Below are 72,089 nucleotides of genomic sequence, written 5' to 3'. Positions count from 1 at the left end.
TGTTCAAATAAACAAATGTGTGTGGGGTCTGAAGAACAAACACACATTCATTAGGTGTCTCTGTGCCTGTAGACCTGCCATGTTTGAGAGGTGATGTACACACATATTCACACAAACTCCCACCAACACACACATTCAAACAAAACTCTGAAAGCACGTCAGCTTTCCTCAGGCTTCCCTTCCAAGGAGAAAGGTTTTGTAATAATAATAAGTTGGTCTTCTTCAGTATTTCTGCTCATTTATACTTGCTTTTCAGTCTAGTATGTGGACTTGATGAAAACACCATCTTGCATAATGTGACTTAAGTGGACAAATATATGAGTATCAGCAGCAGATGAAAAGTAGCTGGGAAGATGTCTTCCAGGAGGGAGAAATCAAACTCAGGATGTGAGAGATTGATTGATTTATTCACCACTTTTTAACCAGTACCTTTTCAAAAATATTGTTTTGTGTTCAGGAAACTTACATTTTATATTTTTAAGGCTGACTAAAGCTAGAAAAATAAAAGATATATATTACAGACTGCCTCTAAAAAGATATATCCTAAAGACCTTTTAGGAAAGATTATTTTCATATTTCTCTGTCAAATTGGCACAGCACTGATTTATCTATAGAATTAAGTTGAACTTTTTTTTTAATCAATATTAAATAGTTTATAGATATGATTAACAAACAGATAGAGAAGAAACCAAATATTCCTCGGAGAAATGGTTTGGTAATGGATTAAAAAAGCCTTCAAACACCAATCAAAACCTTTAAAAGAACTTAACAATTTTTGAAGATCCTTTAATTAAACCGAGATAATCATCCCAAAGTTTAGGTGCTTTATTGAAACTGATGTTCGCACAGACCTGAACAACGAGATATACCTTTGGAGATTAATTATATATGATTAGATTTTGTTTTTAACATTAATTTAGTCACAATGTTGAGTCTGGCCTTCCCCCAATTAGACAATCAAACAGCTCCGTTGACCCTTAGCTTCTCCAGGACTTGGAGTTTATACCCGTACGAAGGCCGCCCACCCCTGTTTACCAGAAGAACTTGACTGATGGATTGTATTGTTTGGCCTTTCACAGCTATAATTGGCTCTGCTGTATAGGTTAAAGCTTGGGATATATTCTGCAGACCCTAAACATGCCACACATGGCCTCTGGGTCAGTAACACTTGCTTTAGTCCAAGGACCCCTAAATGGAAAAGGGGTCAGGAGCGATAATCTCTCAAAACATCGTTGATGATGATGATTTCAATGTCTTAGACTCACTCTCGTCTTTATTCCTGAACCAGAGACACAGGCAAGGCCAAGTATGCCTTCTCACCCCCCTCGCAGCACCCAGTAAATATTTAGCCAGGACTCCCAACTGTGACACACAGCCAGTCCAAACAACCTGCTGCACAATTATCACTGGCATCATCTGTATACTGCACGGCCTCCTTCATGTTTCCATGTGAGGATGGACTATTTGGATTTAAAATGCTCTGTGATATTCTGTTAGCTTCAGATGTCAAACTGTATTGACTTTGTTCTGACTTTCATTTTCATTCCTCAGAACAGGAAAACATACAGTTCAAGCAGTAAAGGTGGCACTGTAAATATTATCAGGTTGCTAGGAACAATCTGTGTCTTCTCTGCAAAAAATTCATGAAAGCATCCGAGTGAAATTCTACCATTTGTTTGTTTATTTAAGAAATAGGTCCATGATGCTTTTCTCTTATATCAAACTTGTATAATCAGGAGATGATGGCAAATGTACAATCCTAAATGTTAAAGGAAAGTTTTTCCTAATTGTCAACAGTTTGTATTGGAGGTTTAATGCACTATCAACCAAAATCTATGTTCAAAGTAAAAAAAACTGAGAGGTAAAGCAAAGAAAAAAGGAATAAACAAAAAGCAGCAAAAAAACAGACATTAATATCCTATTTAATTTTTGGGAGATTCATTTATCAGGACATAATAAGCATTTTCTTCTCTGCTTTAAGTTAAAGGACTAATTAAATCAGCTAGCACTCCACAAGCTGTAGAACCATCTTAACAAGTTCTTCTTTTTTAACCCTTATCTTCCTTTATATATATTTGTCCCAGGGTTTTTACCAGTTTGCTGTATTCCATACCTGACCATGTTTGGACCTATGGGAACAGAAACTGGTCCGGTTCTGTTGCACCCTTGACTTGCTGAGCGAAGTGGTCACAGCCCTACATCAGCTGACTGGAACAGGTGCAAGTGGGCCTCAAGGAGAGATGTAGGAGTAGATTCATCGTCCAGGCAGCCAGTTAGCTGTGGAATTTATTGACAAGACTGAGAAATCATTTGGAGTGAGAAATGTAGGAAGTTCAGATATGTCTCTTTAATACTTTTTTCTCAGGCACCAATGGGATCGTTACTGTGATTTGCCACTGACGTAGCTTCCTCATCACACCTCAGTGACATTTGAAAACTCACAAGCTGTGACGAATGCTTCAAAGTGCTTGTGATTTCCAAATGACCAGAGGGAGCCCAGGAGGAGGTTGTGTTGTGTTGTTCATTTGTTAGAATAAAAATAAAAAACATTTGAGTGAATGAACTCAATTGAATTACTTTTAATGACAGATCATTGTCTACTTATATCAGGAGTGGACAATTTTAGTTCCGGGGGGGCGATATCCTGACACTTTCAGATCCATTCTCGGCCCAACGCACCTGAATTAAATAGCTGAGTTACCTCCTCGGTAAGCAATCAGTTCCTCCAGAGTCCTCTCAATAATCTAATTATTTGATTCAGGTGTGTTGAACCAAAGGGACTTCTCAAAATTGCAGGATACCAGCCCTCAGGAACTGAAATCGCCCACTCCTGCTTTATATACTGATATCAATAAGACCAAAAATCATTTGGTTCTAATAAAATAAGGGTAAATACACCTTTGTCCTGGTAGAGTTTAGAAAGCCTAAAGCCTGGCATACACTGTGCGATTTTCCAGTCCTGCGAGTATTTTTCAATTGGGCCGATTTTCAGCCTGATGGTGCGTCGTGAGTCGTGTAGTGTACAGGGCGCTATGAGTGGAGATCAGCCTCTCACAAATTCATCATCAATTATCATGGGCAACTCGCTCAGTGCGCAAACAAGGATTCTTCTTTTTATTCTTCCTCTCAGATGTAAACACAGAAGCATGGCAGGAATGAAATGGAGTTATTTCTGTAAAATTGACAGACCGTAGCAGCCCCGTTTGCTCAGCCATGTCTTTTTTCGAAATATGTCGTCGCCTTTTCTTTTTAGGGCTTTCAGCACAAAATTGCACAAATTGCCAAGGCAGCGCGTTTCACTCTAGTAAGCTTCATATTCCACTTCTACTTGTTTGGCTTCCCGAAAGATGAGACAGAACAGCTCCATCTCACTGCGGAGCTGAGTCAGACGTGGTTTTCATTCTTACAGTGTGAGCAGGTAGATCGCATGAGAGCGTCAAGCCGAACATACATCATGAGCTCACACTGTACGACAAAACCCTGCGGTTTTGTCTTAGAGTGTTAGCAGTAGCTGAGTGCAACGACTGTAAAGATCGCACAGTGTATGCCTGGCTTAAATAGTTCCAGCCCTAGGTGCAATAAGCAGACATTAACAGATTTGGCATCATCTGCTGGCAGTACAGCAGAACTACCAAAATGCCAGACGGAGAAAAAGCACAACTAGCTACATTATAGACAGTCTATTTAAAGTATCATTTGGTCTCAGACTTTATAGACTAAGAACCAGTACTCAAGTTGAGGGTGGATGAGGGGGGGATGACATCCCCCTTCTTAAAAAAAATCTTAAAAATAACCCCCATCCTTAAATGACCCCCCCCCTACTATATATTCTACTATATATTAACATTAATGGCAATAATATCACCCTTTCAACATTTGGTGGGCTGTGGGCTTATGAGTAGCCTGAGCAAAATAAATCAAATCAATGAAGTGGCCTACCATGACTATGAAGCACAACCTGGTGGGAAATCTGTCCTCTGCATTTGTCCCTAACTATGTAGGGGGAGTGAAAGCCATGCCAGTCGAGGGAATGACTGCAGTTGTACTGTAAGGTGCCTTGGTCGAGGTCCATGACCTACCTGACATGTAACAACCATACTTTGCATAGTGCTTTAGGTTAATAGCCTATATCAATTAGGCTATGTATGTGTTAGGATTCCAGTTTGTGTTTTTCTTCTCTCCACTGCCAGATGATGCCCTGTTCTCGTAGGGCCTCCTTGCACACCTACAGCTCGTTGGGTCTTTACCAGAGGAGTATTTGAGCAGCGGGCTGTCACTACCTCAACGCCAGAGTGTTTGCCAGTATAGGGTACTCTTGCCAAACTGAGATTAGCAGAGTCTAACCTTATTCTTGTCTCTTAGAGTCTAAACTTGCTTTGCCTTTGCTCTTCAGTAGGAAGCCTTCCTGTATCACTGGATAAGCCTCGACCTTCTACCCCCCCTGGAAGGATTAACTGAGTCATACTGAGCAAGGGAAAACCTCCACCGTTCAAGTCCACTTCTGGAAAACCAAGTGACAGTCCGCTCCTTTACTCCTCTGGGTCCAACATTAGTCTGCCTGTCCGCTCTCCAACGAGTTCATTCTTCTCCGGATTTAACCCCACAAACTGGATCCAAGGAATAACCAAGAGCTCCCCCAAACGTGAGTGCCTCTCAAGCAATATACAAGCCTCTGTCTTTTTTCCCACGGTCCCTGAACTGATCATTGTGATCTCCCCTTCAGAGTTTCCGGTTCCGGTTCACCAGTCCGCTGAGGACCAACAGTGTTACCCAGCAGAATATCTCTCTCCATCTGTGTTTTGCTAACCCTTAATAAACCAGTTTACTTTTACCCTTGGTCTCTGAGTGGTTCTCTGCATATGTGTCAGATCTTTAAAGCCCATTATGACAGTATGCTTCCAAAAAAGATACAAAAATTCCACCATCCCCCTTCTTTCTCTTTTACACAGAGACAACTGCTAAGAACAGCTTTTCTATCACTAGTATCAGTATTAATAAGGATGTTAACTATCGCATCTCCCAGCTTTAGCTCCTCTTCGGTTAAAACCACATTTAGACTGTATTCCCAGCTTTGATCCAATCTCATCTCTCTTCAACTCAAAGGATTTTGTGCCTTTTTTTTCATTCTGGACCTTGGACTGTTCTTCATTATTTTCACAGCTTTGCTTGGGGGTACTAATTGGCTTAACCATTACCTCGTCGTTTTCCAGTGTTATAGCTTTGTTGTAAGTGTACACCAAAGGGCTTTATTTACTAACAAACTGAGCAGCAAAAAAGTGTTACACACTTAACAAATAAGCGGTAGCAGAATGTTGTAATATTTGAGAAACTTTGCACCATTCAGATTTAGCTACTGGTGTAGAAATAATAATAAAAAAAACTTTAAATGATTTGTTACAGTTGTAGCCATTCAAAATTTCCCCACTTTCTTTGATAGGCCCTTGGCTGCTCCTTGCTGATCCTCTACAATTCCTTTTTAAACATCAATCTTTGTACTAAAATATTCTTTCTGTCATGATTTGTGGACATTAAGATCCAAAGAGAAGCGCCTTCTCCTGGTCAGACCCTGTAATTCAGTAAAAGGGTGGATTCAGAGTAAAAAAATATGTACCCCTAGGAGAAAGAGGTGGCTGGAAGGTGGAGTTGCAGGGAATTGGGCTGGCGTTTGACTGGCAAGGGCCATTTTAAATGGCTGCTACTGTAATTTCTCGATTCAGATAAAGTCAGCATAAGCCAACTGGGAGCACATCAAAATTTGATTTGAAATTGATTGATCCAAAACCAAAGGCTCGGTCAGTTTCTGACCAATATATTTGTTAATCTTACCAAAATGCTTTTAATTACTACATCGGTTGTTTTCTAAATTGTGAGGGTTGTCCACAACTGCCCTTAACCATCATTAACAATCATACTCTACAACTTTACAGTTTTCATGGTTTCATGTAGCAGGATAACAATGGTTGGATCTTTACCAGGTTCCACAATAATTTAAATCTTACCTCAAATGTTGGAAAAAAAATACCAAATTAATTTATATTCTGTTTCTATGGAGTGATTTATTGTTAAACAAAATCCAAATTGGAGGAGATGAATTTAGCCCCTGGAGCGTTCTAACATGTGAGTGGGCAATATTTTAGTCTGAACTTAATTTTATTTAGAGTATTTACAAAGTTTCTTGTGCCCTAGCAAATTTGTTATGTTTCTTTTTTTGTTGTTTTTTTTTGTTTTTTTGCAACACTTAAATGTTTCAGCTCACTAATTGAAATATATTTAATAATTAAGCTGTTTTACAGGAAGGATTTTTTCATTAAGGACCTTTATTATCGAACATCTGATTGCAATACAGGAGTAACATTACTTATGTAATCTAAATGCACAGCACAAACCACAGGACTGTACAAATATTTGTGGAGTTTATAGTGATGTTTGGCAGACTTATTTTCTTTGAAAAAGCCAGTTAGTCACAGGTTGTGAAAGATTTGTAGAAAAAATCCAATCTCCCAAGAAAAAGTGTTGAAATCCATCGGACTGTTGTACACTAGAGCACAAATGATTTATGATCAAACCATCCTCTAATTTCCTTGCTGGTTTATCTCCCCGGCACTGTCAAGCTCATGGATATTAGAATTCACAGAGCTCTTTTGGTGGCCTGAACGCACCGCAAGAGCATAAAGGCTCGGTTCATTTAGCACCATAATGTAAAACATGCTGTATGGCTTCGACGTCTTGGCCTGTAAAATCATAACAGCCTTACTAATCAAAGGCATTGTGTCAAATTCCAGTTGTGGCTCGATGTTGGCAAGAAATCCAATTTACTCTTTCATATTTCTCTGCCAATGTGGGGAAAATAACAGACAGCAGTTTACAGCATTTTACCACAAATTCTAACTATGCGATCGCTGACGTTAAACACCTGCTCATGTTGGCCACATTTCGTGTAACAACTGCTGTTCATAATTATGTTGAACTTGTTCCAGAGTCCTAGATCAGATATTGGGGTCACCAAAAATGTTAATACCTTCCTGAGCACACACATGAAACACAACGTTAGCTGTGAAAAAATGATCTGACCTTTAATTGATGGATGGATGGATGGATGGATGGATGGATGGATGGATGGATGGATGGATGGATGGATGGATGGATGGATGGATGGATGGATGGATGGATGATGACTGAAGGATGGATGGATGGATGGATGGATGGATGATGACTGAAGGATGGATGGATGGATGGATGGATGAATCGATGGATGAATGGATGAATGGATGGTTGGATGGATGGATGGATGGATGGATGGATGGATGGATGGATGAATGGATGGTTGGATGGATGGATGGATGGATGAATGATGAATATATGGATGGATGGATGGATGGATGGATGGATGATGAATGAAGGATGGATGGATGGATGGATGGATGGATGATGAATGAAGGATGGATGGATGGATGGATGGATGGATGGATGAATTATGACTGAAGGATGGATGGATGGATGGATAGATGGATGATGAATGAAGGATGGATGGATGGATGGATGGATGGATGGATGGATGAATGATGAATATATGGATGGATGGATGGATGGATGAATGATGAATATATGGATGGATGGATGGATGGATGGATGGATGGATGGATGGATGATGACTGAAGGATGGATGGATGGATGGATGGATGGATGGATGATGAATATATGGATGGATGGATGGATGAATGATGAATATATGGATGGATGGATGGATGGATGAATGATGACTGAAGGATGGATGGATGGATGGATGGATGGATGGATGGATGGATGGATGGATGAATGATGAATATATGGATGGATGGATGGATGAATGATGAATATATGGATGGATGGATGGATGGATGGATGAATGATGACTGAAGGGTGGATGGATGGATGGATGGATGGATGGATGGATGATGAATATATGGATGGATGATGGATGATGATTGAAGGATGGATGGATGGATGGATGGATGATGAATGAAGGATGGATGGATGGAGGGATGGATGGATGGATGGATGGATGGACGGACGGATGGATGGATGGATGGATGGATGGATGATGACTGAAGGATGGATGATGATTGAAGGATGGATGGATGGATGGATGGATGATGACTGAAGGATGGATGATGATGGATGGATGGATGGATGGATGGATGGATGATGACTGAAGGATGGATGATGATTGAAGGATGGATGGATGATGAATGGATGGATAGATGGATGGATGATGAATATATGGATGGATGGATGGATGGATGGATGGATGGATGATGAATGGATGGATAGATGGATGGATGATGAATATATGGATGGATGGATGGATGGATGAGGGATGGAGTAGGGGAAGATTGTTAAATTGAAGGAAATGTTTTATCAGAGTAAAAAAGGTCGGCGTACTTTCAGCTCATGTAAGCATGCTTAAGATGCTTCTTGGTGGTCCATCAGTGCTATCAACATCTGGAATGTAACATCATGGAGTCTGAAAGTTCTGCTCCGTATCTTTGCAATTAGCTGAAGATAAACTTGAAGTTTAAACTGTTTATTCCTTATTAAAAGTTTATTCCTTCCCCCTAATTATTTACAAAATGCTTTTTCCCACAAGAAAGTGCAAACCTCTAGCCTGTCTTCATGGTCACTAACTTGTGTTAATTTGTTGCCTGCTTTAATTGGCTTTGAGGACATGAGGGGGCATGATAATGAACCCATGTTTATGTGATTGAGGGCTTGGCGGTAAAAGTGCTGCAACTGTTTGCGTATTTTGTTTTCTTCTGCAGACTGGTCTGTGTGCACGTATGGAACTCATCTGCGAGTTTGAAGTCATTTCAGACAGCCTGACTGTCTGTGTGTCAGTGTGATGGAGGGTTTGAGGGATGGGAAAGGGTATACAGTGGCAGACAGGGCAGTGACCCCATTAGTGGGAGATGAACCCTGTTGAGAGAAGTCTGAGGATGAGACGTAACTGCTCAACCTCACTCAGCGCCTCAAGGTGCAATTTTCCTCACTGGGTTATTGTTAATATCTGATTTTGGCAAAGATGTTCTCTTTCACACTTCAAGTACTTTCTGTAGTTTTTTTAGCATACAAAGCGTGCATAATAACACAAAAAAACTGGGACGCTGAGAAAGAATTGAAACGCTTCTGTTTCGTGTAGCTACAGTTCTTATAGTCTTACCACAATTGAAAAACATACACTGAATATTTGCACCTAAGTCTGACCCAAAATCGAGGGAATCAAAGGAACCCTAACAGGTTATTCTGTACTACATCAAAATGCCCAGAAGTCTGCCTGGAGCGTCAGACTGCCATCAAATACCGATAGTGCAGCTGCGTGGTGACCTGCCTTCTACGCTCAGCGCCACATTCCAGACTCGGCCTGCAGTGACCCCTGTAAGATAAAGTGTTGCTACTGCTGTTTGTGTTGCCCAAAGGATAAGGAGCTGAACATCCAGGACAGCCCTCCTTTGGGCATCACCACTCAGGTTGGCAGAGCTTAACAAGCAGACTTATGTGATATGTTCTGCAAACTGGATCTGGATCTTTGTTATAATCACAGATTACTCTGGTTTTGTATTGGGAGACCATTAAACAATAACTCACCAATAATCTAAGCTGTGGTTTTTACACACATGGCCTTTAAAAACACAACCTGCTAACTGAACACAAGCATTCTTGATCAAAATAATTCAAAACATCCCAGCCTTTCATGTGCTCTGTATTCATATATCGTCTATTATTGATAAGATTACATGAAACTTTAAAAATCAATATACTATGGCCCAGTCGGAATTAATAAAATAATCATTTCTGTAATTTATTTTTCAGAAAAATTAAAACTTTTATTTTGGAATTCTCTAGACATTCTGTAGGTGTAACCTAATGCTTCCTGAAAAATGAATAATTTGTGTGTTAAACTTGTATCTATGACCACTCTATCTATATTTTCTCTATCTACTTTATATCTACATCATGGGTTTTCCCATTTAACTCATTTGCTGTTTGAAACTAAAGAGCAAATGACTTTAGAACAAGTCAGTAAGAGAGGTTAACCAGTGGCAAGTCCTGCTACCGGTTGTCAACATTGCAGTCAACATGTCCCCACTAGTTTTAGGCTCCACATTTTTGCATTTATTATCTTTCCACCAGTCGTTGTGTTTTAATTTATGGTGTTTTTGTTTTTGCCGTGGCTCAGCACAGAGGCCAGCATGGAGACCACCTTCTGACATGAAACCTTAACTGTCATTAATGAAAACAAGCTGAAGGCCAGGAGGAGGCAGCACACATCAAACATGCTGTCAGGCATGACCAATTCGGAGACTTTGTAGCTGTTAAAGTGCTGAGTTATATATAAAGAACAATCGCAGGGGCACAGCAGAAACGCACCTGGACATAAAAAATTAAACATGGTAAAGACACACCGAGTTTAAAGCCAGAGAGGCTATTAAAGAGGTGGCAAATCTGGCATTTTACAGTTTCCCTCAGCGCTTCAAAGCTAACACTAAATATGTCCCATAGCTTGTATGAACCATAATCGCAAAGGAGAGACCAGTGGATTAAACAGCATTTATTATGTATAGGAATCTTTGACAAATTTAATTAGAACAAAAAAAAAAAAAAACCTGACAGGAAAGCCGGTTTTAGAACAGATTTATACCTGATAATCGAGACAAAGAGGACATTTTTACTGAATACAAAGAAAGAGATGATGAATTCCCACCCTGAAAGGAGGCCCCAAAAAACCAACTATTTTCATTTAAATCCAATTAAATATAGAATTAAGCAATGTATACTGTGTTGAATTTATCTTCATTGACTGTGTGGAAGGTGTTTGCAGTCCGGACCTTCATGATGCATGATGATGCCTGTATGGTTATCATCAGGAGGAATCCTAAAATCATCAGCAGGACTGATGTTGTGTTTCTGTTGTTTCTTTATTCTTTTTGCTCATTTATTACTTTTAAATATTTATTAACTATTAGATCCTAAGGTTGAAAAGTGTGGTGGGATCCAGTTAGTTATTGTAAAAAAAGCTGTGCAGTGTTACACTAATTACACATGGCGATAATGTCAGGGAAAGAAGTGTGTTACAGGAGCAGCATTGGGGATGAGAAAGCTGAACGATCTGAGAAATCAGGCTTTTTCTGCTGTGGGAAATATTCTGAAACATCTGGAGAGGGTTGGGCAAATAAAGATTCTTCATAGCATAAGGAATATTACTAACAACCATGAAAAACAAACTCTCCACCAGAATATCTTTCAACATTAGAGTCTTCAGTTAGAGGCTTCTTCAGATCTGCTGTAATACTGACCTCAACAGGGGGTCGCCCTGCCGTCAGAGTTGACTCTCCTTCATAATATCAGTTACAGCAACATTTCATTTCCCTTAGAGACTCATGAAGCAGAGAATCAGAGAACCCACGGTGTGTTAGGAGGCCATCAACAATCTGACACTGAGGTGCCATCTTAATGTTCTCAAACTGTAGAAACAAGTAAAAAATGTGGAGAGAATGACCGGATAGAGTGTAGTTATGGTATCTGTTTGATCTTTGAAGGTTTATATTGGATTAGATCTTCACGCCTCTTCAGGAAGGTAACAGCAACGTTCACTCTGCTGTTGAAAAAAGAAATAGAGTAGCTGATTTTGCAGAACCACAGGCTCATCTCAAACCTTTTCTTCATCAGTAAGATTATCTTAAAAGATAAGGTTTTTGAAGCTAAACTCCTTCCTCACAGCAACCAGCTGCGTCATCGTCTTCCAGTCAGGCTTACTTCCTCACCACAGTACAGAGATTGACCTCGTCAAAGTGTTCAATAACATCCGTATAAATCCAGATCACGGTTCTGGTATTAATGCACATCAGTACAGAGTTTGACACCATTGAAAAGTTCTTGAAAAATGAATTCCTGTTTTATGCAAGGCAAGGAAATTTTATGTATATAGCACAATTTAGTACATGGACAATTCAAAGTACTTTGCATGAATTAGAATATTAAATAGAATTAAATTAATAAAAGCAGAATAAAAGCAAAAATTTGTAAAACAAAAAAAAACAGAATAAAGCAATTAAACAAAACTTGATGAAAGTAGGTAGAAAAGAAAAGGAACCCTTAAAATTAAAAACACTTCAGTTAGCAGTTTAACTTCAACAGTTAAAGTCAGCTCTAAACAAATGGGTTTTTAACTTTGACTTAAAATTAACAGCATTTCTTCAACAAACTCCCAGAAGTTTGTCTCAGACTAGTGGAGCATAGGAACTAAATGCTGCTCCTCCATGTTTGGTTCTAGTTCTGGATGAACAGTAGGCTGGAATTTTAGTAGAATTCATCCCTGCAGCGGTGTCTTCACAGGTCTCCCCCAAAAACTGGATCAGACGGCTGTAGCTGATCCAAAATGCTGCTGCCTGTGTCCTCACTAGAACTAATAAAGTGGAGAACATGAGATCAGTTCTAAAGTCCTTCCATTGGCTCCTTGAATCTCAGGGAATACATTTTAAAACCCTTCTGTTAGTCAAGAAATCACTGAATGGTTTAGCTCTCAGCTCTACTGAATCAAAACCAGAATCAAACATGAAGAAGGAGCTTTTAGTTCTCATGCTTCCCTAATCTGGAATAGACTCACAGAAAACTGGAAAACAGCTGAAACTCTAAGTGGCTTTAATCCAGATTAAAAACCTGTTAGTTTAGAGGCGTTTGATTGAGAGATCTGAGCATCATTAGTTTAGTTTTCAGCCTTTCATGTTTTATGAATCATTTTATGTTTTGTTTTTTTAATAACTATTACATTTTATTATCTTTTTATGCTCTTTAAATATTTCACTACCCTTTATACCACTATAATAAACTCTTGCTTCAATTCGATCAGCCGTGCCACTGACATGTTCCATAGAAATGTTTGAATTTCCTCAGGAGGATTATTCAGCAACAGTCACAGACCAGGTTTTGTAAAACACCTTTCAGACTCATACATAGTCTCTTTGCTGGACAAATTCAGATGGTGGAAGTCAAAGTAGCATTCAGCTGCTGAGGCCTACCTGATGGAAAGCCTGGGAGGCCAAGCAGGAACAGATGGGTCGAGGACAACGGGATCCTGGAAACAAGGGAGCAAAGGGAGGGAAGGAGAGAGAGGACATCGGCATCAGCAGTCAGGGACCACCATCACTGCTGCCCACACCAAACATTTACCACCAGCCGCCCACCCCCATCCCATCAAAACCATTTTCAGAGCGGTGACTCTTATCTGTAATTAATCTGCTATTTGCACATACATGTGCTGGGCCTAAAACAGGACTTCTAGATCTTTTTCATCCCGATAAAATCTTTTACAGACAGCCGACCACAAAGAGTCAGCAGCACGCACATTAGCCTCTTATTGCCTTCGGGGGATTGTCCGATTCTTTACCATATGAGTCGGGCCGGACCAAAGACCCTGAAACAGAGAGGAATTGCCTTTTCTGTTCTATGAAAACAAAGTATTATTAAAGTGAAGTAAAAGAGGACAGATCCAAACAAGACGACCAGATGTCCCTACTTCTGTTAGACTGCAAGGTATTTCACCGTCTGTCCCTTGTTGTACAAACTAATGATGTCCAACATATTTCCCGGCTTTATGTTTCACCACTGCAGAACAGATGCTTGTCTCAGATTTGGCTCATATCTGCTGTTGGCGAAGGAATGCAGGGAAGAATCTCCTCATATGACGATCAGTCTGCTGACACTGGTCAAGTATAGTTTTGCTGGCTCCATATTATGCCCAAATGACAAAATTTAGGAATAATTTACTGGTGTGCTCTTCAAACTATTTTAGTTTTTCATTTCTTTGTGTTTTTTTATACACATACTGCAAAAATCTAAATTTGAATGATTACTTTTTTTTTTTAAATAAGTGAATTTTTTCCTGAATGAGACACTTTGCCAATGGAACAGGACAATTTACATTTAAAATAAGAAAAAAAAAACAATTGCATTGTCTTTTTTCAAGTGCATGTTATCTAATTATCTTATCTTAAGAGTAAAAATTTTAATTCAAATACCAAGGCATCTGATTTACCTGCTTAAGTTAGGGGTACACCCTAATTTCAGAAATGTTTACTTATTTCTAGATCATTGTATTTCAAAATATGATGAAAGATTTTTAGGATTTCTAAAACAGGCTTTCTGTTTTGCCCTTTGTTCACCACTTTCCCTTTAAGTTCAGATTTGGGAAGTACAGGAGTGATATTCTTTCTCCCCCCTCAGCTATGAATCTCTGCAGCTCCTCCAGAGTTTCCACGTCTCACTTGGCTTCATTTTCCTTCTCCTTGACAGTTAGCTTCGCTTTGTTTCGACACATCTCATAAATACAAAGATTTGCGATTGAGATATGAAAATTATGAAACAGTTAGAGGCGTTAGAATAATTTTAGGAGATGCTGCTAAATATTTTAGTACCTGATTGTCCAAAGTGGAAAACTGTTTTTATTTGTTTTTCAGCAAAAAAAAAGACAGAAATAGAAGATACCAAATGGACTGATCAGAGGCAGGCGGTACGGCTGTATTCACACGCAATGTATCAGTGCGCCCTCAGCTGTCAGAGGGACCACTGCCTCTTGCAACATGTGTCTCGTGCCACTGCATTAGGGAGCCCTGGGTGGCTTTTCTTACTTCTGCCATGTGTATACTTCAGCCAAACAAGGCCTAAGGACACTCCAGGGTGGTACAGCGCAAAGGAGGGGTGAGGAAGCTAAAAGCGAGGTTGTGTGGTCTGATGGCTGAAGCCGGTGATTTAGAGGCTGTTGATGCTGGGCAGACGGCCCAGGCTCAGTCCCTGACTCACGCTGGATGACGCTACATAAGTCACTACACTTAAAACGTCCTCGTGTGTTTGGATCTGTTCAAGTGGAAATCAGAGGCCCTCACACAACTGGAAATTGCTACTGCGTCTTATTTTCTTGTTCCTCTCTTTCTCTTTTTTCCTCCCCGAAGCCTGAACAAACAGATGGCCGAGGCTCATTAAGCTGTTGTCAGGACTATTAATGACATTGTGATCACTTGCAGAGGCCTGTATGCCTTATGGCTGCCAAACAAAGCCCAGCCATTAAAGAAGGTGTGAGGCTAACACAGTGCTGCTCGCTGTGTGCTGTCAGAACAAAGATGGCTGCCATGGAGGAAAGGAACACATGCTTAGCAGAGAAGTGACTTTTAGGATTGTTTCTCTGTAGTAACATTTATAATAAACAAAGGTTGTTCGATTTCAACGTACATCTTTTTCTAATACTTTCTACCCAATTTGGTTTTGGGTTTCAATTCTGCATTTTCTCAAACCTAATTTGACGCCATTTTTATTTCACCTTTGTAATATTTTTCACAAAATTATCAAAGTGATGATTGTTTATCTAGTTGAATTTCAATTTAAATCTTTAAATTGAAATTCAACATTTGAAATCTGAAAGCTTAGGAAAGGAAGTAAGAAAAACAGGAATTATGATAATTTATTACAAATTGTTATCATATATTATAGATAATCGTCGTTTATTATTATAGATTATCCTGTGAATTTATTTTTACGTGTATTACAGCAAAAGAGATGTGATGTTATAATAATATTAATAATAATATCTGCATAGATTTCATTGGAACAAACTTGGTTTAGTTTTGAATAACTTCAAGTCATTTCATTATATTTTTTGAATAAATTTCTGGCACATATTAATAAAAAAAACCTGTTATTTTCTGATCATGAAATGTTTTTTGCATGGTTACTTACTGTTTTGATAGGGGGGCTTTGTCCTGGATTTAAATGATTTGATATTATTTTAGATGCTAAGGTTTTAAACATATGAGTATCCTTACTATTTCTTAAGCAAGTTTTACATCTAATTTCTAAAACTGTTTGAGGCTTGAGATGGAAAAAAAAAAATTGCTATAGCATCAGCTGAAACTGTTCTGCTTTTAAAATGTTAGTAATATTATTTTTCTCTTTATGAAGTTATTACTAACAACAAAGATCAGTCTATGAGTTAGTTACAATAAGTCCAAGGAGCTTCCTTGGCATGTGAACATATTAGCATAAAGCTTAAAATAAGGTGCTTACTATGGATTTAATAAAGATACCATTTATTACTGTCACTACCTGATCCGTCCCGGAAGCACGAACATCCCTGCACAAGCGCGGACAGATATACATCCTGGTGTCCATAAATAATGTAATTATGACACTAAAACTGCTTATTTCTATCCTTAACTCACTAAATAATGCTAATGCACATCTTTAAAAAATTTACAATTTTTATGCTTTTTACATTTTTTTGGTTGAACTGCTTCTCTGACGTTATCATCAGACAAGCTCAGAGCAGTCCAGCAAAATATGATTAAACCATGTTTATCTGCATTTTAGTTGTTTCTTTCTTTAGATTACGCACTATATAGCATAAGGTTAAAACGAAACGAAAACATAAAACTCAAAAAGACTAGATTTATGCTTAAATCCAAAGCCGAAAAAGTTAGCCACCAGAAGTAGCGTAGGATCCCATTTCCGGTGCAGATGAGGCAGAGACGAGTGATAAAACAAAAAGGATTTTAAGGCATTTATTTTTTTCAGGAAACACATTATTAACCTTTAACACATTATATTTTAGTATGTTTACTGTTTTTGGGGAGGGAAAAAGTCATTTAGGTATTTTTTTTTAAATAAAATCGAGGACGACCCAGATGTATATCTGGATAGTGTATGCGCAGAACGGATCGGATAGAGACAATTACTACCTGGGCTGATCAGAAACTAACCCAGAATTCATCAGATTGTTGCCTCAGTGAGATAATAAGCTAAATTTTGAGATTTCTACCCAAATGCGAGCAGATATAAGTTATCATGTCAGATATTCAAACTGGACATTTTCTTTGGATTTCTGTTGGTGCTCAGAGGGCCGCTCTGGCTCCCTCAGCTCAGAAGTGTGTTCTGTCAAGCTGTGCTTCTCTTCGTCTATCTGTCCTTCATAAATTCACTCCGCTCGGGTCCACAGCTGCATCCCACATGTCTTCATGCTGCTCCACAATGCAGTTGTTCTCTGCTCTTGGAGATGGTGTTTGTGGTGACAGTGCTGTTGGTGGCAGATTTGTTCTCTCTGTTTGGTTCTGTTCCCTCGCTCCTTTACAGACGTAAAACAGGAGAAGCGTTTTAGTCCTGAAACCTTTCCATTCGGGTGATGGAAAGACTCTGTGGGTGTGTGTGTGAGAGGGAGAGGGCTTTTGCCACAGCTTCATAGCTCACAAAGTCATTTCCATAATAACCCACAATCAAACGAACCACTGGTGGATTCCAGCTGCTCCAGATTCCTGCAGATAAGCAGAGCCGGGAATCTGCTGAGAGCTACGGACCCCCAAGTAAGAACAGGTGCTGCTGAAGTTAATGATTTCAGGTTCTGTTCTAAAAAAGTGAGAGCTGTTGTTTCTCAGTAACTTCCCCCTAACCCCCCCTAAAGATCACTATCCGGTGACTTTTCTGGAGGGGGTAATGCAGGAGGAATTGCTCAACATTTGTTGTTATCAGGAAACCCGAAAAATTAAGAGTTACCTGTCAGTAGGTCAGCCATACTTTACCCACCACGGTGCCAGTCAGCACTTCACAATAAGGCCAGTAAATAATTAACAGATGGGGAATGAAATCCTCTGTCAACTCTTTACAGCTCATTTCCAAGTGTTCACTATGCATTAAACTTGTTATATGCTAAATTTTTTTACAAATGCTAATTTAAAAGAAGGTAACTTGGATTGAAATGATAAATAACAGCAACACTAGATGACATATATAGTTGAACAGATTATGTTGCAACCCGTAATAACAGCGGTAGACATTCCAAATATCCCCACTTTCCCCTACAAATCCTTTTTAAACATCAATCTTTGTACTAAAATATCTTTCTGTCATGATTTGTGGACATTAAGATCTGAAGAGAAGCACTGTCTCCCTATAATTTAGTGAAAGGGTGGAGTCAGAGAAAATATGCACGCCCAGGAGAAATAGCGCATCACTCCATTTGCTGGAAGTTGGAGGGGATTCTGCTGGGAGTTGCAGGGAAGTGGGCTGCCGTTCGGCTGGCGTTTGACTGGGAAGGACCATTTTGCAATGGCTGCCACTGTAATCAATAATAATAAACACTTATGAGGGAGTTTCAGTGTGTTTACATATGAATTAAGTGCAATTTATTAGCCATAACTAAGGGGAGCCTCATTGTAAAAGTCACTTCCTCTTTGACTTAGACTTAGACAAACTTTATTGTCATGTTGTATAAACAGAGTGTATACAAAATTAAATTTCGATGCATACAGCTTTTCAGAAGTCAATTAGCAGCTTAGCAGTGAAACAAACTTTTCAATGTTTAAAGTGAAGCAGTGATCAGAAGAATATGAGGCAAATGCACTGGAAACATTGAGTTGAGTTCTATTTAAAGGATTAAAAATGAGCCATGTAGAGCAAATTTGATGTTTAAAAGTGTGATGCAGAGTCTTGATTTGTGTCTTGATTAGAGTTTAAATAGTCTTATGACAGCGGGGGAAAAGCTGTTGCAGAGCCTGCAAGTCCTGCATCAAATGCTGCGAAGCCTCTTCCTAAGGGGCAGCAGTCCATGGAGGGGATGTGAGTAGTGATTGATGATGTTATGGGCTCATGACACGCAGCGCTGGGGTGAAATGTCTTTAATGGAGGGAAGTGCTTCATAATAATACCTGTGGAATGCAAGCGTCAGACAGTTTTTTTTCTATTTTCAGAGTCTATAGTTCAGTGATTTATTGTTTTAAAACCAAACTATAAGCATGATCTAATAGACTGACCTGCCCTCATCAGCTTCTGCAGTGCTGATTACATCAGAAGCAAGTTTTTGCAATCAAGTGTTCCTTATGTTCTTATAGTTCTTGCAGAGAGAGAACCTAACTTTTTTATTTTCAGCACTAAGTGGAGGTTTTTCTTGTTACTTCTGTCACCCAGCGTGCTGTTGGTGTTCATGGATCTCAGGTTGTGTTCATGGAGAGGATGTCTGGTTGGAGAGGCTCAGAGTAATTTCCTCCAAACGTGACGCCGTTCGCCAAGAAAAGCCTGAACGCCTCTCCCTCATGCATCACTCTTTGCCTCAAGCGGATAAGTGAAAAAAAATCGTTATTTTTTAGTCAGAGGCGATGTCAGGATGAAGGGTTGTAGAAAAGCGGCTCCTACTGTTTCGGGTTTGAACCTTTAAATATGTCATCAGATATGGTAGATGAAAAAAACCCTGGATATGAACCTGCTTTGTGTTTAGGATTTAGGTTTGTTTGGCATCTGGTGGAAATGGCTCCTAGATGCCCTGTTTGGGTCCCTGAGAACTTAGTTAAAATGATGACAGAGCAACATATAAAGTTAAGTTTGAATTCTGTTATTTCAAAAACTATAATAAAATAATGATAAAAAAAACTGTAATAGAAAAAAAACAGTTCTAGGCAGATGAAACACTTTTCAAATCAAATTTTATTTTTACATTAAACTTATTAAACCAGTGATAATATCTACTCCTTACTGTAAGGAATCCTGTGTACAAAAAAAGACTCAAATTCAAATTAACACAAAGTTTGTCTGGAGCACTTATTCAACAATCTTGTTTGTTTTTTAGTAAAGTTACTCATCAGGATGGAGCAGTCAAGCTTTTTATTTATAAGAAGCGATAAATAGCCAGTAAAACTACTAAAAGTACTTTTTAACCCACCTCTGGTTACATTACTGCTCGTTACTGTACTTAAGTACACTTTTTAGGTATCTATACTTTACTCTGGAGGTCTTCAACAGGGGGTCCGCGACCCCTAGGGGGTCCACGGAGGTTCTGCATGGGGGTCTCAAAAGTTTTGGTTGATTAGACTTTTTTTTTATTTCCCTCTGCAATTTTTTCCACTAATTGAAATGTCTTTAAATCCACATTAACATGAATTCAACACACTGTAGTAAACAGATAAATGGAGGCAGAAGATGGCTTTCAGTCATCAATGCACACATTCAGAGACACACACACTGCAAAAACTGTTAATCTAATTTAGTAATTATTTCTTAAAATAAGTGGATTTCTTCTTAAATTGAGCAGACACTTTGCCAATGGAATAAGACCATTAACATTTAAAATAAGAAAAAAACAACTGAAGTCTCTTATTTAAGGGCAAAATATCTAATTATCTTATTTCGAGGGTAAAAATGCTCATTCAATTCGCAGATCATCTTATTTTCTGGCTTACATTAAGGGTGAATACACTTATTTTAAAACATTTTTACTCATTTGTAGAATGTTTTTTGGAGTGCAGGAGCTCTTTCAAGCTGGGAACCGATTCATTCACAACACCTGTTCCATCAACCAGGAATCAGAATCAGAAATACTTTAATAATCCCACGGATAAATTACTTTCGTTACATATACTACTACTTAAGTAACAAATGTGTGTGCTTTTGACACCACTGCCTTTATCTCTGAGCAGAATCTCAGAAATCTGCCCATGATGATGGCAGCTGGTGGTTCTGCTCCTCAGATGGATTTTGGATCAGCTGAAAAATTAAAGATTATCACAGAAATGTGTGACGTCACAACGCGACCACGCGAGCTAAATGACCCAATAATAAAACCTCTTGCTTCCGATGGTTGTTCTGGCAGCGTGGAGCTGAGCACGCGCTGCCAGGTAAACCTTCCACCTCGACGTGGGCGCGACCGTGATTCCAAGGCGCGCCCCCGTGAAGTCATACGTCAGTGCGCTCGCCCCGCTTCTCGCGCGCTGGTTAAAAAGAAGGAGGAAACAGCAGCAGAAAACATGTGAGCGCTGTGAGCACTTAGAGACAACTTTTATTTTCCTCATGTTGTTTAGTTCCGAAGCTGCCGAGCCGGTTTGAAGGAGCCTCCTCTCTACTGGACATTTCTTTAGGATAAATTTTATTTTTCTTCTTTTTATTTTACCTTTGTAAATGTCAACCTAAAACATTTATTCTGAGGAAGGAGTTTGTTCATTTATTTCAGACATTTAAATCAAGAACAGTTTAATTTATTGATAACAGTATTTCTGCTGTTTGGAAAAAAATTCAACCTGATAAACTGTTTTGCTGGGGAGAAATTTTAGGAGAAGAAGAATTTTTTTTTTTCTTTATTTTTTTTTTTTTTTTGAAAGCATGAAGCATTTGCAGTTCGTGCTGGTCCTGGCCATCGCGGTGAACGTGTGGGAATGTGGGGACGCAAAGTTCGGAGAGAGAGGCGAGCTGAGCCCCAGGAGGAGGCGATGCTACGACGGCAGCCTGCCCAAGCGCCTCAAGAAGAGGGAGCGGAAGGTGCTGCTGGATGGCAGCAGCGGGGAGATCTGCCACAGGCTGTACCCACGCGTTTCCTGCTGTCCCACCAGGAGAGCCGCCTATCAGATCCTGCACCGCGGGGATGCCCGGGTAGGTTCAAGCAGGGATGCTGCCGGTTTGGGTAAAAAAAAAACTAGAATATCTGCAGGCTGCTCATTAAACCAAACTAGTTTTATTTAATTGAAAGAAGCCGCGGTGTTATTAGGTGGGTGTTTTGAACATGCTGGTGTAACGTTTATCTGTGTCCAATTCGCTTCTGCGTTACCATGGCAATCAGTCGCCTGATCCCATCCTGCTTCCAGCTGAAGGTAGGAGAGTTCCCCTGCTTTAACCCGGAGCTGTGCGCTCAGAGCGCGGCTTGCTTCCCTACAGTCCGGGGGGAGAGGAGACCCGGCGGAGCCTCCTCTGCCTTCCTCCTGATGCTGGCTGGTTCCTCACTTTGTGTGACTCAAAAAGCCATATTGCATCATTTAATTTGCTCAAGTCATGCAAGTAAGAGGTGGGGGGTGGAGGTCTCCTCCTCCCTATACTCTGCCCACACACGGAGCCTCCACTGATTATGGCTAAAGAATAACAACAACACCATTGTGCCTGTTGGTTTCACTAATGGGAGAAGCCCCCCCCCAACAGCTTTCAGAGGATGTTGTGTTGTTTTTTTCCTCCTGACCAGCAAACTTACACCTTTTCCCAGACCTCCCCCTCATCTTTTTAACGCCTTTAATATAAAACTCTGAGATGTTATTTCCTGTTTGACACCAGGGCTGCAGAGAATGGTGTTTTACAGTTTTTGAAGTGCAAACTGAGCAGAATGTTCCCCCCTTTCAGGTTTTTATACGATGATGCAAATATCATCATATAAAAATGTAATCAGAATGTCAATATCATCGTAGTCGCTCTTTTTGTTTCCACTTCATGCCTTTCCAGATGTTTCCAAACAGCTGGATTAGGATCAGTTTTATTTTCAGCCCGCTGACCCACAGTGCTCAGCAACATGTGGAGGAGGGGCTGCTGGCTTTTGATTGACACCTTATTGGCTGGTATAAGCTAGAATCTCAGTGGTTCTGAAAGCGTAACCTTGGTACCGATGACACGCCTAGAATTCTGGGTTTAATCGTTATTATTTTTTTTTTTACTTTCAGGATTACAGCTTCAGCTTTATTCCTACAAAGACCCGTAGATATCAACTGATCCAGATGCAGATTATTTTGATATGTACTGCTGATTTTTTTATCGGGTCAGTTTTTGGAGCTCAAATAATTTTTTTTTTCTTCCTTCTTTACATGATAAGATAACATATGTTACATCATTCTCGGTTTAAACAAAAAGAAAACCTTTAATAACGATTCGAGCCAAACGTTATCAAAGGAGAACAGATGGAGGAGCAGCGATGCCTGAGCTTCACCTGATCCGATGAACCACAGAACGAACGGTGCGTCTTTACATTTACAAACATTACTTTTAATCCTGATAGAATACCTCCTCCTCAGTCCCCTCTGCCTGTACAACAGAAACAACGTATTTTCCTGCTCTGAGAGCTTTAATCAAACCAGAGCGACTCGCCATCCTTACTGAGGCTCACACTAACTGTGCAGGACAGTGTTGGGTTGAAAGGAGCTGAACAGAACTTTGTAAATCAGAAGAGATGGTTCTGTGTTTTTCTGATCAAAAAAAGTGAAAAAAAGTGATTTTGGATGCTGCCCTGGGGTTTATTAAAGAATAAGAAGAGCAAGGAAATCCCAGTTGAAGGGATCTCTGACTCTTACCAGTGGAGAACATGGTGATGCAGTGACAGTCACCTTACGGCTGTTCTCTAAAGCTCTGTAAACTCCATTGTAATGATCTCTGACAACCTGTGTGGAAGGTTCTGTCCACTTTTAGCCAGCTTGTTATTTTCTTTCTCTTTTCGGGAATTATGCCTCCAGAGATTGAGCAAAGCCCAACAAACAAAGGGCCGCTTGTTCTGGTTTGGATGATGGCAACATTGGAGTGGGTCCCAGCAACATATGGACACGGGGCACGGCTGAGAGCACACAGATGCCTCTCTCTGTGGACCGTGTGCCAGGCCATGGCACGCAGAATCAATGGGCACCTCAGAGCAGCGGAGCAGGCATGCCCACAACGCTGGACGGCACCGTGACACAGGAACATACAGTGTCACACAGTGGGTTCAAGCCGCAGAGCTGCTTTCTCAGCACAGCGTGATAAATGATATCACTAAACGTGATCCGGGTCGGAGCTCGCCATCCAAAACAGAATAATAAATAAGATTTTTCTCCTGTTCCAAGGGCAGATTCCTTCCTTGTATGTTTGTATATTTTTGCACCGGAACATCGGGTTTTTGTCAGGGTCTCCAGCACCTCCTGCACCAACAGAACCCCGTGCCACTTTAAAGCGGCAGGTATTGTGCAGAGCTGCAGCCGGTTCTGCAGAGCGAGCGAGTTTAAGGCGTCCATATGTTAGCCCTGGGTCCCCTGCTTTAATTGACTTCGACAGACTGCTAATTTGTTGATACCAGAGTGGGAACGATGGGCCTGCCTATCTCCAAATTGGTGTTTACACATGGACCTCACACAGAGCCAAACACCACCGGCATGCTTGGCTGCCCAAACAGCGCAGCGTTTGACCTTAAACAGATTACATTGTGTTTTATTAAAGATAATTTGTTACGTAAATAATCCTGCTAATATCTTTTGGATTGCCTCCTGGTGTAGTTTTGCGTAATGACTCTGCTTTAGACTCTATTTGGGTTGGATTTTGGGCAGAGGATGGGGTCCTTTCTCGCCGTGCTCTTCCAGCAGGAAGAGTAAAGTTTGTGGTTTACTTTAAAGCAGTAGATGTTGTAAAGTCTGAATAAACTTAGCTGTGATTTATTTATTAAAAAAAGGCTTTTTTTCTACCCCTTATGTCATAGCATGGGTCAGGCTGGATCAGCAGCTTCATAAATGTTTTGAAGTTTTTTAAATGTTGAGGTCAGGGATGCCTGGATGTCCTGAGAGATAAAGCTCATGTTGCCTCCTTCCTGCTTGATAAAAACATCTTTAGGTTTGAGACACGCTGTTCGGCTTTAGCGGCGTCTGCAGCAGGTTTACATCACAAATATGACGGGATATTGACACCAGGCAGCTGTCATTCTCATAGTTTTGCTTTTTTACTTTTTTAGGGCTGCAGCTAACGATTATTTTGCAAATCTGTTCATCTGTCGATTATTTTTTCGAATAATCGATTAATAATCGGATAGCAAAAGTTTCCTTTAAGATGACTTTTTACCAAATTGAACCAGATGAAACTAAAACATTTCCCCTTGAGGAGTTCTTGATAGAGCATATTGATTTTATCATAAATGCAAATTTTTTCCATATTTTCTTTAAAAATTTGGTAGAATTGCAGCCCTAAGTGAGTCACTCTGTCAGCTAAAGGCATGTTTTAGATTCTCTACTGTAGTTAGCAACAAATCATTAATCAATGAGTAAAAGATTAATTCAATAATTGATTAATCACGAGTTATCCAATGGTTTCAGCCCTAGTTAAGTTTAGATTTGTGGTGTGTCAGATCATGTTATATTTGGGTTATTCATTTGGGATTTATTTGGACACTTAAGAAACGCTTCATCTTGAAATTAAAACAGCCAAATTCTTCACGTTTTTATTTTATTTTTTCCCCCTGGTATCTGAAAGGGTATCTAATATTTTTCATGGTGTCAACATCAAGTTTAAAATTATAGTATTGCAGCAACCCTGGCCTGTACTGATGGTTCTGTTGGAGCCGGTGCTAACTAGCAGGAGATTTTAACCTGTTTGTCCTGGTTTGGTGTTTATGTGACTGGGTAGCGGCTGATTCTTCGCTCCACATGATGCTGAGTAACATGAGTTGAAGTTTCCAAACGAACGCTCGGCCCTTTTAATAAGGTGCTGCTTCTCTTTGTGTGTGGTCTCCAGATTTTCTCCACCAACAACACAGACTGCGGACATCTCCTGGAGGAGATCAAGTGTGCGCGCTGCTCCCCTAATGCCCAGGTGCTGTTCCACTCCTTGGACATGGATCGGGTGCCACACAGAGAGCCGGACCTGCCGCGCTTCTGCCAGGACTTCTGCCGGGAGTTCTATTACACCTGCAGGGGGCACATACCAGGTAATTACAGCCCCAACAAGGGAGATGGATGCAGCTTTAACCATGGCCTGTGTGGTCAGCCATACAAACATCCACAGAAAGGAAGCACTCTATGTTTTGGTTTTTGCTTCTTACGTGTTCTGTTGTGTCAAACTTCACAGCAGATTTTATTTCTTTTTGAGAGCCAGTTTATTGACACAGCTGTCGCCTCACCTCAGTCCTAAAGCGTCGCTCCTCGCCGTACCTAAGCATTTGTACATTTAAGATAAGAATTTGTTTGGAATGATCCTTTAGAGTTTGACTCTGGATCAGAGTCTCACTGTAGACGTGATGCAGAGAGAGAATTGCTCTCTGTATGACGCCATCGGGTCTCTAACTGTTATCAAGGCGAAATTAATCTTATTGTTAGTAAAATAAACTTGAATTAGAAAGGTTTATTGGGAAAACTTTGGAGCTGCTTGTCACTCCTCCATCTTCACTCGTCCATCAGAGCTACTGGTCGCTGCTCCAGTTGCAGCAATGAATTGAACTGGTTCTTTTTATGCTGCATCCGGCTGCAGATCCCAGCAGGAGAGTAGAGTAGAACTTTTCCACACAGCAGAAACGGCAAAGTCCAGTAAGGACTCTGGACCAACGAGCTTTAACGTCATCAAAACGATGAAAACATCCACCTGTTGCTGCTTAGAGCAGAGGCTGTAAAAAGGAGTTAAATATGTTGGAAACCTTACCTTATTAATCAACTTTGTTAATAAAAAATCTAGATATTCCTCCACTAATGACCTCCTTGGGCTTCCTTAGCTCAGAGTGACGTCAGTTTGTCACTTTCTGTCCTTATTTTCCCTGGTAGCTGATAAACGAGCTCACTGTGTGACATCAGCAGCTGCTGACGTTCACTCTGTCAAACATTCATGTTTTACCAGCAGGTTTCACAGCGTGAATTTTGTTGCCCTTTAAATGAAGGTCGCCTCCCAGAGGGAAGAGTCAAATAAAAGATCATTTTATGTTACGAAACTAAAAGGAAGGAAAAAAATTATTCAATGTTTTCATGTTTTTTGGGGGGTCAAAAATGCATTTATGTTGATTGACTGGCAGTTGAGCCATTTCTTTAATTTTCTGAAAAGAAAATAACTTAACATATAAATGATTTGGAAAAAAAACCTAAATTTTCCAGTAGCAATATTCACAATGATTCTCCTCAATGTTAGGCTTCTTATGGTAAACCTGAAATAAAAACAGCTGGTAAAACCGCTTGAAACTGAACACAGTTTTTTCAATAAAAAGTCTAATAAATTAGCTTTCTTCTTCTCCTTAAACTCCAAGTAGGTCAGTAAATAAAAGTCAGACCTCCTCTATCTAATATCCATCTAAGCTCCTCACTAGCAGCTCAATGTTCTCCTGATCTGGGTTCCTCTGTCTGACCTGTCGCTCTGCTCTTTTCCCTCACTTTGATTCCCTGCCTCGGACCCTCATGTCCTTGCATGATATTATAACATCATAAAAATTGAAAGATTTACAGGTTTTCATGCTCATTTCTGTTGCTAAACATACAGAACAGCTTCAGGCTGCATGCCTAAGATTCAAACAAATTCAAACCTTAACTGTTATAGTTCTCCAGAAATAATGAGATACTGACTAAAGATTGTCTTCAAAATCTAAACCTGACATCAAACCTCACCTGTTCACCTGCTTTCTGGACCTTTTCCATCAGTATTGTGATTTTTAAACCTTCCCTCAGACCCTGATCTCACAGGAACTTCGTCTGTCTCTCCATCTTTCACTGCTTCAGTGTCTCAGTGCTGCAGTACTTTCATTCACCTGATTGGACATTGTTACCCATAATACCTAACTTTTAAACAGCTGAGTATTATGTGTAACTGTTACTAACACAGACTGTTATATATTTAGGAAAACAAAGTTCTGCTGTAGTTTAAATCTTTTCTCTTATGGTCAGATTCTGTTAAAATGAGATGAAAAAATATTAATTGGATCATATAGGATACTTGGAAAAGCTGGTGATGTTAGCAGCTAAATAAATGACAGGTAACCATAGCGACATGGGTGTATTTTTTTTTTAGAGACAGGTAGGGTGTGATCCCTTCCACTGACTGCATGGTGCATTAAGTGATGCGGTAGGAGAAACAGGCAGGTAGGGGTCAAAACTCACCTCCCTCAAAATCCAATGTGGCTGCCTAGTGTTTTAAGCACCTTAAACACTTTATTTCCATCGGTAGTAGTTTGCATCCTATCTATTTATCTATAATAGAAAGCCCTGAAGTGAATAATGTACTTTAGTGTTTAAATGCAGAGTTCAGTTACCTCACTGGTTTCCAGCCCTCCAGCAAAACATGTTTGGTACGCTTTTGGTTTTATCCATTTTCCGATCAAATAGGAGAATAACGATGTTTTTACATTGCAGTTCTCTGAAGATCCATTCCTGCATGTCTGCAGGACTTCGAAGAGGCTTTGAAAATGTTCTTTTTATTAAGCAAAATGCCACTGTAAGCCACAAGATAAGGGTTATTATTTCTTTATGTTTTTAAGTTTCCCCGTGAATCATAAACCAAATAGGCAGCTGACAAATTCAATACACCAGACAGCAAAATCCTGGTTTAAATATGTATCGCATATATATATATATAACAGCAGAGGAAGAGGATGTAAAATCCTTCCAATTCAGTAAAAAATCCATTAAAAGTGAAAATTTGATCACCTTAACCTTTGAGTTCAGAAAGTTTAAGTCCAGTAGGTCTCCAAAAGCAGCACAGAGAGAATTTTGCAGGAAGTCAGATAAAGTATAAAATAGAATCTCAGAACCTGGCCAGGATCAACACCTGCTGAAGCAATGTACCAGGTGAATCTCTGGATATTCCACAAGCTGGATCAGCATCTGGATATATTGGTGCCAGCTTTACCTTCCACAAGATCACCTGATGGACAATTAAAGATTGAATAAGTGCATGAAGAGCATGCATGAAGTATGCAGCTGGCCAAGGATAGCTCCTCACAGGTTATCTGTAATGTCACTTGGTGAACATGAAACCAGGAAGTGGCTTTTTTCCTCCTTTAAGCAGGAAACATCTCCTGGAAGCTCTGTTTCTTAAAAAGCTCTGCTTCTCTGTTTGACCCTGACAGGTTTAGTAGCTGCAGAGATTATGATGCATCAGCTTTGCTCTGCACCTGAAAGCACCTGCTCTTCAGACAGTTTTCCATAGTCGACTTTTCAAAGAACACATCCAAAATGATCAAATGCTTCAGGCGCCCTCTAAACACTTTCTGCTCAAACTGGAAGACAAGGACGGCTTCAGACACTTTGTTCATCCACAGACATCCACCCGCATCAAACGGTTTGTTTGCTTGAAACGTTCAACACCAGAGCATCAGCTGAGAGCGGTGACAGCGCCCTCGCAGAGAACAGGCCGCCGCGCAGGAAGAACACTTGTTAGAGAAGTTAGGTTTCTAGCTCCGACATTGACAGACAGACGCTCAGGCTCCAAGAGGAGAGAAATCCTCTCCTCCTCCTCCTGCTCCTCGCTCAGCCCCGCACAGGTCAGCATATGTGGTGACGAATGACACATTTATTTTTCTACAAAGCTTGTGTGTATGTAAAACTGCTGAAGTGCATCAAGATGTCAAGTGCTCTGGGTGGGCCACCCAGGTTGGCTTGGAAGATAACCAGATGGAGGAATGAGTTCAGCGCTGGGGAGCCAGGAGCATGGACACTGTTTCCCTTTGTCCGCCACCTTCTCCTGCCTCTCTGTCCCCTTTGTTTTAAACTTTTCTAAACACATTCAACAGAATCTTGAAAACAAAGTTTATTACATGTTTGATCGTATTTTTAGATTTTTTTTTTAATCATTCACAAACTCAGACAGCAAAGGTTAAAGAAGGAGCCTTTAAAGCATTTCTCAGCTATCGTCCTGCTTCCATAAAACTGACTGCCGTGTCTTGATTAGGCAGCGTACTTGGCTCCCGTTTCTCCTTAAAGATATTTACTGCCTGGAGTCTTACTTCTGCCCCCACCTCCTCCAGACCCCTCATATCTGCCTCCGCTTGTTCCCTCATCCTGCACCCAAGGTCCCCGAGCAGCACGGTTAAGATAACTGCCGAAACGGGTGTGTGGGTGGTATAGCCGGAGCGCTGCGTGTGTTTGATCTCCATGTTGTGTTTAGATGTTTGAGGGGATATCCTATCACCTCCAGTATGTGATGCGGTCAGCCCTTGCGGTGTGTGGCAGGAGAAGGAGATGAAAGGAGGGACTGGGAGAGTCCTGTTTGTGTTTTTTATCACCGATGTATTCGCTCTCCTCCGTCCTCCAAAGGATCGTCTGGAGGAAACCTTCTTGTCAGGGTTGTTTTCAGGTCTCAAAGTACCTCTGAGACCGTGTTGTTTTCTCACCAGAACAGTTCTGTGAACACACTGGCTGTAGGATAACTCCTGCCTCACCTTTTGTCTGCTTTGCGAAACACCTTGTCGTTGTTTCACAAATTAGCTAAGGCATGTATCTCACCATGGAAACATTTTGTTTACTCTGGGTGACGAGCCGCGTTGAACAGGCCGATTGTTTGAATTTGCTTGCTGTTCCAGGATGCAGCCCGGTAATGCAAAACAGCCACAACGTTTTCCAAGATTAACCAAGTTGCCGCGTTTTTCTGGTGCTTGTTTACTGAAGATATTCAGGAAATATACCGTAGCAGATGTTAAATCTAAGGTGAGATCAGTTTTAGTAAACCTGCTTTTACTTTCCTGCCATCATGATGCTTCCGACCCACTTTGTGCTTTTTTGGAGTGTTGCCTAAATCAGGCGTGGCCAAAGAGGGCAGTGAATATTATGCATATCATTTGTACGACATTAAAGGTTAAAATGCTTCTTTGTCCACTCCAAGCAGTCCTTTGTAATAAGGACATCTGTTGACTAAAACACCATGCAGTCCTTGAGCCACAGGGAATTAACAAAATGATGGGAATTAATAGAAAAAAGGTGAAATTTAAAATACTGAAATTTGTCTCCAAGCACAATTTTTAAGTCGAACTGGGCAGATGTAGATTTGTTATCTCAAAAATCCAGGTTGAACTCCTCCTGGCCAGTGAGTGACAGACTCAAGCTCCTCCTGTCTCAATCTGCACTGTTTCCTAGCCAGTTGCTGGGTTTGCTAATGCTATCCAGTTCAAACATTTATCTTAAGCCAAAGGTTCCTTAGAGAAGACTTTTTAGAAATTAAACCAGGTGAAACTAAAACTTTTCCATTTGAGTTCTGGATAGAGCATATTGATAGACGAAAAAGTCTATTTTATCTTAAATGCAAAGTGTCAATAGATTTTCTTTACAATTTTGGTATTATTACGGCTCTAAGTGGGTCACTCTGTCAGCTAAAGGCCTGTTTTAGAGTCTCTATACTCCAGTCAGCGATTAATTATTACTAAAAAGTCATCGATTCTTTCAATAATTGATTAATCCGATTGATTGTTTCAGCCGTAATCTTAACAGTTCAGAAGGGAAGCTTCAACCTGCCCTTTCCTTCTGAACGTCTTTGCTTCCTTCACTCGGCACTAGAGCTCTAAAACACATTCAATTTACTTCCTGTTTTTTTCTTTCGGGTTAAAATGCGAAATCTAACTTAGAGAAGACGCATTTTCTCAGCTCTACCACGGAGCTTCTAGGATTGGGTAACACCGTCTCACGCGACTTCAACCTACTATTTCCACTGGTGCAGAATCCTTTTGAATAATCCAGAGATAAATATTTATGTATTTCGGAGCTGCCAACATTTCAAAAACAATTATACATATACTTTTTTATAAGTAAAATTAGTGCCCTTATTCGGCTCCATTGTAGACGTTCTGCATTTGTATTATTTCTGAAAATGTTATCATTTTGATGAAAAACCTGTAGCTCTGACTTTTTAGAAAACCAGAATTAGTGATTATAATGAAGTGACTATATTAGGGCAACTCTATTGTTGTTTATGATAATATAAAAAAAAAAATGATTGGAAAGAAAGTTGGATCCGCATCATTCATCTGATTTCTGATCCAGCTAATTAGTCAATATCTGAGCCAATAATTGGATCAGTGTATCTCCAGGCAGCAGCAGAGGCTGTAGGCCTAAATGACACCATAATACTTGGTGTTATGTGATAATGCTAATGCTAAAATTATATATTTATGTTAATTATGTGTTAATGAATCCGGGCAAATTATATTACGATATATTTCTTTATTTTCGTCGATAGGATATAACTACAACATTGATTTAAACAACATAAAAGCCTCAGGAATAAGCTGTTACGTAGTTTTGATGGTGAAGACTCAGCAGTGAGCTAAGTGTGCGTCTGCTGTCTCTACTAGAGCTGTTCCAAGCTGACGTGGATGAGTTCTGCCAGTACTACGGGAGGAGAGGCGCCGGTTTATGTTTTCCTGATTATCAACGGAGACATCCCCTCGGGCAAGATTCCAACTACCTGGAAGATGAGAAGATAGAAGATCTCAGCAGGTTTGTGGCTCTAATTCTCAGCGTTTTATTTTATCTGACCCCATCAGATAACAGTTTGACACGGCTCCATTAAATTCACCAAAAATTTTGGAAATGTGGAAACCCCTAAGCTCGGTGGCAGGGGTCGCTATGGCAACCCAACGAGTTATTGCAAAAAAGCGGGTCCTCGAGGCCTGCTGTCCTGCAGGTTTTAGAAGTTTCTTTGCTTCATTACAGCTGATTTTAATTGACAGCTGATTAACAGGCTTTTGATCTACTGCAATCAATATAATCAGCTGTGCTAAAGCAGGGAAACCTCTAAAACCGGCAGGACAGCGTTTTTTTTAGTAAGTGTAAATAATACTCTTGCATTTTAAATACATACGTGCAAACACTATCTGCCTTTAGCATCTTGGTTATATGATGTACAACAAGCTCTAATCGGGGGGATTTATTTTATTTTATTTAACCTTTATTTAACTAGGAAAAAAAAATCCCATTGAGATTAAAAAAGCTCTTTTTCAAGGGAGTCCTGGCCAAGAAGCAGCACAGTTACATAAGATACATTAAACATAGATACATCACAATAAATGACAGGTACATAAAATAAAAAAGACATATCCAGTAAAACAATTACAGATCATTGAGGCTGCTTCAAATTATTTCACTTTAAACTTAAAAGTATTTAAAGATAAAAACGCAGTAAAGTCAAGGATTAGTTAAGCCTGGTGGCTTATAGTACATGAGGGAGACGTTGCACGTGGTCGAGGGCCAGCAGTGATGAAACAACATATCTTAGGTCTGGGTGATAAATCTATTGTATTAGTTAATCAAATTTGTTGTTTATGAAGATTACAGTTTTGTAAAATCAGGATTTTCTTTTTTACACCACTGCCCTCCTAATAATCCTGGTGTCCAGAAAGGCTGTCACTTTTCCTTCTTAGATGTTTACTCAAAGCTGATAAACCAGCTGATTGTGTAATACTGTGAGCTGCAAACACTTAGTGTTGCTTTTTCATTGCTTGCGGCGGCGAGGCCCGCCACCTTTTTCACAAACATGTTTAACAGTTTGGAGTAAAGTTTTCAAAACTGTTTTAAACTTTGATTTGATCTGAGGTTTTATTTCTATCGCTACACCCTAATAAATCTGCAGCATGGTTAGCACAGGTTAGATATTAGAGAGGAAAGATGACGTTTAAACGGGATTTTACTTCTAAATTACTCAGAGGTTTAGAGAAATCTCTCTACTCAGGCTTTTAAACTCCAGAGATGAAGGGTACAGGTCATAAAAGCTGATCTCTCTGCCTGCTGTTCATTCCTTGTTCGGAACTTAAAATCCCCCGTTGCCTCTTACGCCACCATAGCTGGAATATTGAGGACCACCATCATTCCTTGACCTTTTTTCTCCTCCGTGTTTCCCAGGAAACACAAACACAACTGCTACTGCACTCAGGAGGTGTTGAGTGGTCTGAGGCAGCCGGTTGCCGTGGTGCACTGCGGCGATGGCTCTCAGCGGCTTTTTGTTGTTGAGAGAGAAGGATTGGTCAGGATACTCAACCACAACCTTGAACTTATGAAGGAGCCCTTCCTGGACCTCCACAAGATGGTGCAGAGCGACCTGAAGGTAGGAGAGCACCTGGTTCCACTGTTCTATATCTTTCTTGATTATTCTTGCGTCGTCATGAAACCTTAGTGAGACTTTGCAGATACTCTGAGGGTGAACTTAAAACCCCCAAAAAAGATTAAAACCCAGATTATATATTGAGTTATGTCCTGTGGTGTCATGTATTTTTATTGTCTGTTAGGTTTAGGAATTTTACTCATTATTAGTTTTTTTATGTTTGAGATCAGCCTTGGTGTGGACGGCAAGAATAAATGAAAAGTTTATGTTTAGTTCCTAGACAGCTAAGTATTTATACCCCTTTAACATTTATATTATTTTCTAATATTACAACCAAAACTCTAAGTGGATTATTAGAGGGTTTATGTGACAGGCCGCCCAAAAGTAGAGTCATGCATTTAATAGAATCCTCTTTTGGTTACAATATCAAGTAGTTTGTGGTATATATTAAATTTACTTCCCAATATTTCAGCTCAGTACTGTTTATAGATTTAGTTCAATCAGATCATGCAGTCAGATTAAAGGTTCAAAGTTTCTATCTGGATGCAATCTTCAGCTGATTGCATGCAGTCACTTTGCAGGATTCTCTCCTGCTGGATGAACATGTAGAGGCAAAAACAGGTCCAACTCTTTCATCTATAATCTATGGTGTTGATGGCAGCAGCCCAGTGGATGTTTCTCTCCAGGATGGAGTCACAGCCAAACATGAACAGACTCATGAAGCTACTATGAGGAAAAAAAGCAGAGAGATCATAAAGTTAGAGGTTGAACTGACAAATACTGCAGAATGGGAGGATAAAGATAGAATGAAGCAGAATGAGGAAAAGTGGTCCCTATATCCTCCAGCAGTCTAAGCCTATAGCAGCATAATTATAGAGATAGCTCAAGATAACCAGAGCCTTCAAACTATAAGCTTCAAAAAGGTTTAAGCCTATATTCCTTGTCTGCCTCCCACATCCAGAGGATGTTCTCTTGGGACGTGGTGGCAGTATTTGCTGTTTGAGGTGAGCTGCTGCAAGGAGGGGAGGGGCTGGGGGTTATATTCAACTGCCTGCTGCCATTTCCAAAGGACTGATGTGTTGTTACATGTTTAAGAAACAACATGAAGGGATTTTTAGATCACTTGCAAGATTAGGGCTGGGTAATTTGGCAAAGTTATGTCACAACGTTTTGGTTATAAGATTACAATTTTGGTTCTATCAGAATCTTAAGCATATTTTTTTGAATTAGTGACAAGCCTCTGCTCAGTGTAACCAAACCATTACTGTATGTGAAAAAGTCATAAAAGACACGAAACAACAGACATTTTAGGTCAAAGACCCTTTCAAATGAGATTTTAATCTAAATAGAAGCTGTGTTCCTAACAAATGCAAAGAACATAAAAATACACCTGGGAAGTGGAATAGTAGTGTGGGAAAAATATTTTTTGGCCAAGGAGCTCGTGCTGCTGATCAACTACTTTGAGTAATTCTTTAAAGTTGTGAGAATCGTGTCTGAGCAAACTTTGCACATTACTTTGGGGGAAAAGCCGAACTAGTACCACGAAACGGAAGTAGAGTTTTTCCTCCGTTCGGCTCTCGGACATGCGGGTACCACTACACACACAAGCAAGGAGGTAGGTAAGAAAGTGCATCACTAACGGTTATTCGCTATGATTGTTGGGTCAGATTGAATACGTAGTACATGAGATGGGTTGGTGGTTCAGCATAGAACTGTAATTTATAGAATGTGACCTAAATGATCCATATGATCTCTTCATCTTGGCAGATCATCTACAAGCTCTAATCTTTAACGGTCGAATATCCACAAACCGCACCCCCCTTTAAAGATCAGAGATCACACACCTTGTATCTTGGTTTATTTTCAGTCTTTTGCACGAGATCAAATCCTTACAGAAACATTGTTAAACCTTAACCCTGCAGAGTTAGAAGAGCATGAAGTGATATAAGAAGCCCAGAGGCTAGAGATGTCATTAAAACTTGGCAGTTAAGCTCTAGCTTATGCTAACAGCTATCATCGTTGTCAGACTAAAACCTGCATTTAAAGGTTTGTGCTCTCATTCTGACGCTGAACACATGATCCAGATGTCATTTTTGAGAATAGCTTCCATGTCTCAGCCTTGGGATCCCATTCTAAAAACACCTTCTCCTTCTTAGTTTGTATTTGGAAAAAATATATTCCAGAAATTCTTTAGATAGGAGATAGAATAGAGGGGATGTGTTTTGGGGGCACCCTCCCAGACAGGAAGTTTATCTAGCCAGCACGCCCCATGCTCCTCTGCTGACAAGACACTCTGTTTACAAAGAGTCAGACGTAGCGCAGCGTTTGAAAATGAAACTGCCCCCTCCGGGATGAGCTTCCTGCTCTTCTCAGCTCTCTTATCGCATTTCAGTCCATGCTGGCTGTGGATAAAATGGCTGTCATGACGATCAGATGTGGCTCATTCCCTTGCTAACCCCTGGAGTCCTATTCTGAGATGAGGGCTGCTGGAGGAAAACCCAAGAACCAAGTGATGGACTGAACTAGGGGGCGGTGAGGTGTTTACTGGGAGCATCAACAGGATGGAGCTGCTTTTATACAGAAGGAGGAACACAGTAGATAACAGCTTTATCTTCAGCTGCATGCACATGCTTTGATTGTAATGTGCTGTGTTTCCTGCACACCCCCATTTCATGGATCCCCCAGGACCAATTAAGACAAACTGGACAAAGACAATAGACTGCTGGGGCTATGGAGGCTCCTACCTTCTCTGTGGGTGTTCTGTGATGACCAAAAGCCCAACCACTTCTCCACCATATACTGTACGCCCCTCAGCAGAATCTGGAAGCATCCCAGATGCACCGCTGCTTGTCCGAAATACACGGCACTTTTATTTCTCCGCGCCCGTTACCTCCATATTAGTGTGGAGGAGAGCGGATCGTTCTGGCGGGAAGTCAGGTGATGACAAGCAAAGTGGATCCGGTCGAGTTTAGAGCTAAAGGGCTACATGTGCAGGATGTGGATCATATTAGCTTGACTTTTCTTTTCTTACAGTTAATCAACAGCCGTTTAAATTATGAGCATTGAAATAAAAAAGTAACTGAAGAAAACAAGGTTAGACGAAGAGCTGGTATGACTGAGAAAATAAGATTCAAAGCCTGTTAGTTCACTGCTACAGCATACTGATGCAATTCTGATGGGATCAGAGTCCAAAGTCGCTTCGCTCTGAAAACACTCCTGCTGAAAAACTTTAGGAATCTATGAATGAAGTTTTTTTTTCATTTTCTTTTTACAATTTATACTGAAAACATGTAAATAAATATTTACATGCTGGCATTTTGTGATGAAAATAGGAAAAGGGATTAACCGTTGTGAGTGTGAAGGATTATGGAAGGAATTTTGTTCCAACAATTTGTGGAAACTATAAAAAAAACATCTTAATAAAAGAGAAGTTTTAAGAGTAACTTTGCTGCATAAATGATTATCTTTTTCAGATTGATGTTTATAAATTGGATTCTTATCTAAATTACAGATCCTATTTTCTTCACTTCAAGCCCAATCCAAACTTTTGCATTTGACCAATAAGATGCTGTTTCAAACATCCTTACTGACTTATTGCATCTTTGCTCCTCAGTCATAATTTGAAAGTAATTACATCTGTAAAATATATAAAAGATATATATATAATAGATTCTAGATGCAGGCTGATGTATCCCATTATTATTTTTCGCTTGATATTGGAGTGATTTGCGATACAATGTCGGACTCGGATACCTCTAGCTTTCCCACTATTTCTGTCTTTTGTTGACCTGAAGACTTTTTATAACAACAGTCTCACCAGTAAAATTTGTTTTCAAAGGCAAAGTAAGCAGTAGCAATGCCTGGGTGTTTGCAGGTTCAACATAATTTTTTTGGGCTCCTGCTTCCATAGTGAAAGATGGATGGATCAGCAACATTCAAGCTGAAGCAGTGAGACGGTTCCAGATGCTGAATACTACAGTAAATCAGAGCTATAAAACTTTATTTACCAATCGCTTCACAGCAGTAACATGCTACGGTACAAACAAACACAGACAGACACACCTCAGCACACCTCCACCAGGGAGGCGCAGACACCAGATGTCTGTCGGCTGCTCTCCTCCAGCCAAACGCAAAATCAGCAGATTACAAGAGGGAAACCGAATAGATTTATTTTTTCTTGATTTCGACCCAATGTCGGTAAACACATTAATATATCTGTGAATACCCAGGCTTCAGACCCGCCACATGTGACCCTTAGTATTGGGGTGAAGATGTTAATGACTAACCAGCTTAAAACCGGGAGGACACACTTGCTGCACTCCTAAAAGTGAAAGGAACAATTCACAGCAAATGTCTTCTTATGACACGTTTGATACAATGTCAGGATATGTGATCAAAAATTCAATTCTAATTCTGCTTCTTTTCTGTACCAATTAGGATAGAAAAGAGTCAAATTCTGTTTTCATTGCTAAGAGCTAAAATGCATGGGTCCACAGAGACTTGATCTTAATTTTTCCTCTTTCAGTATGCAGCTTGTGACTGAGATGGTGTCCTACTATTTACTCATTTAAAGCCTACACAAGGAATGCCGAGAACTTAGAGAGTTAAATTGTAGTTTGGGTTTTACTCAAAGGCAGGTGACTGTGCTGCCTTCATGCTCTTTGAACACCTGACATCCATCTCATCTGCTTTATTAGACAGAACCTTTCATTTAGTGAGAGGATGCTGACCAACCTTTTATAAAGGTTCCTCCTATTGAGACGTTTACCAAATAAAAGCACAGATGCCACCTAGGATGGAACATAAGCTCCTCTGTCAGTGTCATTCACATTATTTGAGAAATTTATCTTCCTCACCTTAAGATAACAGCAACCACCAGGTCTCTGCTTTCTGTATAATGGTGTCAGACTTTAACTAGAGAAGCAGAGGAAGTAGAAGACTAGCAACAGGTGTCTGGGAGAAAACCTGGAGGCAATTGCTTGGAAAGCTGGAGATGCTGCTCCTTTCCTGGAAGAGTTAGAACACTGAAGAGGCGTTTAAATATCATGTTTATCTATGTGCTTTTAGCTTCTATCAGCTTTCTTTTTGCATAAATAACCCAAGAGTTATTTTAACAATAACTTGCATCTCAGATAAACCTGCACTCAGGCTCAGACTTTCGATGGTTCCTCATTTGTTCTGTGATACTTGGTGGTAAACTGGAGATGAGCTTCTCTGGACCCTGTGAGGAACTAAACCTCCTCTACTGCAGTTTAGATGGTGTTTTTTACTCTGAGAAAAGTCGAAGTGTCGTTCTGTGTTCTTGTGGGGGAGCTACCTCCTCAGACTGTTTTCTACGGCGGTGTTTGTTCCCCATGGCTCTGGTGCCAGTCCTGCTGTTCCTCCTCTGCTGAAGGAGTCAGTCATTAGCAAGGAGGTAATATTTCAGCCCAGTAAAGCTCCGTGTATCCCGGTGGTCCGATTGGCTCGCGTTGTATGCCCCTGGTCCATTCCCTGTCACTGGTTTATTTTGGGAATGTGGGTCAGTGCATATCCGTTTCCATGGTATGGATCTAACCTTTCAAAGCAAAGTTCACGCTTCCTCTTCTGTATCTAAAGCTTTTTCATTATTTGGCCAAACAGAGCCATTTTTGCATCAACAGAAAGCCATCCTTACATCATGCTCCTTCCATGAAGCACACTTTAATTTAACTTTAGGAATTTACCTTTTTTATTATTATTCATTTTATTGACTTTCAGAGCATCAAGTTATTCTGCAACTATCTCAGTAATTCTCTTTATAATGTTGTGAAAACATTATCCTAATTGGATCATGAAGCGTGCGCATCGAGTCGGTTTCACGGATGTGTTTAAGGTGGGTCCCCAAACAGAACCAGATCCAGTAGACTGCTTTATGCTGTGCATTCGCTACAGGCCAGATCTTTCCGAGGCCCGCCCAAACAAAGACGTGTCTTTTTCTCATTATTACTTATTTCTGCTGTCTGTCTGTGAGTCTACACCACGCACATCCATATCGGAGCAACATCCTCACACAGTGGGAACCTGTAAACATCCACCACAGCTCAGCTTCAGTCTCAGAGAAAACATGCGGTATATAGCAGGAAGGGGCTGTTTGCTTGGGGAATGAAACGCTATAGCTGATTATTATGGCTGACTATGATGGGCAGACCACCAGGGCTGTGACAGCTGATGTAACGGCCTCAAGGGTGAGATAAAGGTTTACATATTACACAAGCAATTTAGATGTTTTCTAAACATGTTGCCAAGACAGTGGGAGTTGGCAGCTCTCTCCTTGTTTAGGTTTCCTTTATTCCCCCCCCCCCCCCCCCCCCCCCCCCCCACACACACTTTTACTCTGCCCCCCCCCCCCCCCCCCCCCTTTTGGGTTTTCGATGCATTTCTGAGTGAATCAGGAAGGAGCAGAAAGCACAGGCTGAAGTGAGGCACTCCGCTCTTTGTGTTCTCTATGAACTGTGAGTGAGCTAATAAATTCTTTCAGCCACTCAGCGTAGTATTCACAAATATCCCCCAAAGATTACTCACACAAATCACAGCACAATGGAGGCCAGCGTAAGGCAACCCCCAGCTCTGCAGGGCCTGGGGGGTGAAGAGATGGTGCAGCTCTGCCCAGAGTCAAACGCTTTATAATGGCCTGTAATGGTATATTCAAGAGGAAGGTGTGAAGCGGAACAACGGCGAGTCGGAGAAGGGAGAATGAGATAATAAGCTGAGCTGTGGAGGGGAATGTGGTGGACAAATATAAAAGAGGATTAGACACGTAAAAAGGGAGAAAGGAGGGTGCTGGGTGTGTGGAGCTGGCATGTTAGCGATGATGAATATGACGGAGGGGGGTGATTCCAGAAGCCAAGCAGGGACATGATTAACTCCTGGATCTTTTGTGTTTCTCATCTGACTGCAGAGTGGCGATGAAAGGGGCCTGCTAAGCCTGGCATTCCACCCCAATTACAAGAAGAATGGCAAGCTCTACGTCTCCTACACCACCAACCAAGAGCGCTGGGCCATAGGACCACACGACCACATTCTCAGAGTGGTCGAATACACCGTTTCAAGGTAGTGGAGTCTCCACAAACACAGCTTTAATGTGCATTTTATTTATTTTTAATCAAATGTACTTTTCTGTTTTAAAAGCATGATCAAAACATCAAGCCAACATTTTCACATTCTTGTTGTTAATATTTCTTCCTTTTTCTCCAGCGAAGATTCAAAAAACATTCTTAACTTCAGTAAATGTTTGTAAATTATCCTTATAAACCTGATGCAGTCTACCTGTGCATAAGTGAGCACGTGTTTCAGAGAAATGTAACAATAATAATACATTTTTTTTAATGCACTTAAATTTAAAAGGAAATCTCAAGATGCCACAGTAACAGGTAGTTTAAAACAGTTACTAGATATGAGGAAAAATATCAACAGACAATAGAATAAAATATAGCTGACTTTAAAATTGTGGGTGTTAAAGCCTGTGTTAAACAGGAAAGTCTTTAGACGCTTCTGAAAGACCCCTGCAGATTGTGGGGCCCTCAGGGACTCTGGGAGGGCATTCCAGAGCCGTGGGGCGACTGCCTGGAAGGCCCTATCGCCCATAGTGAAGAGCTCAGTCTTTGGCTGGTGGAGGCAGTCCATCAAACGTAAATCTGCATAATTACCTCCCCACTAATGCCATATAAGGCTATGACTTCCCAGACATGTTAATTCGCAGAAATTACATTGAAGACGAAGAAGAAAAACTTGAAAGGTTCGCGGATCAAGGTTCTGCTGACTGAGAGCTCAGCAGCAGAACTAAAGGACCAGAAAATCCAAGCAGTGGGACAAAAAAATAAAGAAAGATGGAAATGCCATGGTTGCACTGTTACAGAAGTAAAAATAAAATAAAATGAATAAAAATAATGTAAAATGAAAGACAATTTGATCCAAAAAAAAGTTTATGAGAAATACTGATGGCGGCAAGAGGTGCAACATATGATGTAAATGATTAATAAGAATTCACCTTCAACCAACACAACATTATTTTACTCCCTGTTTGTAATCCGTTAGTAATGTGTAAGATTTTTTCGTTTATTTTCGTCAATATTTGATACAGATGAACCAAAAAATGGTTCAAACGTAACGATTTATAATCTCTTAACTCTTCATATACAAAACAATATTTTAGCCCTACATCTCATGTGAAGATCCTCCTGAAAAAATGGGAGCTTAATTAATGGTTAGTGAATCGATAGGATCGATCACCTTTAGATTAATTAATTAATCAGTAACTTGCATCCATTGTTGCTTTCTCTGTTTGGTGGCGAGCAGGGATCACCTGTGTTCACCTGCCTGGTAGCGCACTTAGAATGAGCGTCCATGACAGAGTTTTCTTGGTGCAGACTTGAGCTCCTCAACTCAAATGTTTCTCACATATGTCCAAATAGTTATCAGTCCGTTACTCTGACAGGGTTTCCGCAGGTCATTAAAAATCATTAAAAGTGATTAAAATATTATTTTTAAAATTAAGGCCTTAATTTTCATTAAAATTAATTTAATGTGATTATTGTGGCATTTAAAATGCTTTATCTAAAAAAGTGGAGAAAAAGCTAGGGAATGGGGAAAATGCCAATTTTGACAAAAAGTGTCTGGAAAACGAGGAATTCGGGACATGGCTGCAGCCTGTCCACGGTAAAGATGACGAAGGATTTTCCATGTTTTATTTACATATATATATATATATATATATATATATATATATATATATATATATATATATATGTCTTAACATCTTTACAAACAGCAGTCAGGGGTCATTTATGAAAGAGAGCTTGAAATTTGAAAAAAAAGTAGAACTAAATTTCCTTACCTTTGAAATAATGTAATTTAATGAAGAAATATAAAAAAATTGGTCTGAAGGAACCTAACAGCCATGTGTGTTGTAAAAACGGTGGCGTCCTGCCGAGGCGGTGGGGTACCTCCTGTAAAAGTTGCTTAAGGCACAAACATATTTAAAATCTTTTACATTTTGCTTCACTCAGCAGTTCTTCAATAATAAGCATCTGTCTAACCTAGAAACACCCAATAAGATGCAGAGATGTGTCTGTTTTAACGATACAAACTGTAAAAAGTTCTGCAAACAGATTCTTAAAAACAGTTTAGATTCATCGAAGTTTAAGTACTGACTTTAGCAACAGTAACTTCAACACTGCAATTACCTAAAGATGCAGAGAAAACACCTGAGAACTTGTGTAATGTGGATTTCTAATGCAATCACAGCACTAAGATTTGTTCTGCTGAGCAGCACCTCTGTGATGATGAGTGTTTTACCTGGGCTGGTACCTCACACTCACTTCATCATTCCTCATGCTTAAAATAACTAAGTTTTCTCACGAAGGAGTTAAACTTTTCTGTCTAATGTACTTAATTATAGTACTGCCATGCAGTCCTAGTGACTGCAGCATAGTCTTTTAATGGAGGATTCCTATGAAGTAATTGCACTCAGAGCACATATGGGTTTTTTTCTCTTTGGCAATCTCCTTTTTAAGAGTCCTAGAATTACCCGAAATAACACGTAACCTATTACAACGCATTAGATGACGTCTCTATCTGACGAAATCCACAGCTAGACTCTGCAGCATCTTGATGTCTGCGTTATTCCCCACCCAGCGGCTTTCCCTGTCTAAGACATCACAGCCCACAAACTAAAAGGTCTTCAGACACCAAAGTGTTTTTTTAAGTTCTGATTTTTTCCATCTTTTATGATATTCTGAGTTATTATGTAATTAGATGAAATCTGAATTGTTGTTTAATATCTTTAGTGTGAATCAATATGGTTGAAGGTAAATGAAAATGAAAGTGTAGGGATGTTGAGGAACAGTATTCTCATTATCAGTTCGTATGAAATCGTACGAAAAGTTATGCGCAGTAATTTCATACGTTTTTGACCTTTTTTTCTTAGCAATTCGTCGTATTTTTACGTTTTGCCTCGAGACAAGATATCGTTGAGCGTGCAAATCTTACGCCCCATTAAATAACATAGAATTTAACATACAATTAACCCTAACCCTAAGATACAAAACAGCAAGCAACCTAGTTAGAGACATGAAGAAGAGATTATTACACTGTTTTTCCCAGTTTTACGTCCGTCCGCGGATCTGCTTTTTTCGTCTGTCTGGCTGCGCATGCGCACTGATCTGTTTTTGCGAGGAAAAACGTCAAAAATGTACGAAATGGTGTGCTTAATTTTTCGTACGATTTCATACGAACTGATACTGAGAAACGTACAAAATACTGTGCATAACTTTTTGTACGATTTCATATGAACTGATAATGAGAATATGTTGCAGTTGCGAGGAAAGTCTCCATTGCTCTATGAAGAAAGTTAAGAGTTGCCTATGTTTTTTCTATAGGAAAAACCCAAACCAGGTGGACCCCAGGACCGTCCGTGTGCTAATGGAAGTAGCCGAGCTGCACAGGAAGCACCTGGGAGGTCAGCTCCTGTTCTCTCCTGACGGTCTGCTGCACATCATTCTGGGAGATGGTATGATCACTCTGGACGACATGGAGGAAATGGATGGACTCAGGTTTGATCACCTCCCCAAAGAATCCTAATGCGAAGGTTCAGACCATGTTTGGTGACAGAGGGTTGTGTGTGTTTGAATGCAGCGATTTCACCGGCTCCGTCCTCAGGGTAGATGTGGACACAGACATTTGTACGTCCCCCTACTCCATACCACCCAACAATCCGTACTTTAACAGCACCAACCAGCCACCGGAGATCTTTGCACATGGATTACATGACCCAGGCAGGTAAGTCAGGCATCTGCATCCATACCCCTGGACCTTTAACTTTCACAGACATTTTTTTGAGATGGTAGAACACACACTACAGCATGATTTAAAGGGGAACAAAAAGATAGATAAATTTTTTTTGTTTATTTTGGTTTAACTCTATAAAGAGTTAAACTGCATTAATAAGCACTGGCCTGCATAGGCCTTTTTTCCATTAATTCTGTAGGTCCAAATATGTTTCCATGTTCTCAGAATCTCTTTAATCAGACCAATCCCTCCTTTTTGGCAGCAGTGCCTGCAGATATGTTTGTGTGTCGGTTTTTCAGAAGTGCTAAAAAAGAAAAAAACTGTGGCAGCAATTCAGCTTTAGATTTGGAAAATCTCTTTGCACATGGAAAATGTTTAGATCTGCACTTCCTCCACCCATGAATTTGAGTTTAGTTATTAGAATATGAACTGCATGTTAATAAAAGCGAACACGCAAAAAAGGTTTGCAGACGTTCTCTGCTGAGTTTCAAAAACAGATCAGTTTGAACCTTTTATAGTGATCTGGTCTGTGTGAACAAACACGATTGCACCTGTTTAAAGACATGCAGGCTTTCAGAAGATCAGGCCCTAAATTTTAGCAGCTAATTTATCAGTAAACAGAGACATTTGTGGGGAAACATTTAATCTTCATAAACATAAAATTAAATGAATTGATAAAAAACAGCCAGACCTATTATTTCCTTGGCTTGGTCTAGCAGAAAGCTATCTTGCAGCAGAAACAAGACTGAATATGTTGAACTTCTTTGTTGTGTTCTGTGTTCTGAAGGTGTGCAGTGGATCGCCTACAGACAGACAATGGCAGCCTTGTTATTCTCTGCACAGATGCCAGCGGTAAAAACGCATCAGCAGGAAGAATATTAGAAGTTACAAAGGGAAAGGATTATGGTGAGTCATAATATTTACTTTTTGATGTTCAGGAATATCTCATTGTTTTAAAAAGTTAGTTCTGTCCACAGCAGTAACCAAGCACAACCTTTGCATGAGTTGGATTGACGCTGTTTCCATTTGACTTAATCTTTTTAAATAAACTTTGATATTTATTCCATGAAAACCGACATCTGTTGTTTTAGATGGCTTTCATTTCACAGCAGCTCATTGTTTCAGAAGCAAATTTAGAAATCATATGATGAAGAATAAATGGAAAACAGCATGACTGGAAGCAGATTACTTTTTGTCTTAGTCCAAGGAATGTGGAAGTTGGTCCCAGAGAAAAATTTCAAAGCTCTGAACAGTAATGGCTGTAAAGATGATGCCTAAGTGCTGCAAAGAACAGCTGGGACGGATCTAGTTCTTCTTAAGCTGTGACAAAAATAAGACTCATTAAAGCGTGAGTCATGTTGTTTGATATTTTAGACACTTTTACCTCCAGCTGTACCACAAAAATGGACAAAAACTACAAAATAGATTTAAATTAATTAGATTTGCAAATATGAGTGAAGCTAACATAGTTTAGCTCAAAAAAGTTCAAAATTTAACATTAATCATCATAATTTTATAGAACATGATTCCTGCTATTAGAACTTATCCATGATTGTATTAAACTATTTAATGGATAATTTTACTTAACCAATTTTTTACTTGCCTTAAAGGGGAACGCCGTTTTTTTTTTTTTTTTTACATTGGCCCCTTGATTTAACGTTATTACATCATGTTCTACTCCCCCATATGAGTTTTGTGTCATAGGGAGCCGTTCTGAAGATATTCCGATGGGGAACTAGTTGAAGGCACAAACTAAACTGTTCATAATTTACTCTTTATGGTACGCCAGCATTCATAACATGTAGGCGAATCACTGCCCCCAGACATCCGCGGTTATATTGGATGACGTCATACACGCGCGCACTGGAGTCAAAACAGGCAGCCCGGGCCACATGCGGCTACGCTCTACCCCTTATATTCATTCTAGCTAATCTGAATCGTCTGATTCCATTTGGAGAGCGAGATCATCTGTGGTAGTAGCACTAGACATCTTCCAGGCATGTGAGGAAAACTAGCAGCAGTTCACCGGACAGGAAGAATGAACGGTAGTTGGCGCACGCGGATGATGTCATACATGCGCCGCTTCGTTTTTAAAAGATAAAAATATAACCGCGGATATTTGGCAGTGATTCACGCTGGCGTACCATAAAGAATAAATTATGAACAGTTTAGTTTGTGCCTTCAAGTCGTTGCCCATAGGAAGACGTTACTTAGATATAACGGAATATCTTCAGAACAGCTCCAAATGACACAAGACTTATGGGTGAGTAGAACATGAATGTTCCCCTTTAAGATGCTTTGCTAACATTACTCATCAAAACCAGGAAGAAAATAGTAAAGCCACTAGAGGCGGGGAATTGAAAGCAGCCATCACTGCCATTTCCCGTTCTCTGGTTGGTCTAATCCTCAAAGTGCAAGAGGTTGATATGTCCAGCTGTTTTGGGTTGACTTTTGCTGGGCTGAACGGGGCGGGGCCAAAGAGGTTGTGGTCAAATGAGTGGGGGCCAGAAGCAGCATATCAATTAAATTCAATTCAGTTTATTCATATAGCGCCAATTCACAACACATGTCATCTCAAGGCACTTTACAGTTCACCAAATCATACAGCGAAATTGATTCAAAGTTTTCTATCTAAGGAAAACATCGATTCATTGACTCAAAGGCAATCCCTCACACTAAGCATGCTTGTAGAGACAGTGGAGAGGAAAAACTCCCTATTAAAAGGGAAGAAACCTTATCAGAGCATTATTCCTTTGTCATCCTAGTTTTACGTGCTTTTGTTAAGCCATGCAGGTCTCTAAAATGATCGATTTAGTCTCAAGATGTTTTCCAAAACAATCTCAGATGTAGTTTGTTACTCTAGTGTAACTCAATAAAATGAGAGGCTGCCATGCTTATAGGTTGGAAGCTAACTGTACTCGGCTACTTGGTCCTTTTATGGTGGTCAGTGAAGTGGAGACTATGTTCCAGACTACAAATAAAACAGATTTTATAAAGACCTATCAGAAAGGGAAAAGTGTTTATCTGATGCCATGCAAGAGGAGTTTTTGCAGGTTTTCAGTCTATCAGTGGGGTTTAAATTAAACCTGCATCTCCTTGTTCTTCACAGAAAACGAGCCTTCAGTCTATGACCTGCAGTCCAGTGGAGGGGCTCCACCTGTGGGGGGCTTCATCTACAGGGGCTGTCAGTCGAGAAGACTCTATGGCAGCTATGTGTTTGGAGACAGAAATGGGTAAGGATTAAAAAAGACAGACATTTAACAAAAGTCCTAATTTCAGATGTGCTTCATAAGGAGAATGATCCAGGTTTCTATAAGTAGAGTTTAATTCTGAGAGCTTTTTTTACAGAAATCACTCCAGATTCCTTTTCCAACAGGAAACGGGCTGAAAAAACATCTGTTCTGCAAGAAAAGGGTTTCAAAAACCATCAAAGTTCATAAGGAAATATAAGATTATCAGAAGGAAAATGGACCAGATAGAATAGGGAGCCATGAAGGAGCTGTCCCTTTAATTGACAGATGCTGTAACCCGGTTACACCCATATAGGCAAAACAAGTTTTCTGTTACTATCACCACAGCAGAGTTGCCCAATGAGTGTAAATTGAGACTAGCATCCTGTCCTGTGCTGTTCACACTTTTCCTCGGTTTGTAATTCATCCCACTTTGCTGATGTCAAGCTCTGATGCTCGAGTAAGCAAAGGAAGTAAATATTGTGCTGGTGCGCTATCAGGAGTTGGCACAGCGTTTAAAACAATGTGTGGTCGCTGAATCCTGGGTCTCATTACAATCTTGGAGCGAATCGCTGCGGCTGAAGAAAAGCCCCGGCACAATGTTTGTTTTGAAACTAAAGCTGAGGTCTTAAATAACATCAGTGGTGACTTTGGTTGGAAAAGGAGATTGATCCTTGAACTGTAGTATAAGAAGTAGGAGCTCAGCCTGATAGTAATTCAAACTCTGCCACTTGTAGCCTGATTGTGCGGCCGATAAAGACGCTTTTGAACACTCTGTGTGTTTTGTTTGCCTCAGGAACCTGCGGATCCTTCAGAGGTCTCCGTTTGCCACATCCCCAGATGGTGAGCAGTGGCAGGAGAAGGCTCTGTGTTTGGGCTCGGTCTCCTGCGGCTCTGCCCTCGTTGGGCACGTCCTGGGTTTTGGAGAGGATGAACTCGGTCAGTATCCCATCTTCCTCTCTGATGAACGACGAAGTCACTCAGTCAACCTCTATTCTGTTCTTAGATCATCCATGATGTATTTTTTTTAATCAAATTTAGTGTTTAAATCATGAATCGTTACAAAAACATTATTGGGGTTTATTATTTTACTTTTATTCTTTTACGTATTTTAAATTTTCTTTGTAATTTAGTTGTCCATATGCTTCCATTATAACATTTTCCCAGCTAGAGATGCCATTCAATACATAATGATCTTCACAGAGGTGAAATATCCTCCAGGTCAACCTAGGAACACCGGTTTATTTTAAACTAGGCTCCAGTATAATTAGTACCTGAATAACTGAGAGTCAGAAGTGTAATTCTTAAAGCAACACTGGAGCCTTTAGCCAGGCGCTTGATTTGGCTTGCAGGTTTAACGCCCCTGAAGGCCACTGCCATTTCTGCACTGTGGCTAAATTAACTAGCTTCCCACTCTGGTTTGGAATCCAACCCACTTATAGCAGCACTGGTTAACCTTTGACCCCAGTATCACCCTAATATGAGACATTAAATGATTAGTCGGCACCATATTCATCTCCTGCTGCTTATCGATGCTCCTCCTTTGGGCTGCTCTTCTCATAAACTCTTCTTCTGTAACCTCAGAGCGTTGATCTGTCTCTCAATGGGTCATGTGACCAAGAGCACCGCTTTGTTAAACGCTTTCTGTCACAAGAGCGAACTAAGCTGATAGTTGTTGTTAGCCTTGCCTTAGCTGATCAGACTTATTTCTGGTTCCCTGATGGATGATTTCATCTAGAAGATGAATTTTTCCTTTAGTTAACGAGAAACTTGATGACATCTCAATCTGCTGGTCTGAATTTAATCCTCTATCAGAACCAGAACACACAGGGAGGCTGGTTCATTTAGAGACACGTCAATGTAGGGTTGGGTGAAATGCCTACAAATCTAACCTCAGTTTTTTTTCTCCCTTTCATAACAACATTTTTTTTTGTTTTATAATGAAAAATTACAGTCATTAATCTCAACAACTAGCTCTTATTTCAATCGTCCCCTCTGGAAAGTTATGGACTGATATCTTTTTTTTTTTAAATAGTGTCCTGGCAATGTGGCAATAAGAATAATTGCCTTGATGCCAAAAATGGGCCCAACAAATTTTGCTTTCACAAGTGGAGCAGTACGGCTATCGCCATAGTGTTCCGCTTGATTTATGCATATAAATTGCTTTATTATATGCAGGGAGTTTTACAGTTTATATGGACACTGCAATGTAAGCAGAACAGGAAAGGAAAAACAGGAAAAAGGAGAAAATATGAAAGAAAGAGGAGATAAAAGGGAGATAATGATAAAACATCTTCAGTCTGCTTCTGCAAAGAGATGTAAAAAGAAAAACACAACCAACAGATATAGTATAAGAGATAAATAAAGTGGCACCTTGATACTATTGTTGAAGTATAAGTAGTATTATTTAATCTCACATGTATACTGATGTCAGTCTTAGCTATGGAAGCCCAAGGAGTCCATTGGTGGAAAAAAAAAGAACCTAGATTTTCCAAGAATTTAATCTTTATAAAACAAATTGATTATTCTCCCAGCCCTAGTTCAGTGTCACCACTTGCTTTCAGGGGCGTTAAACCTGGGTCTAGTGCCCCTAGTGGCTAAAAGGTACATAGCATTGATCTAAGTTATGGAGGAGAGTTTTTGTTTAGAGCATCAATTTGCACCAAGTGCTCAATATGACTAGAAAAACCACCTAATATATATGAGATCAATGCAATACTGGGGTCAAAGGTCGTTCAGTGTTTCTTTAGCATTTTAGGTGTATTAGAAAAAGCCACTTTTACTCCATGATGCAATGCAGCCAGAATGAATGGTCCTCAGTGGTGCAGCAAGCTTGACGGTGGTGGAAGCCTGATGGGGTCAGGAGTGGTGCATGGACGGTAGAGTCACAGTGTGGTTCCGGGTCAGGGCCAGGAAGCAGAATCATGGTAGCTCTTGGTAGGAATGTTTTCAGGTGTAAAACATGTTGTCGGGTGAGAGCAACGTCCAAAAACATGGAAACTAGGCTGAATATTGAATGGCTCCAAAATGACATCCCAGCAATGCTCTGTGTTACTAATTGGCTGGATTGCTAACAGGATAACATGAGCATTAGGGTAAGGCACTTGAGGTAAATGGAGACGAAGAGATGGATAGCATCTCAGCCGCTTCTGCCAGCTGGACTTCCACCAGACACTTCATAAGCGGTAAACTGTCAGCTGTGTTGTTTTGAATCAAAATGTACATATGATGTGAATTGCTCACACAGGCCTCAGAAATGTTGGATGGCTGTTATTGCCAGATCTTGGAGTTATTATTTGATGAGCTTTTTATAGATTCCTGCAGTGGATCGAGCTCTGCCAGCAACGCTAGAATCATAAGTCCCAAAGAAGGGGCCTCACAGACACATGTTTACAATTTATCCCCGTATGGAATTTTCTTGCAGGCTCGTTCCTCATTAAATTATCCGCCTGTTTCCCAGTCATGAGTACCCAATTGTCCCATTAAACTTTTCCTTAAAGTGTCTTGGCAAGAGGAGCGTTGTGGAAGCTTTAGCTGCACTTATGTTGTTCATCTGTCCTCTCCTTTCATCCTGCCTGTCCTGTCCCACGTTATCTCTTTTTATAAATGCAAAGACCTGCATGAATGCTGCATGTAGACATTTTTTAATGTAGACATGCAAAGCTAACAGGAAGTTTTTGTTGGCCTGTCTCACTTTTGCAGGGGAAGTCTACATACTAGCTAGCAGTAAAAGAATGGCGCAGTCACACAGTGGGAAGCTCTACAAGTTGGTTGACCCGAAAAGGTACGCTCAACAAATTCTCATGTAGTTTGTATTCAGTGAGGTGTTCTTGTTTGTCCAGAAGGACTCATAAAGTCGTCCAAGGTAAGAATTAGAGGCTGCAGCTGCCCGAGCAGCAGCTCTACAGTTAGAGCCACAAACAGCAGCTAAAGGGTCCTGCTCAGGGATGCAGTGGCTGTGTTTGATTTCAACGGCTGCATCCCACCTTGTCTACCCAGTCCACATAGAACATGTCACAGGATACCAAAGTCTACAGAGGATACACCGGACCTGTCCTTCCAGCTCGGAGTAAAGAAGGCTGCCTTTGTCAGCGCCATATGAAAAACTCTTTGAATCCGTCAGCAGATTACGGCAAATGAATCTGTCCTTCGGAGGATGCAGCCGCTGAATTAGAACACAGCCAGGGACTGAGGTGGATGGGGCAGGGTTTTAAACGGGATAACCAGCGGTTACAGGAAGAATCCCTACCTCCTGATCCAGATCGCTAACACCTGTAGCTAACTCTGTACCTGATTGTGTCATTCCAAAACCAGCTGGTCGAAAATACAACAGAGTAAGATCTGGAAAACCAAAGGATGATTTAAACCATCTGCAGAATATCTGTAAAGGAAAAATAATCCTAAAAGTAAATAATTTTGGTTTTAACCAATCCGTTAATTAATCCACCCACCCATAATCTATCTATCATCCATCCATCCATCATTCATCAATCTATCCATCCATCCAGTAACACCTCTCCTCAAGTCGTTTTTCACACAGACTTTACAGACTTTGTAACCAGATGTATTTTCTAACTGGTTTTCGGACCCATTTTTTCCTCATTGAAGACACAGGCCTATCCCACATGACTTAGAGTTAATCAGACTATAATCAGCTGTGCTTTAGAGGCATATTCTATTAGGATTACAGCCTCTACCAAAGAGCCTTCCTAGAATTTATGTCATTTTTTGTGCTATAATACTTTTATTAAAAAGAAAAACAAATGTCACTCATCAAACTTAAAAAAAAACTGGATTCTCCCAAGAAAAAACATAAACAAATTGTTGCTCGAGAAACTATGGGATATTACACAGCTGTTGTTGTAAGGGAGGAACTGAAAGTGGCTTAACTGGGGTTGTAGGTAAAATTTGGACAATTATAAACAAAATGTAAAGTTCACCTGTAGCTAAACGTTGACACCTCCTCTTCCTTATTTTTCTTGCACATTTTGGATAAAGATTTATGCAAGAACACTACTGCTTACCGGTCATGTCTAGGCTTCAGCACACAGTTGGATTTACTGAGAGAAATTGGTTATCTGTTTGCAAACTAGAACTCAAGAAGTTTGATGAAAGTTAGTTTGTAATGAAAGTAACCTTCCCATTTATAGATGTGTCACTTGGTCATAATACATTCCACATGCATTCCAGTATTAGATAAGGACTCAATTAAACACACCTCTTAAAAGGAGGAAGAATAACCTACTCAGCACAGAAGGAATAAGAAAGAGAACTATTCAGATAGACTTTGTTTCTAGAACCAGTTTCATTTCATGCTCCTAACCAAACCTCACACTGTTTCCACCTCTCTTATCATCTGCATTTCTGCTCATGATGGATGAGAAAGCTCTCGTTGGCCTGAGACTAACCACTAAGTCAATGAGCCAAATGAACAAAGAACATCCAGAACCTGCTGTGCTGCTTAAGGTTTGTCATATTTGCTGAAATGTGGCAGATCGACTATGAAAAGCAGACTCTCAGGGGAGGATCTGTTTGCGGCGGATTCATAATAGAAACATATTTGCAGCTGATTACTCCTGAGTGACGACAGTGCCACCCAGGCATACGCACAATTAATGAAACCACAGCTGTTTCGAAGGGGGCCCTAGCGGCTTGCTCCGTATTTATGTTCTCTGGAGCGGCTGCTGAGCGCAATCCTCCCACAGAACAGTTATTTCCACCGTCAACTGGACGTATTTAGTCTGAGTGGACCCTGTGGTGCTGGAGACCTGACTCCTAATACACACTGGCTTCATTATAAGGATCTGGTTACAAAGAGAATGGAGAGGGGACGACACAGGGAGTGGATGAAGTAGCTAACGGGTCTGACCTCAGCATGTTATCAAGTCTGGTGGTCCTCCCATCTTTTCTCTTCCACAGGGACATCTGGACCCTAAGGCTTGTCCAGAATGAGCTTTCTTATTGGGTATGGTGGGTTTTGTGGTCCAGTTTAGCATGTAGGGTTGGGTTTTCATCAACTCCATGTTTGGGATCATGGAATAGCGGAGGGAAAATGGTGTAACTCTTAGGGGGAGCGGTAAAGGCTTACAAGAAAACATCAGCCATAAAATCGCTCAGCAGTGTTTGTGTAAACATGTCCTTGCCAGATGACTTCATTTCTAGGTATTTGTTTGTCAGTTGGAGTACCCCTCCAATAATAAATAGGCCACCATGCATTTTGAAACACTGAATGTGTGCGGTATGAGTGATGGCGTACTTGAGAGCAAAAAAAAAAAGTAGGAGGAGGTTTATTTGTGGCAGGGCAATGGGATGAAACGATTTCAGATTATATATTTATATAACCCCCCCTTAATTATTGCCACATCTTTAGAATGGGCATCTATGCATGTGTTCTGTGCTGCAACAAGTTAATAAAAAAGGCTTTGCATGCAAAACCAGCATCAACCGCAGCAGCAGGCCTCTGGTCCTAAATGCCGAGATGCAAAATATTCTTTGCGGTTTTGGAGGTAGAGGTTGGTCCTGCGACTGGTGGGTTGCTGGTTTAAGCCCCTGCTCCATCCATCTCAGTCATTCAATACTATTTGATTGTTTTTCTACAACTTCAATTCCCAACACATTTATTCTCAGGTCGCTTTATAGATCCAGATCAACCAGATTAAAGGTTCAAAGTTCTCTTTAAGTAAAACCAGCTTATTTCATCCAATATTGACTTTACAGATTGAGATTGTAGAGACAATAGATACTGAAACTTGAGCAATCCCTCACACAAAGCATGCATGCAGCAACAGTGGAGAGGAAAACTCTAGGGATGCACGATATAATCAGCCCCCTATCAGTATCGGCCTGTATCGGCCTTAAAACTGAATATCGGACATCGGCCACCCCACCGATATTTAACCCGATATTTGATCAGCTTCTGAGTTTCTAAAGTCTAAAAAAAATAATAAAATACTACTTCTTCTTCTTCCTCAAAAACTTCTTTTTTTTACAGACTTAAAAACTTCTAAAGACGAAGGAAAAAATATTGATAAATCAAAATATCACAATATCTTCATATGCGGATATATTTCCATTTAAAAACACCATATCAATCTCTTTTACTAATGAAATATTGCTATATGTCATCGTTATGCTACGAAATGCCCCGAAAATTCACAAAATTTTGCCATATTTTTATATGTTGATATATTGACGCGGTATCAATCTATTTTACTAACAAAATCTCACAAGAATTTGCAAAATATCACAAGAGTTTGTAACAGAACAATGAAATTTCACGAGATTCTGAAAGTAAAATAGATCGATACCGCGTTTTTAAAAATCAATTTGATATCAGCATATGAAAATATATTTGAGTATATTATTTTTCAAAGTGTCAGAAATGGATAACAAAACTGCTATTTTCAATGACTACTTATTTTTGTCCAGCTTTAACATCGGTATCGATATCGGTTATCGGCTAAATGAGTTTTAAAATATCGGCATATCAGATATCGGCCAAAATCCCAATATCGTGCATCCCTAGAAAACTCCATTTGAAAAGGAAGAAACCTTCAGTAGACCCAGAACCAGACTCATGCATATCATCATACCAATTTGATGAGCTTTAGCATCGTACCAGCAGCCAAAGGGCCATGATGTTAACCCTGCATTTTCTCAGATAGAAATAATGTTTATTGTTCTAAATGACCTGACAGACAGTCTGAGAAAATGTTGTTTTCTTGTAGTTGTTTTACTGGTTCTGATTGGTGGTTGAGCTTTGCTCTGAGCAGCTGGTTGTTGAGCTTAACTGGTGATGCTTGGTGAGTTTTCTCTTTATTCTGATGGTTGATTCCCCATTTTGATTGGACTTTAATCTTTTAATTTTCTTTAGTGATGAGTTAAGTTTTTATTTCCGTTTGCCTTTTTGAGAACTTTCCTCAATGGGACAATAAAATGTAGATCTATTCTGTTCTAGCGGGACGTACTTTTAGGTTTTTGTTCAGTGCAACTGCTGGCTGCAGAGAACGGGAAAAAGAAAAAAAAACATGAGGATGGATATTTTACACATTAGTTGTTTTATCAACTGGATGCTCTGATAATTTGCTTCTGATCCTTCATAAAGGTGGTTAGCCATGGAAGTCAGAGATCTCTGCTTCCCTGTTGGCTGTGTATATGGATATAAACTGTGTGGGTGGTGGGTGCACATCTGTGAGCCTTTGTGAGCGTGCGTTGTGTTTGCTTCCAGCACCCTGCAGGGAAAAAAAGCCTTTTCTCTATTTCCCTGTCCCTCCTAAATCTTCCTGCATCTCTGCTGTGGTCCTCTCCTTCACAAAGCCGCATGCCAGCCTCACTGAATAGCCCCCCATTCTACAATGCACAGTAAATTTCTCGCACAATTAAAACAAGGAACGAACCTACAAAAGGAGCCCCCAAACAATGGAGTCTGATGACAAAACAGCAAAGGAGACCACACTGGCCCGTTTGATTAGGCCATTGTTGAGGTGCACAATGTACACCACTCCACAGCCCTTTTCTCACATTTACCTCATGTCAATCAAACAGGCCTCACAAGCTAACAAGCTAAATATGCTCTGGGATCAAATTAGACAGATTCGGAACAAATTTTAGAAAATATGTTAAAGAAAATGTAACGTTTGCGTGGTAACGTTGAGCTCAGGGGGAGCTTTGCTTCATGCTTCATTTATCTGGACCATATGTTGGTATATTAACTCCCAAACCTTTAATTTATGATCTCATGTTGTAATGTGAAGGCAAGCATCGGTGCTGAGCTGTTTCCGTCTCTTTCTGGGCATCGGTGGAACTGATCTGAGCGCACCGTTGGCTTTTCCCTCCCTCACTATCACCCATGCACCACCCCTTCCAGAGTTGATAAATTCCCACAGTGGCTGTTGACCCAGCTGCCTTTGTCAAGTGGCGCTAGCAGCAGGTGCTGTTTTCACAGCCTCCCTGGCAGCCGTACAGGCTGTTTAGCAGTGCTGCTGACCCCTGCTGCTATTAACAGTGTTCACTACAGACCCCCCAACTCTCCAGGGACTCTTACGCTTTCTCTTTTTGCTTCCCTTTCTGTTTTCTTCCCTTTTTTTGCTCTTTTTTTAACTACATGCAGCCTGCTGCAACAAAAGCCAACAGGCATGGGTGTCTGCAGTTGGGTTCCGATGGGAGCATGGGAATCCACCACCCCACCACCACCACCTTCTATCCTGAAATTAAAAGCCATTACAGCACATCAACAGCCCTGTTATTGTTACCATAATCAGTCAGGGTGTTTATTGGGGGGGGGTCTGACAAGCAGGGAGGTAAACAGAAAATATAAAAATAGCTGAAATGGTCCGATTAATCGCTTATTAAAATGATAATCTCCTCATTTAATATCCAATTAAATCGTTTCCTGGAATAATACTAATATAACTTTAGATGAAAAATTGAAAACACACAATTTGTTGAAAGATTAACCCACCTTTATATATATATATATATATATATATATATATATATATATATATATATATATATATATATAATGAATTGTAAATAACAAAAACTTATTTACAATTCATTTAAAACACTTTTTCCAAACACTGTTGTTATTTAGAAATGTTAATCTGCTCATTAGATCAATTCAGAAAAAGTTCAATAGATTACTTGATAACTAATATTTATTATTATTATTAGTTATTAAGTTTCATTTGACAATAAAGGCCTTTAATCGTTGAAAATAAAAAAAAACTATTTTTAAAGTGAGGCTTGGCCAAAAGCGAGCAAAAAAAAAAAAAACACATTTAAAAATAAAATAGGTTGATGTTATTGAATCAGCCTCGAGAACTTTTATTTAGGAAGTAAAAGTACGCAGAGAGAGAAATTCATTTATTTTAAAAGTTCTTGAGGAAGCAGAACAAACAAACGACTTCTGCCCAATTTAGTCTGAGAGCAAAAGGGACAGAAAGAAACAGCTGTAACGATAAATAATGACTGCAGCACTAAAATGCATCAAACCTTAAAATAGGTGAAATCTGCCTGCAGGGGGACATCAGTCATCGATCCCCCGAACCAACTGCTCAGACTGAAGTCAGGTAGTAGGAGAACAAAAACTAATAAAGCACTGTAAGAGCCATATGATCAAAATAAGCAATTACTGATGTGGCAGCAGCACATCGGCTTTGACACCTGGGTGGTGGGTGCGTCTAAGGTGTCACTAAGGTATGAATGGGAGTCATACTGGTGCGCTGAATTTTGTATGTATGAGGAAGCGGGTGCACCGGTGCTGGTCGTAATTTCTGTTGATCGTGCTATATTGTTGGCATCATAGTATGGTATAGCCTGGTCAGTATGTATCAGTCAATGTAAAGTCTGGATTATGACGGTCAAATGGAATAAATCGATGATTGCAATTACAAGAAGCGGCTTGGAGTGTTTTGAAGCACGTGTCTGACAGTTGATGAAATCACCGCGTTAACCCAGTGCGGCCCTCTACAACACCGCTGGTTATCCGCTAATCTAAGCACAATGTCATTTTTTTTATTGAATCTAGATCTTGAAAGTGCTCAGAATATTTTTTTGATAAAAATGATAATTTCTAAAGATCATTTTTTTTTTTCATTTAAAGTTGAGCAAAAAAAAAAAAAATACAAAAAATTATTTTATAAGGCACAGAGAAGAAGAGTTAAATCTTTGATCTCCTGGTAACTGTGCTTTACCTAAACACTGATGAGCTGCAGGAATATCAGCCTAATCCTTTATTATTACATTTAATAAATCCAACACGTTTATCACAACTGTGCAAACATAAGATTGTAGTTATGGAAAGAAATCTGGATTTTGATGCAACAGTGTCAGAGTAAGTATGAAGAAATCAAACATTGTTTTTCATATCATTAGTTTTATAGATGTGAACAAGGCCACACAACACGATTGGCCGTGTGTCTGTCAGGTGAACGATATCAGTCACAGGTGGAGTTTATAACCATGAAGAAACGTTGGCCTTAAAAGAGCAGATTTTCAGCACTGCTCCTGAACTGCATCCAGTTTTGGCTCCTGTTGCTCAATGACCATTTGCTCTTTGGCCATGATTGACGAGGATTTTTCTCTAATGGCCCAAACATCACACACACTGACCTCACCGCTCATGCCTGCTGTTTCTCGTAGCAGAATCAGTCGACCAGAGTCCGGTAACTGTGTGCTGGATTGTCCAGCATTTTGTCCCTCAGCACAACAGAAATGTTAACACAGCAATATTTCTTTCTGTCTCGCCCACAAACAGACACACTGATGTGTGTGTGTGCGAGCGAGCCAGGGTTCAGCAGGCACCAACAGACACTTCACATTTGAACTTGATTACACACTCTATTATTTCCAGATCTATGGAGCGTGATGTGAAGAGATTTGGTTTCAGCCCATTTGCTGATGTGCGTGTCTGGATGTTTGTCTTAATATGGAACGATCGCAACATCGCCATTTGCTTCTCAAACTTCACACATATGGTGTGGAGATGTTTGTGTTTGTGTCTGTGCGAATTTTCCAACTTATGTTTATATTTGAGAGGGGCCTTGTCTTTGCCATGTGATTTGTTTTGCTCCTCAGATTGGAGAGATGTTAGAGGGGAGACCACATAAAGACACAGTGTGAACGAAGATCCCTGCAGCGGCCTTCAAAGTAGCCGGGTTCTGTCCAGCTTAGAGCCACAGACCTTAATGTGTCTGGTTTGCGATTTTATGCTAAGAAACTAACTCATAGAGGTGATATGAATTTGAATATTGGTTTCCAATTGATTGTTTTACACATTCATATCTTTGCTCACATCCATTTCTGTGATGTTTATTAGCAAACAAACATCATTAACCCCGACAGACAGGGAAGGTCAGGGTTATTACATCTGTTGAGGCTCTCTTCAATCGGTTCTGTGTAGGAATGGCGTTGAGCATTGCTCTCAGAGAAATGTTAGAACTTACCTCCATACTAGTAGTTGCTTCTAGCGTGCTAACTGCCGGCATTTCTTCTTCTAGTGTTCCAAATGTTTAGTTTAATGCCCTCCACTTTTCTATCATCCTCTCCTTCTGATCTCAGCAGAGAAGTTCTGCTGCCCTTCCATGCAGCGCAGCTTAATGGGCCTAGTTAGGGGAGAACTGAAGGACTTCACCCAGAGATTAGGTTTACTAAAAGAACCACAGAAAGTTCATTCTGGATCCTTGGATCCATTAAACAGGGTAAGGCAGGGCCCCACCGAAGGCTACGACCAAGCTCCGCAGCTGTGGTTCTAGCTGTAAAGATGGCATTCAAGAATCAAAATGTTCACACGGATCACACTGTTCTCTAATCTGGCAGCAGCCAGATTGATGCGTCTAGAACTAAGTGGAGTTTGACCAAAATCCTGGACGATTTTGAAATTCCTTCCGGACATTTTTTATAGGTATGAAAAGTAGGACATGTCCAGGAAAAAAAAGGAAGTCTGGTCACCATACCGTATCAACAATTTAATGTTTCAGTAAGTGAGTGCTTGATGCTATGATGCGTCTTTGCTCAGCAATTGTGAACCAACCAATCAGCGCACAGCTCATCTAAATATTCATGAGCATAGCATAAAAGGAAGAAAACCTGTCGTTTCATTCTACGGCTTATAACCAGGCTTGCATTAGGGCTCATAGAACAGAAAATATGCCATTTTCAGCCCAACCAATGTTACACACCCTATTCAGAGACCTTAATGAACAGCACCAAATACCCTATATAATCATTCTATGACTCCTTTAAACAAGAAATTGTCGCTATTTATGCTAAAGCCAAGTCCACACGTGAGTCCTCCAGTGTATCTGTTTTTTCGTAATGCCCCGGCAAGGCCATTCTGTCTGTCTTCATTCCTACAAGTCCTGCCCCAAAAAACACTGCTGGCATGTCATTGGTCTGACCCGCTGGTTGTTATGAGATGGACATATTAGCGTGAGTCTTTCTAGATGGATTTGTTTTGACCGAAAACTTAGATTTCACAAAAACCCAGCTTGCAGTGCAAAGTTAACTCTTCCCGGGGTTATTCAGTCAAAGCTTTGCCTTCTTGTTTTCGCCAGTCCGATCAGCATAGGTTGACTTTATTCTGAAATTCGGCAGTCTTTGTTCCATCAACTTTTCCTTTTTGCTCTGTGAGATTCAGTCAGCGGCGTCTGACCGCACTAACCTGACTCCGCCAGATGGATTTGCTCCGCATATCCACCTGGAAACCTTCCGTTGAAGTAATTTTGGGAAGGGGCGAAAATACTGGTTAGCTGATTGGCCTATGTTGGTGATAGACGGGCCAAATAAACCAATCAGATCAACAAAGCATATGACGTACTAACAGCCAGGCTACTCTTGCCGAAACCAGTCGGGAGAAGAGCAAAGACATCTTTTCCTCTGAGAAAAGCCTCCAGAGCAGTGTTTTGCTCTTCTTTCAGTGAAGAAATACTCTGTAATTCCGATAAAACTTGCTCGATAGCCACGCTAACGCCAGTTTCATCGGCTGAAGCCGCCATGTTCTTTAGACTGAACTGTCACGCTTCTTGTTGCGTCACACCTCAACCCGCCTCAAAGCCAACGCTGATTGGACGATCGTTTGGTGAACGGCTCCAAATTTTCTGTAACGGAGAGTCTCCAGACTGATCTGCGAGTGAAACCTTGAAAGCTTGCAAGATCAGGATGGTCTCACGAGGCTATGACCGCACATGCTTCTTCCGAAATTACTTTGTTGATTCTCACCACCTCAGTGACTGTACCCACACTGCATTGAGGCAGATGTGAGTGTTCACATTGATTTGGATGGTTTGGGTTCCTCGCAGCACCTCCACCACAGCAGCACCATTCGTTGTGAGCCCGGTTTTAATACTACGTACTACGTACTCTGCTTTCGCTATAGAATGTCTCCGCTCTGACATTACCGGTTTTTAAATCCTAGAGAATCTTCAAATGAACAGCAGTGCCCTCTAGTGTACGGAAATTCCTGCTAAGCAAAATGTTCAGTTAAACTGCTGGAACAACTGACTTTGTCTAATAAAACATTAATTATTTGAAAGAATGTTATTTGTTTGCATCCCTAACTATGATAAAGAAAACAAATTATCGCAACTTTTGAAAAAAATTTTTTGTTTACCAGTTTTGCTTTACTTTCTGTTGCTCTTGAGTATTTAAATAGTCAGACTGAAACCTGAAGAGAAATGAGGATTGTTTTAGGTCTGCTTAGTTGTTCTCCTTCCTTTGCCCACGTGCTGCGTGTTCCAGTTGTTATCCTGGACCCTTACACTGATTTCTAAGCTCTTAACCTTTAGGAAGTTTATAGCTGTTCCTTCTGAGGCTTGTAAAAAAAACTAGAGCAGCTCGACTCTCTTAAAGGCAGAATCTCATAAAATGTGATTATAAAAAAGAAAATAAATCCTTACTTCCCTATTTTTTGGTCTTTTAGCTTCATCACGCAGCACTGAAATGTGGCTTAAGGTTCCTTCCTTCCAACATGGTTTTCATGTTCTAGACCAACACAAAGTAGTTCAACAGCTGCGGTAAAAGGAGAACAATGTATGAATATCAGATTTAGTTCCTCTGAATCTAATCTTTGATGAGAAGCAGGTCTTCATCAATTTTTCTTATTAAATGTCTCAACCTGGAACGCTTATCTCTATCATTCACTTTCAGTGCTTTCCAAACATCTCCTTTAAAGGCATATTTATAGGAGGTATAAATGCTATTGTACATAACTGTAAAAACCCTTTTTATAATATCCACCTGTATATTATATTCGGTACATGTCCAGCTGTAAATTTAGTTCATAACACTAGTGATTTATATATAATATTCATTATTTATAATGGTATTCATCTCTATACTCATTCAGCAGAAACCCATGTCCTGTATTTATGGAACCATTATTTATCCTGCACTTGCTGCTATTGCAGTTCTGGTTAGACCTAAACTGCATTTCGTTGCCTTGTACATGTACCTGTGAAATGACAATAAAGTTTAATCTAATCTAATATTTATAAGACAGTAATAAGCTTTTTTTATTACCTCCAAAGCAAAGCCACCTCTCCCCATCTGACTAAACAGAGTCCAGAAACAGCTTTTCACGTCGTAGAGGTTAGCTAAAAATACAGAGTTTTCTGCCTTGCAGATTAGCTGCTAAAGGAGCCATTTGTCTGAACTTTGAGCCTCTGCCTCCATCACCCCTCCCTGATCAGAGGAAGTGGCCGTTTGTTTGCAGTGCAGGCACAGTGCAGTTAAGGTAGATGCTTTCTGGAGGAGGCGATCTACCGGAGATGGTCTAGTTTTTTACAGATGAGGGAGAGGCTGCTGCTTAAACAGCAGAACTGATGAGGACCAACCACAGATTTAGGAATCAAGCAAAGTAGCATTTTGAGCCTGATTTAGATTAAGCAAAAGCATTAGAAGAGTTAGACACTTACAAGCTTGAATTTACAAGATTTCTGCACTTTAATCCAAACTCTGTCTACATGTTTAATGTCATCAACGAACAGCACCAAATTCTTCTAGGCAAAATTTTTCTCAAGCACATTCCAGCGGTAAGACAATTCAGAAGGCTGAGCATGCGAAACAACGAATAGTGATAGAGGTAACATAATTTAAGCAACATATTCTCATTATCAGTTCGTATGAAATTGTACGAAAAGTTATGCACACTATTTCGTACGTTTTGGACGTTTTTCCTCAAAAAAACTGATCAGTGCGCATGCGCAGGCAGACAGACAAAAAAAGCTGATCCGCGGAGGGACGTAAAAATGGGAAAAACAGTGCTATAATTACTTTTTCATGTGCATAACTTTTCGTACGATTTCATACGAACTCATAATGAGAATACACTGAATTTAAGAGAATAGGCAGTTTTATATATATCCATCCATCCATCCATCCATTTTCTTTACACGCTTGTCCCAAGTGGGGTCGCGAGGGGTACTGGTGCCTATCTCCAGCAGTCAATGGGCGAGAGGTGGGGGTTTTATATATATATATATATATATATATATATATATATATAAAAAAGATGAATTGATTATTTTTTGGAAGCGTAACTGGTAATGTTTAGATGGCTGAGTTAAAGGCCGCAAGTCTGGGTTTGAAGCATTGTTGGCTTTCTTTAATATTTGTTCTGGGAGTTTTTTTCCAAATCAATGGAGCAGAAGAGCTAAAAGCTGCTTTTTGGTTCTGATTCTGTAGAGCAGATCACAGCCATGTTTGCTGCGTCCTTAAACCAGGGGTCTGCAACCAGCAGCCCTTCAAGTGTCTCTATAGAAACACTAGAAATCCATCTGAGATGTTTCTGTTTTTGTAGTCATGGAGACGTTGGATAATTAGCACCATTTTCTCAGACTCTGTGGTTGTGCTATTTCCTTCCTTCATACTGAGTTTCCTCTCATTCTTCTCGATGTCTGCTGCAGACCTCACAACCCCAAGGAGTGTCGGCGTCAGGTGGAGCCGCCAGAGCTGTTAATGACAGCTTGTTCCAGAAACTGCAAGAACGGACATTGTACTCCAACTGGCAGGTGCTGCTGCAGCCCTGGGTGGGAGGGGCCCTTCTGCCGGATAGGTGAGTACCACTGCGAGAGGAAGTCCTGCTCTGCTCTGTTCATGAACAGCTCTAAACATTTTCTCTGCTCCTCTTTAGCTAAATGTGAACCAGCCTGTCGCAACGGGGGGGTCTGTATAGAGCCAAACCAGTGCCTGTGTAAAAGCGGCTACTCCGGCGCTCAGTGTGAGAAGAGTGAGCGGGGGATGCCCAACGACCAGGAGAAAGACGGCATACTGGACCACATCATCGACGTGACCTCATACCTCTTGGACCTTACCAGCTACATCGTATAGGGGTGAGCAGAGGGGGGCCGCTCCCCGCCGCCACCCGCACCTTGACACAGATCTACCTTTCACTGCCAGCAGACTCACACCAAGATGTCACCAAGGTGGCTTTTTCAAACACAATCCCAGATCCACCCAGCAGACTGTGGGGTCCACTCCCAGCTTCCAGAACTCTCCCATGTCTCACTATAAGCTATACGCTCTGAGCACCGGGCCTGGCATCCAAGCCCCTTAACCTTGAAATGGGCCTGCAGGCTTTTCTTCACCCGCCTCCACAGCTTCAAGGACTGAACCAAAACAAGACTCTGGGTCTGTTTTCAAGCCGTTTCAGGACTCTGGTAGGGATTAAAAATCGGCTCAAGAACCAGATGCTTCTTCAGAAGAGGAAGGAAAAAAAATCATCCACAAACAGACACTGAAGGAACAGGAGTCGTTGGCCGCATCGACCCTGCCGCGCGTCTGATTGAAGATCGTCGATCATCCATGATGTTCTATTTAGTTAGTGGACACATCGTCATGACAACTAAAGCAGAACAGCCAAACACACAAAGAAGCGAACCAAGGGGAAGGTTGAGGATGGAGAACGGCTCTCTGGCTTCACTGCCTGACCTTCATGTTTCTACATGAATTTAAAGCTGTACCGAAGTCAGAGGCTGACTTCACTGAATCACAGGCTGACTTCACTGTCACACACTGAAACTGAAACCCAAAACCTAAACTACAAAGGGAAGAAGCGAAGCAGCAATGTATATTTCCAGTAGAGCGTACTACTTAGCATTACTATCACTCTCATAGAGGAGGGTTTATTTTTTATGAGGGAGAAAGAATACAGTGTCCTAGAAGGCAGTTCTACTCCAAACTCGTCAGGTCATGTTCTACACATATATTGCAGCTTTCAAAGAGACACGTATGGATTTTCTTTTGTTTTATTTGGGGGGAGCGGGGGTCAGTGTAACCGTAATGCATGTCTGTGCCTGCATAAAGAAGCTCACAACAGTTGGGGGGGACCATGTATTTCCACCGATATATGATTATATCACCACTGTCAAAAATCCGTCGGTGTTGTGAGACGATCAGAGATGGCGTGGGGTTTCCGAGCCACACGCTCAGGGGCAGATCTTATCCATAAAGAGCAGATTTCAGATTAAGCTGAGGGAAAATAATCCCCATGATTGAAACCTCTAACGAGCTGCATGTGAGTCAAACACGGCTGGGAATGTCGGGAGAGATGTTGGCCATATGCATTCACTCATTGTTTTATTTCAGAAGTCATAAAGAAGACTCCGCTTCTGTTCCACATGTTTGGATGCTGAAAGTTTTCTTCGTGTTTTTTAAAAAGCAACCCAATAAATTCCTCCTGGTCGTCCATCTCCTGCGTTGCTCAGCTCCACTTTGGGTTTAATATATCAGGACTGAATATTCATGCTGTAAAATGATTAAAAAAAAGAAATTATAACTCTTTTAGCACTTAATGTGAAAGTTGCATTGTAGCTGCTGAGATGGCGGGGTGTGAATAGAATAACCGTTTTCATTATTTAAGTAGTTACACAAATAAAATAATTATTTAAGTTCTCTATTTTGTTTTTACTATTGTACTGTATGTGACATTTTTATGCCTGTATTGTAAATAAAACTAGGGATAACTCTGTTTCTCCTCAGAAATATCAATATGTCTATTAAAATTTATAGCATGTCTTCAGGACTGGCTTCCTTTGTTCTGGCTCAGACTTTTTCACAATAAAAAAAAGTACTTTGTCTCAAAAGCAAAGGAAAATGGATTTAAATTGAGGATAAAATTAAAATATAGTTTTTTAATGTGGTAATTGATGGGAACAAATCATGTTTCCTGTAATTTAGTAGGGGAAGCAGGCAAAAAGAAAACACAACTTTTTCTTTTCTCTTCCTTTTGCCACCGCTAAGCTTCCTTTTTTACCATTTTTACTTTTTAACAAAACTGAAAAATTATTAACAATAAAAAAAATTAAAAAAATAAAGAATAAAAGAAAAAAATACATAAAAACAGTGTAAAATTAAAATAGAACAAACATAAGCTGTGGGACTCAGTTTTTCATCTATAAAACTCAGTTTCAACTGTTGTTTTATAGTTTATTTCCATTTATTTAGCTTTTTTCCAAATGTTTCTTCTTCCATCTCAAGCTAGTGATTCTTTCCATCTTTAGGATATTTCCTATGATACACAGCCACTTTAAGGTCTTAGTTATGGTTTTCTGCGCTGCCATCAGGAAGATTTCTGATAAAATATAAGGCGAGAACGAGGAGCAGGATTCATCAATGAAGATTATCCAAGAGAGCTTGTATTTTCTCACAACTCCAAAAAATCTGTTTTTTTTTTTTTTTATTCGTGTAGCTTAACAGGTTCATTGGGATTTAGTTTGCTTACTTTTAATTTTTTAATAGCTCTGATATAAAAAGTTGTTATAATTAGCATCTTTTTTTTCTGCAAAATTAATCGTCCCCTTTACTTTCGGTTCAACAAACTCCAGAAATCAGTGAAGATCTCTGAATGACCTAATGTTGACCTAAATGACTAATGATGAATCAAGTCTCCCTATGAATGCACCTGTTCTGTGATCGTCTCAGAGGTCTGTTCAAAGCGCAAATAGGATCATAAAGAACAAGAAACACACCTGGCAGGTCTGAGATACTCTTGTGGAGAAGTTTAAAGCTAGATTTGGATAAAAAAAAAGATTTCCCAAGCTTTAAACATCCCAACAATCAGTTGTATACTGCACAAATATGGCCCTTATGGAAGAAAGACATTTCCTAAAGAACAATAATATGAAACCTAAAGCAAAATCTACATTGGAATAGTTCACAAATAAACATATCTAGCCATAGAATAGAATTAGTATTCTATTTTATGATATTATGTGCTGGGCACAGAACTGTTTTGTTAATTCTTCTTTCTAGATGGTTTAATATTGACTTTAGTTTAATGAATTTTTGTTTGGATACTTTTTTTGGTAAATATTTTCTTCTGGTCAATTAGTGGCTGTTGGACCGCCTATAAATAGGCTGGGTTCTTATCTGGGAGCGTCTCCACCTTTATGCTCGCTCATTCATTTCCACCATGGAGGAGGCGCACCTGTCTCCAGCTGCTGTAGGCCGCAGCCGTTACCTCTGACCTGCCATGCGATATTTTTGTCAGCCTTTGTTTGGATGCTGTTTTCGTTGTGATTTTGGCCTGGTGGGACCGGTTGTCCTGTTTTTTATTTTTTATATTTCTTTAGTAGTTTATTTTAGCTATAGTCCGGTACTAGTAGGGGCTTTGACGGCCCTGTATAGCAGCGGCCCCCAACCACCGGGCCGCGGACCGGTACCGGTCCATCGGTCATTTGGTACCAGGCCGCACAGAAAAAGTATGTATTTATATATATATATATACAGTGTTGTGCCTGAACGCGTCCATTGAACGAAAGTTCATGAACTCGTTCATATTTTGGGCGAACGTGAACTGAACGTACTGTATTACTGCCAGATGAACGTTATTGTGAACTCGTTCATTCTGGTGTCTGTGAACGGCACGCTCTCTCAGTTCAACTTCGATCAATAGGTTGCCAGGTTTCTATAGAGCCCTCCAGGCGAAACCCAGGCTAAATCACACCGTAAACAGGCCTTAATATGTAGCGGGAAAAACACCCAATCTGGCAACACCAGCTACCAGTGTCGTAGCCTACAGCCGCGTGCGTCATCAAAAATCTGCAAATCTGAAAAGGCATATGTACTGAAATGGAATTTCAAATGGAAAAAATTATTAAAATTAAAAAAACATTTGCACCTTAAAGACTACTTTCCTGATTTTCTTTTAATAATTCCTCATAAAAAAGACCATTCAAGCAGCACATTTTTCCTGATGTTTTGAGAATATACTGTAGGGGTGAAAGCTGCAACTGCTACTCGTGTGAAGTGAATAGACAGCAACAAAGCGTTAAAGCAACAATGGGGAAATGCTGTCCCCTCAATGCTAATGTAAACCCTGGTTGGATAAGGATTCAAAACTGGATATGAAGATGAAATCTGACGCACAGTTTCAGAGTTACAGCTGATAAAATAATTGCTGTCTGTGGTTCTACAGTAGGCTATGGTGTAATTGAGCAATATATATAAAAAAAAGAACTATGAACTAGTTCATTTTTTGGAACTGTGAACTTAGATCAAAATTTTGAATTATGAACTATGAACTGAACTAGTTCATTTTAAAATGTGTGAACTGAACTTTGAACTAGTTCACGTAGAAAGAGAAGTTTCCCAACACTGTATATATATATATATATATATATATATATATATATATATATATATATATATATATATATATATATATATATATATATATATATATATATATATAATGTATCGACGATCAGAGTCTAAGTGATGTTTTATTTTGAAAAATATAAAAAATTGCGGTATTCTCTCCCAATTACATCAGTCGCTGCATCTGTGCCTCTTGACACAGGTTAATTCAGTTCAAGACTCATCCTATCTATAACATCCTATCTTTGTGAAGCGGGATTTTCTGCAGTTACAGCGACCAAAACAAAGCTACGGAGCAGACTGGACATCAGGAGCACACTTCAGGTGTCATTGTCTCCGATTACGCCTAGATGGGACCGGCTTGTTGTTTTATTTTTATGCTGTTTGTATTTGATTTTATGCCAGTTGTATCATTTTACTTGAGCATGTCTGATATCTGACATATAGCGGTCCGTGGTGCAAAAAAGGTTGGGGACCGCTGTTGTATAGGGTTGGCTCTCTGCTGTACTGTTTTGTTATTTTTGATCGGCTCACCAGGTCCAACTTTCTGTTAATACTTTGGGTATGTTTTGCCCTTTTGGACGTAACAATGACTAGAATCGAATGGCCTGGTCAAAGTCCAGACCTTAATCCAGTTAAGAAACTGTGGTAAGAACTGAAAACTGCTGCTCACATACGCTCTCCATACAACCTCACTGAGCTCCAGGCTGTTTTGCAGGATGAATGGGCAAAAAATGTCAGTCTGTAGATGTGCAAAACTGATAGAGACAAACCGAAAGCAACTTGCAGCTGTAATCACAGCAAAAGGTGGTGCTGCAAAGTTTTAACTTAACGGGCTGAATAACGTTGTAAACCTAATTCTCCAATTTTTTTGTCTGTTAAAAAAGTTTGAAATATTTAACACATTTCATTCCACTTCATGATTGGGTCCCACTTGTTGTTGATTCTTCACAAAAAATTACAATTTCATACAAAAAAGTTCCAGGTAGCTGAATATGGAGTCATTTTTCTGCCAAAACTTTGTGTACAAAAATGCATGTTGCACACACACACACTGCCATATAACGAGATGCTGGACAATTATGTTTTTTTTTTTTTTTTTGGTTTGGTTTTTTTTTTACAAAAAACTAATAGTTTGACTAAAATTAAGCAGATGGAATATCTTTTTTCTTCTAAGGTTCAGCAGATAAAACTGCTGCCATCACCTACAGAGCAACATTTGTACTCCAACTGTAGGTTTTAAGCATCTAACAGAGCAGGAAAGAAGTTAAATCAACTTCATCCAAGGATTGGTGGAGAGCAGGATGCAGAGCAAACAGATGGGGCTCATACACATGAATGGTTTCCCCTTAAATTCACGCCTGACACGGAAAAACCTGCAGGAGCGGCTGGATTGATAAACGTCGGCTTGAGGGTATCGTTTAGAGTTCAAGGTGGAAATTCTTCTGTTGCTGTGGAAATTCTCTGCTCTGCTTCAGACATACACAAACACAGCCGTGCCTGGAAGCACACACGCAAGAGCGACTGCTGATGGCAATATTAATTTCCTTTTCAAAATACCAATGAGGCTTTTGTGTTGTATAATGATAAGTGAGCAGAGACCACCCACCTGAAAGCGGACTGACTCGCACATTCACACACGCCCCAGAAGTGCTCACGCTGCCATATTTAGAGAAACGCGATCCTGAGTTGTCTATGCAACATTCACATCCAATCAAAATTGCATAAAGTGGAACTGTCCAATAGAGCTGCATAGTCCAGCATATATTTGAGTTTATGCTGTGGCATAAATCATTGCTTTTCATTTGGAATCGTTTCCTTTTTCCCTCCCAAAGGCCCGTGTCTGGCTATCTTTCTGTAACAGTGTAACTCAGTACTCTGAATAAACATGAGAAGTCTGTATAGCAAATATTTGTAAAACTGAGAAGGCTGGAAGTGTATGCTATAATATTGTATACATGACGGAGCGTCGGCATGAGCCATACTTATAGGGTAACAGGAGGAGAGTAGGAAAAACAATAGCCATGTTTATTCGGATCCAGAATAAAGTGAACATTCATCTGTTATGTTCTATTTACTCCTGGTTCTGTTCTGTTGGGGTTTCTACGCTGGATACTGTGGAGACCTGAACCCCTGTTCAGTATCAGCTGAAACAATTAACTAATACTAGGTTTATGTGCTAAATATGAACAACTACGATGGATCGAAGTGCCTTCATCCATTAAAAGTTCTGGAGAATCTGAGCCCTGTTTCTTTTTCTTCATGTCATTCCAAAGTCAAACAGCTCAGCACTGGAAAAACCATCTAGAAATGAGTAAAATGTCCTTAATTAAGAGCATTTAACCTTAATTTGAGTAGGTAAATGAGATAGTTTGCCAATGGAATGAGTATTTTTACTCTTAAAATAAGATGACTAGATAATGTGCACTTGAAATAAGACAATGCAATTGTGTTTTCTTATTTTAAGTGTAAATTGTCTCCTTCCATTGGCAAAATGTCTCGTTTACCTCCTCAATCCAAGAACAAATGCACTTATTTTAAGAAAAAATGACTCATCTAGATTTAAACTTTTTCCAGTGAGTGGACTGTAGTGACATCCAGGGATCTTACAGCTTCTTCTGGGTCCTCAATGAGGATATGACTGAAATCTTAATTAGAACTACGGGAGGGAATTACAATAATCACCTGCTCAGCCAACTGGTAACTGCCATGTACTTTTGTTTTTCTAGCTTTTATTGTCATTACACTGTCACAAGTACAGTGCAATGAAATTAAGTCTCTGCATTTAAACCATCCCCTTTGGGAGCAGTGTGCTGCCATTGTGCGGCGCCCGGGGAGCAGTGTGAGGTTTAGGTTCTTAGCTCAGGGACCATGGGTGGAAATCTGTGGAAGTAGGGCTCGAAATCAAAACGTCTGGATTCCAAGCTCTATGCCCTAACCACTAGGCCGCCACTCCAGTAACTTATAAAATCAAAACTAAAACTGCTTTAAAAATGACAAGAATTCACATTGTTCACTGCTGGACCCTAAGAACATTCTAAGAAGAGCTTCCAAATGGAACAACAATTTAATGCAAACAACTATACCCAAATAGGCCTTTCATCAGATGATTAAAAGGTTTAAGAACTGACATAAAAAACCTGGTTTACTCTTAACTTTTTTTCTCAATGCAGACAAAACATAACTTACTGTCTTTAGACCAGAGTCTTTGAAAAAGAAGCTAATTAGTCAGTCACTTAATTTGTTAGGGAAATGGATCTCAGATAATAAAGAAAAAAAAAAGATATTGGTGTAATTTTCTTCAGGACCTGTCATTTAAATCCAGCATCAAAGACATTTGTAGGATTTCCTTCTTTGATTTCTGAAATTGAAAAACAATAGAAATATCTTATCCAGGGGTGATGCTGAGAAACTAGTCCA

General features: G+C 40.1%; 1 protein-coding gene across 1 annotated transcript; it reads left to right on the top strand.

Moving 5' to 3' along the window:
- Nucleotides 1-20,782: 20,782 nt before the first annotated feature.
- On the top strand, nt 20,783-65,626 carry LOC119773882 (hedgehog interacting protein). Its single transcript, XM_038271081.1, has 13 exons — nt 20,783-21,426; nt 25,273-25,465; nt 31,790-31,934; nt 33,336-33,537; nt 40,454-40,605; nt 43,932-44,105; nt 44,188-44,331; nt 45,128-45,246; nt 47,450-47,573; nt 48,367-48,509; nt 51,273-51,354; nt 63,977-64,125; nt 64,204-65,626. Exons 1-13 carry the CDS (start codon nt 21,160-21,162, stop codon nt 64,398-64,400), a joined length of 2,091 nt encoding a protein of 696 aa, XP_038127009.1. The 5' UTR covers nt 20,783-21,159; the 3' UTR covers nt 64,401-65,626.
- The last annotated feature ends 6,463 nt before the right edge of the window (nt 65,627-72,089 follow it).

Source organism: Cyprinodon tularosa, unplaced genomic scaffold, assembly GCF_016077235.1.
Source record: "Cyprinodon tularosa strain WSP-4 unplaced genomic scaffold, ASM1607723v1 ctg79, whole genome shotgun sequence".
NCBI classification, from domain to species: Eukaryota; Metazoa; Chordata; class Actinopteri; order Cyprinodontiformes; family Cyprinodontidae; genus Cyprinodon; species Cyprinodon tularosa.
Note: the sequence above shows the minus strand (reverse complement) of the source record. Positions and strands in the feature narration are given on the sequence as shown.

Coding starts and splice junctions, on each gene's coding strand:
- LOC119773882 (XM_038271081.1), top strand. CDS start 21,160: ATGAAGCATTTGCAGTTCGTGCTGGTCCTGGCCATCGCGGTGAACGTG. Junction 25,466..31,789: donor CTGCAGGGGGCACATACCAG/GTAATTACAGCC, acceptor TGTCTCTACTAG/AGCTGTTCCAAGCTGACGTG. Junction 64,126..64,203: donor GGGGCCCTTCTGCCGGATAG/GTGAGTACCACT, acceptor GCTCCTCTTTAG/CTAAATGTGAACCAGCCTGT.